The sequence below is a fragment of the Thunnus maccoyii genome, chromosome 8 (genome assembly GCF_910596095.1).
Source record: "Thunnus maccoyii chromosome 8, fThuMac1.1, whole genome shotgun sequence".
Lineage (NCBI taxonomy): Eukaryota > Metazoa > Chordata > Actinopteri > Scombriformes > Scombridae > Thunnus > Thunnus maccoyii.
Window position 1 is genome coordinate 2,079,161 of NC_056540.1, and position 72,089 is coordinate 2,151,249.

Here is a 72,089-nt window from a genome sequence, read left to right on the forward strand (position 1 = left end):
TGAAGAAAAAGTCAGAAAATTGATGATCATGAACCAACATCTCAAGTTATAAGGAGCATTTTTGCCTATGACTTCAAAGTGGATTCACTGATTTTTATCCTTAACAGATCAGAAAACACTCATCTTTGTAACTGTAGGTCCCGCTGATTTTTACAGTGTGTCTATGATATCTGTGTGTTCCGCTTTGACAGAGTTGTGATTTTTCATGCAAGTCGCATCTCTCAGATGCAAAGAATTGAAAAGAAAGTTTTGTCCATTTTTGGCATAAAAGGACAAGGCTGGGTTTATTTTATTGTATCTATATTTATATCCTTTATTCCTCCCAGCTTGTCAAATTATCTGAGCAGTGCCAGCAGGGAAATAGTGCCTGGCCATGACATTTGCCTAATGTGGAATTACTCTCCAAGTCCCAGACTTGATTCATAAAAACATTGCTTGTCCTGTGGAATAGAATGTCAGTAAAAGGACACTAAGAAAATACTGTTTAACTATGAGGGAACTATATACCTTCCCCTTGTCCCTGGTGAAATTATAACCCTTGCTTCTTTTCAAAAGTCACACATGAATAAAAACAAATGAGTTGACGGACAGAGAGAAACAAAGTGAGAGTGCCAAGTGTGACAAAGGAAACACGAGGCGCCTGTCTTTGAAGCACAAGAAGGTAATAATATAATCAACCGCGCTCACATCAAGCCGGTTATTATGACTAGCGGGTGACCTCTCCACGACCTCAGTTTAGGATTAGTGTGTGTTTGCGTGTGCACGTGTCAGTGTGTGTTTATGGAGACTCGGTTAGCTCATTAAGAATGGCAGCTAAATAAGGCTCAATAAAACTGCTTGGCAAGTGCACATTTACCTGCACCGCTCTGCTTTGATAAATGCCACAGCTAGCCACAGAAAATTGGCTGCAAAGGACAGGGTGACTAATTCCCTCGCAAAATGTTGTAAGGGCTTTTGTACGTCTGTGCATGTGTATTTATGTTTGTGTGTGTGTGTGTGTGTGTGTGTGCGTGAAGGACTTACAGGTTGTTTGAATGAAAATGAGAACTGTTCAATAATACATAAGGCTGTCTGCAGAACACTATTACCAAAGAATATGTTTTATGAAAGCCCCCGTAAATGGCGGCGCTGGATATTTCCACGCTGCCATATATTTTACAGATTTGACAAATTGCGGACAGGAGTCGATATTGCATTTGGGTTTCACGCTTGGCCGCTTAATGTATTCCCTCAATTCTGAAAACATTGAAAAGGGGCTAAGAGAAAATATTAAGCACATTTTTTTCATTATATTACATTATTCTGCTGGTTTGTAATCTATGACATCATTATGGGCTCCTCTTGGATATGAAACTGCTAGTTAGACTACTTGGCTGGGTTGTAAACCGGATACATTCCTTTTCTGTTAATGCATATAACACCTTTATCTGCTGAACTAAAAACACCTTGTTTGTCTTTTTGTCTTTGAACTCGCTCTACATTACAACTGCCACTGTGACTTCTGTTGCGCACGCTCACAATAATCACATCTAGTCATGCCACAGTTTTCTGTGTAGCGCAGTATGCGTAGTGTAAGTAGTGTGCAGTTTCCTTAGTTCATTTCAACATCACTCCAAGGCAGCATTTTTACCCAGGCAAAGCAGGCGACTGCCCCAGGACCTCAGACCCTCGAGTAGTCCTAAAGGTTCCAGATCCATCATAATTAGTCTGTGGTAACTTGATAAATTGCTAATTTGTTTAATAATACAATCTGAAAATGACAAGAACCTTAAAACTTTATTATAATCTGAATTTGAGGTCCTGTCTCAGTCTAAAATCCAGTTTTACGACTTTTTCTATTCGTATTAATAGTGTCTTTTGACAAAAACGTATATTAGTTTTAGTTACATTGCATTTATTTAATTATACCGCAAATTCTCAAATGGATCTTTATCTACCAGAGGGAACCAGGCCTTCATTTGGGACACGCTTACATTATAGACAGGTCTTTATTGTACTACACATGCTACTACGGGTAATTTCGTTTTTTTACCCAGCCTTTATCAGTGACCAGTCTTTATTGGTTCATGCTGGCCATGTACCCGTTTATTCTTTTAGACTCTGCCATCATTTGAATGCCAGCTTTTATATGAGACTTTATGGTTTTTGACGTTTTAGTCCGGATTTTGTTAATGAAATTTCATGTCTCCTGAGCATTCTGATGGAACAGCTGTTGCCATCTTTGATGTGTATAATCACCATGGTTACAGTATGTTGTTCTTGTTTATCACAAGGCTTGATGGAAAGAGTCTTTTCTCTGTTTTTGCTGTTTCATACAATGTATATGTTTCTCACAACATTCAGAAAAAGATTTGACTGATCAAATCTGTATGTTATTATTATATATCTGTCATTATTCACTTGATATCACTGCAGCTACCTGTGCTCGCCTCTTCAGCAACGCTGATCATTCAGAAGCTGGATTCACTCACATGCTGTTCACTGTTTAGTGAGTTTAGTTTGGGAGGAGAGGCTTAAGTGTTAAACTGTGTTAATGCAGTTCCTTTAGAAAACATCTAGAAAAATATTTAGATGGTGGCCAGCCGCCCTTAATCCTACACTCATTCCTGCCTCCAAACACCAAAAATAGCCAACAAAACCTGACATTAAATCAAAGGAAATCACTTTAGTTAAGGTCAAAATGTGCTTATCCTTTTGTAAATGTTGACTTTCTGGCCGTCTAGCTTTTATGTTTTGTACCAGTTTCTTATTTGATTTCACTGGGATTATAGATTACTTTAATTCATAAATTGTTAACACTCTAAGTCTCCCTATTTAACATTTGTAATCAGTACATAAACATTTAATAAATGGCTTATAACAACTATAATGTGGTTATAAGCAGATATAAGGATATTTGAAGTGTTTATTAATTTACAGTATTCATCAACAATTATAATTTCTCCTATGAAGACATATTTTATATTATTTCAACTGTGTTTTACCATATTGTCATTCATTAACTGTTTACAGCAGCCTCCACAGGTGGAGATTTTTTCTTTCTTTTTTTCCTTTTTTTCTTATTTTCGATGTGGAAAAATATTGTCAACGTTTGCAGGTGTTCACATGCTGCATATTCCTAAATGAATTAGTACTATTTGTACTTAATCAAGTTCCACAAACAAATTAATAATAACCAACCATTGCATACACAATACACAAAGAGTGGAAGAAAAGAGGGGTCAGTAGGGACCCTTGGCCCTGTATCATTCATATCTGGGGTATTTTGGTTGGACCTTCTTTTATTTTTCTCTGTCTTTCGTTCTTTCTCTCTTTTCTATAACGTACTGTGGATCAGTTGTGTAGTGTTCAGGTGCTACCTGTGTCTCTCCAACACTTTGGTTTGGCTGGACTTCCATGGAATCTACAGTGGATATCCATGGTGCTCAGAGGATGAATCCTTACGTTTTATTCACTTTCTTCATCTATACAATCATAAGCCAAATGTTCTCTTGTCTACAAGAAATATAAACATTAAGAACCCTTTTGGTTTTACTGACATATTTCCTACATCTACTCAGTAAAACAAGGACAGACTCATGCTCTAACATTAGCAACATGCTAATGTGAGAGGCAAATTGGCTCATTCGTTTTCTATGATCTATTAATGTGTCAGTGTGATGCATCACACTGGCACAGTCTTTTCCAAAGCCGCTACATTACACCCAGGTTACATTCAAGTGCAAATGTAACAGCTTTAGTTTTTGATCTTCTATTCAGAGTTCAATTAAAAGTCCAGCAACAGCAATTGTTCACAGAGACTCTAAACTGCTTTAAGGAAAGTAATGAAATTTAAGATGTACCTCTGCTTGTAGAGACTTAGCCTTGAGCGTTAAATAGCTTCGGTTGAAGGAAGTTGCAGGGACTCAAGGCTGGAGGTATCAGTGAGTTTATCCTTGAACAATAGTCTGCTCTGAGAGAGCATTTATCAATGTCTGCACCTGCTTCTGTTTCTCTTCTCTAGGCTAAAGGGAAGTATACTTTTGTCTGTGAGTTGATCTCCGTCCATTTGATTATTTGTTTGTTAATTTATCCACCACAAGTGATTTGTCAGGGATAAAGATTGGGATGAAATGTGTCAGTATGATGCAAATTTCCATTATGGTGCAGCAATTCCAAATTAAAGGGTTGATTCACACAAAAACATATAATTTCTTATTTACCTTAGTATCTAGTCATGTAGTTTTGGTTGTATTCGACCAGGTTTGAATATAGAGGTCCCTCAGATGTTTGCCTCCACCCCAGTGCAATGGATGTGAATTGAATTGTGTTTGTGGTGATCACAGCAATGAGAAATGATATTTAAAAAAATGACACAATAGCATCTTCTTTCAGAAACAATGTCTTTGTTGTTCTGGATAATCCACACTGTTAACATTGGAAGTACTTTCTACAAAGGAAATAGTCCCCATGAAATCTGTTAACAATGTTAACACATTTGTAATTTTAGTGAAGTGACCCTTAAAGATGACAGACACACATCACTAAATCACAGTGTTCAGGAGAGACTAATATGATGAGTGGAACTGAAAAAAATGGAATGATGAAATTAATTTAAGCAGAGCTGAACTGATAAATTTGCTCTTAAATTGTAACTTGTCTTGATAAAGATATGAAAGATTTGATTAAAACTGATTTAATTTGATAAAGGAAGAAGCAGCTTTTTAATAAAAACAGTCTGCATTTGATAAATCTCTATATAATTTATCACCACTCTGTTTGCAATTTATCTCTAATGTTAACTAATGCTGCCACTGAGTCACGTCAGTGATGTCAAAGCTTAGCAAAGTGAAGTCTGGCTCTAAAAGTAGCCTTACCAACATCTTCTAAAGCTGCTTTTAGCCAAGCTAGTGGCATGGCTATAGGGATGGCAATGTTAGCCCTAACTGAAATATTTCAACTATTGGATAGACTGTCATAAACTTTTGGACTTTCATGATCCAGAGAGAATGAATCCTAATGTTGTTGGTGATCTCCTGACTTTTCATCTAGCATCACCAGCTGGTCATGATTTCCTCTTATCCAGAGTGATATCTCAACAAACACTGGATGGATTGACACAAAATATAGTACAGACATTCATGGTTCCTTGAGGATGAATTGTAATAACTTTGGTGATCCCCTGACTTTTCATCAGATTTGAAATTAATTTGTCCAATACTTTGGTTTATGAGCAAATATCTACAAAACTACTTTGTGTTTAGGGCTAATTAGCAAATGTTAGCCTGCTAACACACTAAACTAAGATGGTGAACATGCTAAACATCAATATAGCATTGTCATCATGAGCTGTTAGCATGCTAACCGCTAGCCCCACAGGGCTGCTAGTGTCACTGTCGACTCTTCTTAACCAAAATCATTTGTCTTTTTCAAAATATTAGTAATATTTTACTGTACACTCATCATCTCAGTGATTACATGTTCTGTGTTACTGGAAAATAATCCTCCAAATACTACTGAGAAGTGAGGAGAAGTTTAAGGATAATTTCAGTTTATTACAACTATCCTCTCACATAACTCACCAAGACTCACTGTGTAACAATGTAGCTACTCACCGTGTTCATTTATGATCTCTGAATGTGGCATCACGCAGAACACATTTGGACTGGGATGGAGGATCGGAATTGGATCATCCATACCACATTTGGTAAAGGAAATTCAAACTGATGGATCAGATGTCATTATTCAGATAATGTATCCAGATACAGACCCCATATTCATACCAGGTTTAAACCTAACCTTCCTGTACATATTTGTTATGTGTGCACAGTTTTCTTGTTTGATGAAGATTCATAACTAGTACATTTTGGGTGAGCTCATTCAGTTTCACCAATAAAGTGGATTAGATAATCTGCATAAATTACTGGGTTGTTTACAACCTGTCTGATTGAAGCGATGCTGTCATGTTCCCAGATCACAGCAATTAACTTGTTGGGTAGAAATTTATGACCAAAACTACGAAAGTAAGACCAAAGTTGCATTAAAAAGGAATGTTCTTTTAAGCCTGGATTAAAAGCGGTCGTAATCAGCAGTGAGCAAGTGTTGTGTTGACAAGAAGGTGGCTTCACTAGTGTCAGATCTTTTGCCTCTCTCTAGCCTTTGGCTTCTCTTATAAGATGACAGAGTGTCTGGTTTGGTTCTCATGCACATGCAATCTGCAGTTCCCTGATGTCGCCTAGCCAGATTTCAGAGTATTGAAGCTCAAAATTTTCAAACAGTTATCTCTCGCTGTCGTTTGGAGCTGACGGCAAGTGAAGTCGCCAAGCCCAGCTTTCATCAGAGGACTTCAAATACTTTGTGTTCACTCCTCCTGTCGCATGGCTTACTCTCACTCTTTTTTTTCCTCCTCTTTTTCTCCTGGCTGGAGTTTCAGCCGCGACACCTCAGGAAGCCTTCAGCTGTTGGCGCTCCGCAGCAGCGTGTAGGGCAGCAGCCGAGCAGCCATGTTGGTCACACATGACTGTGTTCGCTTGATGGGGGTTTACTGCCTTGAAAATGCCAAGCAACGTGTCACAGCTAACCTTTTCGGTAAATGTGTGTGTGTGTGTGTGTGTGTGTGTGTGTGTGCTTCCTGCAAAACAACAAGCTTTCTTTACAGCTTCCCTCGGGGGACTGAAGTCACACAGAGAGTGACAAAGGCTGCTTGGGCGTCTGACAGTGAACTCTGGTTTTTCTCGAAAGAACACGTCTTTAGTGTTTCATTACAGATTTATATTCAAACTGTTGTTTATCTTCCGAAAATTTAGGCTTTTGAAGGCTTTTTTTTCAAGTTACACATCTTCATTTTCTTATGACATTTTCAATCTGCAGCCAAAGACACTCCTATTGAAAGATTTTTTTTTTAATCCATTTTGATATGACACAAATGAATCAGAGTGAATACTGAATGCAGACAGTAAGAAGGGTCAGCAGGAGCCACTGTGACAAACACACACACACACACACACACACACACACAGAAGCAATGAAAAACGGGAATTTTGTCATTTCTTCTTGTATACGCTCCCAAGGCTGTTTGAAGTGTTTACAGTGGCGATGGATGTGGAAATGTCAGGGAAGGTTTGTTTAAATAGCAAAAAAAAAAAAAGCTTTGAGTGGCTCTCCTCTGTGGATTCTCCTTGAAAAATGTGCTTTGCGCGTGTTTGTGTCTGTGTTGTCCTTGAGGAGTGTATTGTTTGGGGCATAGGAGGGTGAATGCATGCCAATGACATTAACCTCACAAAATGTGAAATAGTGTTGACACAAACAGGGTGTTTATGCAGAGTTTTAATGTGAGCATGCTCTCTGTGTTCACTTGCTACTGCGGGGGTTGCTTATTTTGTCCTCAGCGCTCTCATGGTATCCTGGTAAGCACAGCCGCCATTAAAGTTACATTCCTAAAGATTTCAGTCCTAGTTGATTTGGTGACACCCATCATTGCCATGGTAACAGCAAGTGCAGATTGGTGTGTTCAGACAGAACAGAAAGCTAATTTTTTGTGTGGCACAACTACATAAAAAGTCAATGAAAAGACGCGAGTAGATGCGAAACTGGAGGGAAATAATAGAAAGAAGCAGAGTTCATGGTGAGTTCTGTCAGAGGTTGAACTGAACACAAACACACAGACACCATCAGTGTGTCCATTGCTAGCTAGGTTGCAGCTGATGTACAGTTTGTAGTTTGACTGTTTGGGGCAAATAAATACAAATGATCCAGCCGTCAAACTTGCGCAAGTAACGCGAGGTGAATATTAACTTCTCGTTCTGTCTGAACATAGCTTAATTCCCCCAGAGTGCTGGGGGCAGCAAACGCTTCATGAGCAGCTCCTTTGTCATAAAAAAACATAAGTCTTGTCAAAAAAGTTTGAAACCGTGACTTGATTTCATGCTGCACATGGTGCGAGTACTTTTCCACACAACAGCAGGTCACAGTGAGAGGAGTTGGAGGTGTGCAGCCTGTCGCTTGCAGCTCTTCATCTAACAGCTCATTGTCTGCTCCTGACTCTTCCATTACTCGCTCTCATATTTAAACTGACAAAATCCACTGATCCACTGACAAACAATGACTAAAATGATCACTTTCTTTTTGATGAACAGTTTCAGTTCGGTTTATTTGTATAGCATATTTCATACATGAGGACAATTCAAAGTGCTTTATATAATGCATTAAAATGTTTAAAAAGAGACATAAGCACAGGATAAGTAATAGACTAGAGATACAGTTATAGAGCAGTAGTAATTTGTAAGTTGCCACAAATACAACAAAGGAAATAAACGTGCAGCAGAGAAACCGATCAGTGAAAGGCACAGAAGAACAGTAGTTTTTAACTTAGGGACATTTTCAAACCTATAATTCATTTGCTGTAGTCCAAATCAGTGGATGAGTTGGTAAACTTGGTTCGGTTTCTTTTCACACAGAGTAAAATCAAGCAAACCAAAATGCATCACTTAAAGCTACATGAGAGCATTGATTCCGCTGATTGGTCAGATGTGTCTGGGGCGGGAGTAAATACATAAACACAGGAAGAAGGTCCTGAAAATGGTCATCTGGCCATATACAGCATCCTTTGTTGCACTGGTCCAGGTCTGAACTTGATTCATTGTCCAGCTAGCTGCTAGCATGCAAAGCACATGCTGGGATGCTTGCTACAGGAGCCATTTTGCTCGAATTTGCAGAGTACTCCTAGTGGTTGGATAGGATAGAGGTCTGATCAACATTCCCACCACAAACTGCTCCAGGGTTCATTTGGGACCAGACCAAGACCACCTCCCTAAAGGGTCTTGGTATATATAAGATATAAGATCATCAGAATGTTGGTTCCATCTGTGTGCAGCATAGCAGCTAAAAGCAGTTTCACTCTGTTTGGTTCTGACTTGAGGTTAACACTTAGGCTGATAGTCATGAAGTAAAAATATAACTCTAATTAAATGCTGCATTGTTTCCTGTTAATACCTCATGTGTGAGTTGGCAGGAATGGCATACTCTAACAAAGCACTCCACTAGGAAGGTAATTGCAGAGTGCAAATATATTTGAATGGCTGTTGCAGAAGAAATGGCCACCATAAATTGTATCAAAACCAGGGTTTGACTTCATGAAAATCTTAAACTTTTACAAGCAAATGAACCATTCTCTACACTGACGTCAGTAACAATGAATGGACATCTAACAAGAAGCCTCAAATACAAATCTGGGAAATTAAAATACCACATTAGTATATTAGCTTTCAGCCCTCATGTGTAGATCTGTTTGACCAGATCTGATGAAGACCTTGAGATGAGATTGAGAATAAAGCTCTGGGAAAAAAACAATAACAAAACAAAACAAACAACAAAAAAAACTAGTAAGTGGACCGTTGGTAAAGATTGTGAAAAGGGCTAAAAATCGTAGTACTCTCAGCCCTACTAAAGTCATAGGACTTGCCCTGACAGTCTGTCTCAGAAATAAAGATCTCTGAACCACATCATCAATAACACAGAGAGCCACAGAGCTTATTTGGGTCTGTTAGATTCATTTTTGTAGCCTCCACTGGATTATCATTGACGTATTTTATTTGAGTCTTCTTGCTTTTGGCTTATCCAAGTGTCAATGCTGAGAACATGTTCTCAAGGATCCTTCACACAGCAGTTAACTTTGAGCAAAGAGATTATGCTTGTACATTTAGGTAGCCCTGTGGCACATATTCTCCTTCAAGAGGAGGAACATATTGGATAACTTCAGCTGGAAAGAATATAAAGAGAAAACGGTCAATTGAAAGAGATTTTTTTTTCACTGAATTCGTCAGGTTTCATTATATGTTTTTCTGTTTTTTCATTGTATGTTTTATTTTCGTTTGTTTCTGCCATATTTAGTTTTAGCATTTCCAGGCCTGGACCAGATCTGGATGACTGGATTTTTGTTTTTTGGTTTTTTTTTGTCAGGTATCTAAGTTTCCTTTTCTATTGTTATATTTCCTCTATAGCTCACAGCTTTAAGCCCCTCACTTGTCCAGAGACTGTCCATCACCTGTGTTACTGTAGCTGCCTGTGACCTCTGACCATGTCTTCAGAGGTGTGTGTGTGTGGTTAGAAAAAATAGACAGTTTTCCAATGAAGATCAATAAAGTATCACATTACTCCCATCTTTCATCTGACCTTGACTGAATTGCTAGAAAGATTGTCCCAGTTGGATGCACATTATGGAACATAAACCTGCACTAATAAAAAGAATAGGCTCTTTTTCTCACTGTATCAGCAGCTTTTTGGTAGCAACTCAAATAAAAATACACAATATGCTATTTGTAATTGTACTGTGATTTCGGATATTGGAAAGCTGTAATTTTAAAGGACTCCAGTATTTTATTTCAAAGATCTCTAGTCTGAGAAAACATTGGTACAAAGTCAAAAATATAATAGATACGAAAAAACTAGGATGGAAAATAATTTCTGAACAAAGTGCAGAGTCACGTATCATCAGTATGTCCTGGCTCTCCTTAACTTCCCCAGAATTTCCGATCATGCTTTGCTGTCAATGTCACGTCCTGCCTGGACTTTTTCTGTTATTTTTGGACTCTTTGTGTATTTTGTTCCCTTGAGTTTTCAGTGTTGCATTTATGTTGCCTGGTTTTGGTTTTTTCTCTGTTTCCCTTGTGTGTTTTCCTCCTGTGTATATGTGGACCTCCTCTCACCTGCCCTGCATCACCCTGGTTAGCCCAGCCCTGCCCGTGTGTTGTGTCACCTGTTGTACGTTTACTTTACTTCCTGTTTTATTTTGAAATATTTTCTCCTTGTGTCTTGTCACCTTTACTTCCTGTGTTTGATTACGTCATGTGTTTCACCTGTGTCTAGTTTGCAATCACACCCTGTGTAGTCCAGTTTTCAGTTTGGTCTTTGTCGAGTCGTCTGCTTTCGTGCTGTGTATGTTCCGAGTGTTTTCCTGAGTTTTTTTTCCTGTGTTTATGGTCTTTGTTCCTGGTCCCAGTGTCTCCTGCGACTTTTGAGTTCATTCATTAAATATTCAGCATCGTATCCAACCTGCCTGCCGTCTCTGCATTTGGGTCCACCTGCTCCACTCAGCCACCTCCATGACAGTCAAGGAATACAGCTTTCATTCCTCGACAGGTATACTGAATATGAGTCACTTATGCACCATTTTAAAACTTTTTTCTTAAATTACATATGTACGTTATATACATGCATTATCTTCCATCACATACAGCATATTCAGTCACCATATAAGTAGTAAAATGTGATTATATTACTGATTAATCCATTTCCTCCATTTTCTACTGCACATTATTCTTACCTCCTTTATGCAACCCGCCAAGGGTAATATGGCAGAAAAAAAAAAAAAGTATTGGTGATAATCTGTGCCATCAGATTGATAAACAAAGTTAAGCAATCAGCACAAATGAATAAACTGTATGTTTGGATCAATAACCTCAACATAAGCAGATGCTCTGAGGTTTTTTGGTCTAGACCACTTGTTCCAAAGCTTTTTCACACCACAGCCCCTTCAAAGTAAAGTTTTTGTCATGGCACTCCAATCCACCAAACCCCCAGTATATCATGACATGATATTCTCAAACATTCAGAATAAAAACCAACAGGTTCCAAGCAGATCTGTAGATAAGTAATTTAATTTAAAATGAACAATGAATACAATTAAATATGTCAGTATGTTATTTCTTTCCTGTGCTTCAATTAAAATGAGCTGATATTTAAGATGTACAACAGGTATTTAATAAAATACATGAGCTGTTGAGTTGGAGAGAACAGGTCTGACTCTTCTGACAGGATGGCTCTTATCTTGTTTTCATGTTTACCAGAGAAAGGCACATAACAGAAATATGAATTTGGGAAGGTATAACACCACAGTATATGTGCACCGTCAGTGATGGATATCCAACTTCCACAAGTAGTCAAAACCTGTCTGTGAAGCCGTTAGACGAGTAGTCGGCTCAGATTTAGTCGTCTCTGTGTTGAGATCTGAGATGTTTCGGCGTTTCTTTGAGCTCAGTTTACCGTCTCAAATCTTTTCATCGCTGCTCTGAAGCTCGCTTTTTTTTCTGACTGCTGAGCTGATGGTTATGCTGATATGTTCAGCGTACAGGAGAAGACGTGTTATAGTATTCCGTTTTGTTTTGTTTTTTATCTGTGCTTATAAAGTGCTTATAAATAACAATATTGGAGGTCTTCTTGTTCCCCTTTCTGTTTATTGATCTTTTCACACAAACTGGTTATCAGAGCACAGACTTTAATAATTATGGGTTATTTTAAAAATAGGTTTATTAATCATTTCAGTCAGTTTATTATTACTATAAATTTTGGGATCCAAAAAAAAGATGGTCAAACAATTTCTGCATGTTTTATTCATCATACAAAAACAGGAAAAAAAAAATAAACCAAATAAATAAATAAACACATTAACTAATTGATTAGATAGAACTATGATTTGATTGGCTGCCACCTGCACCGCCACAATGACCGCTGCTACATTAAATTCATGAACTTCTTCTAACAGGCTTTTATAGAATCTATTTAATGAAATATGTAATCCTCTCCACCACTGCAACATCCACTCCCATAAACACACACGCACACACAGAGATACACACACACACACATAAATTGTAGGAGTGCTTCTTTGAATTCTGATGTTGGCCCTGCTGCTGTGACTGTATGATGGAATGGGAGGAAGGCCAGTAAATTCTCCCTAAGCGCTCATAACCAAGCAACACTGTCACATCAGATGAGTGAGTGAAGCCCTCGTAACTCAGTCTGTCAGCCTCTTTAATGGGCTTAAGCCTGTGTGCGCGAGTGTGTGTGTGTGTGTGTCAGAGTTACGGTCACAGCTTGCTTGTGTGGGTGCATCTTAACATGTGTGGATGTATTGTCTTTGATGGTTCACCCCAAACTATTATCACTAAGGGAAGAGGAAATGGTGGGGCATTAAAATAGCCATTAGTGCTCATTAAACATCTGTGCTGCTACAGTACACTGTGTTAATGTATTGTACTACCTGAATCACTGCACACACACCACCACACCACCACACCACCACTCCGCTGTAGTAACAGCTGAGCACCTGTTCACAGCTACTACTGCTAGGAGACTGCACAGTGGTAATGATACAGATGATAGCAACACTTCATCCTAACCCCTCCACCCCTTATTAACATTTAAAGCTGTATATAAATTACATTCATTAAAATCAATTATAAAACATTTGCAAAACCATTTTTTTTTTGTGAATGTTGGATTGCTTACATCCACGTTTCTTGTTTCTTGGTGAAAACAAGACTGAGAGTTTACAGCCATGTGTGTAGCCAAGGTCGCAGGTATGTCTAAGTGTCTGGGTTCTAAGAGGATAATGGTGGTGAAGATCCAATGAGCAATGAGAAGATAGTGATGATGGAGATGGAAACCAGGAGGCAGTGGGATGATGATGACCTCGAGCAGCACAGTTCTGTCTGTAGTATAGTCTCAAGAAAAAAAAAAAAAAAACAGCTGGAATGTTCAATACACATGCTGTTTGGATGAGTCAGCATGTCCGTGGTTGTTGTATAACTTCTCTTTTAGCTTCCAAGAATCGCTCCTCATTGATCCTTGTTATGTTTCTACTTGAATCAGAGTGGTTAGACTATTCTCTCCAACTTTCTGCACTACCTGCAGAGCTACCTAAGAGCTACCTGCTAGGCGCTACTATCCTGTTTGTGTCTGTCTCTCTCAGCAAAAAGAGAGAGAAAAACTTGTCAACTGCGTTCTCGCGTCCCTCTCTTAATGACGCCACTAGGGAGCGCCAATGGACCGTTATAACTGAGGGAGTAGTTATTCTAATTTTGTCGTATCTGTCTGATAACTTTATTTTTATAATGACTGTTCAGACCTGGCTACACTAGCTTTGAGCTAAACATGCTCCACAAAGAAAGCGCTAATATTCTGATGCTAAGCAGGTATAATCTTTGTGTCTTTTCTTTTGTTGTCATTTAGCCTGTTAGCATGCTAACATTTTCCAATAAGCATAAAGCAGAGGCTAATGGGAATGTCATTAGTTTGGTCATAAATTAAAATATCTGGCAAACTGAAATTTTGACCTGATGGTGGTGCTAAAGGACAAGTCAGAGGATCATTAAAGTTATTAGGGCATATTATCAGGAAATCATGAATATCTGTACACAATTCTGTGACAATCCATTCAGTACATGTTCAGATCCATAAGGTTTGACGTGATGGTGGCGCTAGACGAGAAGTCCTTGCGATATATCCGCTGGAGACCTTGACCTGCTCCTGTTGCATTCTTTCTTTCTTTCTTTCTTTCTTTCTTTCTTTCTTTCTTTCTATTTATAGCTGTCTCATTCTTTGTCATAGACTTTTAAATTTATCTATCATATACTGTGTATATATTTTATCTTACATACACTTCAGATCAACTTTATTTTGCTCTGGGTATACAGAAACAGATATTACTGTGAAATAAAGAGATGCAGACAGTAGCTTTGTGTTATAGCCCTACTACATAAATGTGAAGTTTGTTTTTTTTTGTTTTTAAAGGATTAGTGTAGCTTGTGTTCTCATCAGAATACAGCAACACACGATACAATCAACAAGAGGAGCTGAAGTTCAGAAAGTGAAACAGTGGAATCAAATCATTCTTTGAGTCTATTTGAAGCTGGTACCTCCTCACTCTCCTCACCGTGCACACATGAAATAAAACCCTAATTCCTGTTTGGTCCTCACAAGTGAGTGAGGGTGCAGAGGTGTTCTTCTTCTTCTTTTATTTCCCGCTTTTTAAACGGTTTCACATTGAATCTTTTGTACTTCAGCTCAGCGACCTTAGACATGAAAACCTGCCGAGGGATTCTACAACGAGGATGAGAGGAGCGGGTGTGAGGGGGGGGCCTGACTTGAAACAGGCAGAAGTGAATTTTTAAATAAGTTAACAAAAGTAGAGTTTAAGACAGGAGGCAAAGGACTTACTCTGTGTGTCTGTATGTGTGTGTGTGTGTGTGTGTGTATGCCTATGTAGAGGAAGCAGAGGAGGCGACAACCTTGATCTAAAGAGAAGAACACATCCTCCACTTCCTGAAAGGCTGGGAGTTCCACGGCAGAACAAAACGCTCGACGGCAAACGTCTTCAAACTCGACTCAATAATTCATTTGTCTGCTTTGAAGTGGTGAGTGCACAGATGGCCCGACCAGTGCTACACACACACACACACACACACACACACACACACACACACACAAACAAATACATGCAGGTGTAATCACTATACAATACCACACATACACACAGAGATGTATGTGCGACATACCTGAATTTATACCATATGGCCATATACATGCATATCTCTTTGTTCTTTCACACACACACACACACACACACACACATATTCATACAGAATCACACAAATCACACAGATCCGCCAATAATGATAAAAACAACTATAGAGAGAGATAATTGGTGACTCTTTCAGTTCCTTTATTTAGAACATATAAGCAGTATACAGCTGCTCCGCCGCTAGCTGTGACAATTATAATATAAAGATAATTACTCAAGTGATAACAGTTGATTGCCATCAGATGTCAATCAAACTGTGACTAGTATGTCACTTTCAGCTTAGAAAAAGAGATAGCAAAATGTTTTGGTCTAAGGTAAGTATTTCACAGTCATCCACAACTCATTTTAGAATAAAACCTGCTTAGAATGAGTTTGTAGTATAGATTTGGGACACAGCTACGGTCTCTGGCGTTAGGTGGTGTAAATGTCCTCCTTGATGTTTCTTGCTTGATGACTGCTGACCCCTTCCAGTCGATGCTCGGAGCGGTTTGCTCTGGTGGGGTAATGGTGTGGAAAGCGAACTGCACAGAATTGACACTGCGTCAGCAAATTTGTAAATGGTTGCAAATCAGGACAGGAAGTCAAAAGTGTTGTGAGGAGGAATATGTTACCAGGTGAAATAGGCTTGGAGAACACAATTTATTTTACATATTTCATCTTAGATAAGTTCATAGTCATATTCAAATCTACAGTTTCTTTCCGTGTTTTTCCATTTTCTTTTTTTCCCCCACCATTGCAAATAAAGATGTTTTCTTATATATATATATATATATATATATATAGGAAAAGACAGAGTGAAGGAGAGCAATACTGTATGAGAATTAGGATGGTTAAAGAGGATTGTTAAGGTAATTAAGGGAAACAGTAATGTGTGAAGAGTGGCAGAGAGGGAGCGTGATGCGACTGGTGGCAGAAGAGGAAATGAGGAGGATGAGATGTGAAGAGGAGAGGTTGTAGAGGAGAAGGAGATAAGTAAGATGGTGACAAAGGAGAAGTGGAATTCTTGCAGGAGAGATGAGGAGTAGACACAAAGGAAAAAAAAAACAACTGGATAAGCTGGATGGTCTCAAATTTGAAACAATACTAAAAAAAAAACATGAATAATGCAAATTATACAAAAAATAGTTTATTTTTTATTTTTCTTCTGTCAGTATTATTTGTAATTGGAAACAAAAGAGATTAACATAGCTAATCAAGTGAAAATGATCTTTATACAGATATATTTAGTACATTTGCATATTTTTGCTTTTCAACTCACATACTGTTTATACAACCTAAGATTCATATATTTTACTTTAAATGTTCAACTTTAACCACGTTAACAGCTGTTGGCATGATTGAACTTAAAGAATTTAAGTTTTCTATGAAGAGCTGTGTGCAGGCTCTTTACAATAGAGGTTTAATAATATACAGACATTTATTTATACCACAGTAAGTAAATTAATTGTTTTCTAAATTAATAAATTGCAATTTGCATTCTGTGTTAACAATGTAAGTAATTTATCCAGTAAAAATCTCAAACATTTATAGTTTTAGCTGGTCCAGTGTGAGGATTTGCAACTTTTCTGTGTTATACCACTTTGAATGAAATATTTTGAGTTTCTGGTCTGTTGGGTATACTAAATGAGATGTCACTCTGGAAAATGTTGTCTTTTGAAATACTTTGTTATTTTGTCCTTTTTTGACATTTTGTATTTAAATGATTAATTATGATTAATCTACTTTTTTCCTACAAGTTTATCATGCACACAGACGGTGTCTGGTTTCTGCTGTGCACAAGATCATTTTTTGTGTACACCAGACTGCTTCTGGGTTCTGGTCTTCACCAGAATCTGCCTGGTGAGCACAAGCAACTAGCTCATGAGTCAACACAGGATGTTATCTGGTACACAGCAGAAACTTGTGGAAAAAACTCATGTTCCCTTTAGGGACTCTGTAGTGATCAAATAATGGTGATTGTTTTTTACTTAATTGATTTCCCATTTGCATTGCAGTGACGAACCAAATTACTGCCTGGATTATGTTCACAGGTAACATTTTTTCAAGTGAATGAAGTGCTACATTTACCGTACAGAAGCTGGACGATGGGTGTGCAAAATGCAGGACATTGACCTCAGAGACTGACGTTTCCATCCTGAGTCCCATGTGTGGGGTTACATTTAGGCAACAAAAGAACTTTGGTTAAGATCAGTGAAAGACGTGGTTTCAGGTAAATTTTAATAAACATGTCTTGTTCTGTATTGAACCAACACCATGATTGTTTCCTAACCTTAACCAAGTGTTGAAAGTTTAATACTGGAAGATCAGATATTTTGGTGGTGGACAGTATCTACATTTCTGTGACTTGCCAGATATATTAATTAACGAAACTGTCCTCCCAAGGAATACAACACAACAGGTTGTAATATGAGACTGTGTCAAAATGTGGGAATTTCCCTTGACTGTGGTACCATTGCAGCAACAACCAGTTCTAGGAAACCCCCCTAAAGGGGCCCCAGCTCATTGGATTCTCTGTGACCATCGCAAGTTATGACTATGCAAGAGAAGGAGGAATTATCACAGTGAAGAAAGAAAGAGAAAGAAAGAGGAGGAAGAGAAAAGAAAGCAGATAATGATGGATGATGATAAATGATGATTGATGATAATAAATGGTATAAGCCAAAAAGTTAGTCAGCAGACATACATGATGTCATGTAACATGTAGCCTTGCTAATGTTTCAGGAGTTGGCAAGAACTGAACTATTGCTATCTAGCAAGCTAACAGAATTTAGCTTGCTAGCTATTTCCTAACGATTACTGCTGATAGGAAAAACGCTCTTATGTGTCATTCTGGAGTCACATGGTCAGAACAACATATTTGGTCATTTAATTTGGGGGACTTATTGTTATTAACATTTTCTCAATGTATTGACAAAAAACATGATTTCTGTTGTAATTTAGAAGTATAAAAATGTCATTTCTAGGGGACAGGGTTGACTAGATAGTTTCTTGTGTGAACCAGACACCAGGAACTATCTGTCTTGTGTCTTGTGCATATCACAAACCATCTGCTATGCCTCAAAAACTTGAGGAAAAATGTTTTCTCGCTCTTTTTGGGGAAAATAATAATAATAATTTCTGACTGAAATTTGCATTACAATTCTTGGGTTTGCAATATTTTGAGGACTGTATATTGAACATATCTTTTCTTTGATGTGTTTTTGCAAGAGATACTTCATGATTGTGTGATAATGCAGTTTAAAGAACACTCATTTAATCAGTCTGGTGCTGCTAGTGAATGAGAGATAAGCTGTGAGAAAATCAAAGGCAGAAGAAAAAGCCAAACATAAATGTGGTGAAAATGTTAATGTGAACCGTCATACACTGTACTTCGTTATTAGACAATTAGTGTTATTTGTGAAGAGCCCTCAGAAGAGATGGTAGAGTTAGATGGAGTGCAGGCATGAGGAGCAGGTGAGGGTACAGTAGATGCTGTGAATCCCTGCTCCTTTTTGACTAAAACTTGGGTGTATTTGCTGTTCTCTCTCCTCAGCGTCTCTATCTGTCAAGCTATTCATGTAAATGAGCTCTCTATACTCTCTATATTGTCTCTATCATCTGCTCTCTGTCCCAGAACAAGGTGGGATTCCTCCACGGGGATTGAAGCTGCTTCACTTGTCAGCAAACAGGCGGGATCATTGCTTTGTACTGGAGCCCTGTTATCTCTGGCTGTGTGATAAAGAACTCCACAGAGTTTCCCTATCTGGAGGAAGAAGAAAGACAACCCCGAGGTAAGCTCAGATTATGACAAGAATTTATCATCGCCATCGCTCCTATTTACATTGACTTTGTTCCCGCTCGCACACACACTTGCAGCGAGACAAACACGTGCACTCTCTCATTTGGATGCACACGTGTACACACTGAGCTCAGACCGGCACATCAGGTGGAGATTTCAACTTTTATTCAACTTAGTGAAACCTTAGCAAAGGTCTCCAGTAACGCTGCTGAGAATCTTCAATTTCTTACTCATTAACAAAATATAAGAAGAAGGATAATGACAAACTATCATTTTTTACTTTAAACACCCAACTTCCTCTTTAATGTGGTACTTAATGTGATTTATGTATAGTTTTTTGTACTGCATTTAATCTACACGTAAAAAGCTTAAAATGAATACATATAGATTATACATATAATCAGTACATATAGAGCCCCAGAGCCAGAGCTGTTGTTCTGTCCAGTAAAAACATGAAGCTTCACTTTACATTCAGACAAACTAATGTGGCAGCTACAACTGTTAGATTTCATCTGTGAGACCAACATTTATCTACCAAAAGGAATTATATCATATATCAAAATGCTGCAGAGACATTGGAGCCAGCGGTAAATCATCACAGAGCTGCACAGATCAGTTCATCGGATCATGCTCTCCCTGGGATGACGACGCAGGACTCTGGCTGCTGCTGCGAGATGACCGGCTGCTCTCACATTGACATTGAAAAACACATCATAATGTGAAAAAAAATAAAAAAATAAAATAAGATAATAAGATTGTCATTTTTTTAAAATCCAAGTGTTTCAATTTCCTTTTTCAGTTCAGGTTTTGGTTTCAATGCCAAAATGTAACTGCTGCTGTTCTGGACCCATAGAAAATAATATTCTGATCAATGTTTGCTTTTGTCTGAGTGTCGCCACTTCCTGTATCCGTCATTTACAATTAAAAGCCCGATGGCGTAACTTCATCAGTGGGCCGAGTGACATTATTTCCTGTATCTGTCATTTCATATTAAAAGCCCTCTGGCATTTCATACACGGTCCAGCCATATAATATCTTTTTAGATATTATTCACAGTGTACACAATACACAATCACAATGTAGGGTCAAAATCTACATGCCTCAACACAATTTCACAGCTTCCTCATGGTTTTAAATCAGTGAATCTTAGAGCCATGCTGTAAGTGAAGTGTGGGTAAGTGAAAATCAAATGTTCCTTTTCTGATTCACCAACTATCATTTGGATTTTACATAGAATAAAACACATGACTTGTTTTCCCAATTTGGATACATGTTAAAGATGTTGGTGCTCTAGGGTTGCTCTGTGAGCAAAATTACATATCATGCAGTCAGTGTCATCCACCTGCTATTTGATGAATATGATACACTTTGAATAAATTATAGAATGATTAATATTACACTGTGTGTCTATGGGAAGCCTGTAAACATTTTTTTTTTGTGCGCAAATATCAATCTGCACCATCAGTCTGCAAACTTTTGGTATCAGCGATCATGAAAGCGTATTAGCAAAATCTGCTTTCATGTACACACAGTCACAGAAAACTACCACAAACCAAACAACCAGGGGAATCAATGTTATACACATATTAACACACTCTTACTCTCCATATAGCCAACAGAGACCATCTCCAAATGTCAGCGAGGACCCAACAGGGCAGCAGCTCTATTCACCCATTATTATCCTCCTTTTTCCCACAATCCTCAGGGGCCTCGGCCTGGCCACCTGGCAGGAGTTTCTATGTTAGAAGAATGTCAGACAGAAAACAGTGACCTTCTTCAGTCTCAGTGCAGCATAATGCCTACCAGACCAGGGAAGGAGGGATTTTTTTTACCTTCAAAGCCATCACTGTTATGTATATGAGGCCTATTGATACGGACCTGATGCAGAGAAACAACTCTCACACCTGTTTCTCTTTTAAGATAAATCTGCTTTTATTCTGGCATTGTCAACTCCTTCCTCCCCTCCTTTTTTTCCAAACCTTTAAAGCAGGTAATCTTGACAGCAGATCTGTTTTTATTTGACGTTATCGGTCGGGGTGAAAACAGGCAGTGTGACCCACAAGGTGAGGATCAAAGAAGGGTTCAGCTGAGAGAGAAAGATGGAGGAAAAGTGGGAGCTTGAGTAGAAAAAAAAAATCAGCATAAGCTAACTCACTTTCTCCAACTCTGCCTTTTATTCTGACATTTTTCCTGGAATATTAAGACATCTTAGTAATTTCGCTGAAATATTCTGCTCTCTCCGTGCAGTTATTGATGTATCGCAGTCTGTTTTCATTGTAGCCTGGAGTAAAAGCGCAGCACCCTCTCAGTCATGCTCTCAGTGGATTTATCACGGAGATACGCCGGGCTTTTGAAATGACTGTAAATCATGGCGGAGCTTTTCCAATATCCTGTGTCTCATGCAGAGCAGGAGAGAGCTGGGCATAATCATCTAGTTTGTGGAGGGTTTGAAGGATGATTAGGATGTTAAAGGCTTTCTTTTAGATCAGCGTGTACAGTTCGTTTAGTGCCGGCTTTGCCGCGGAGAGCTTAACTCAGACAAAAGAGGCCCATACGTGCACACACATGCACAAGTTGATTGGACAATCAAATAGACTGGGTGTTGGGCTGTTTGTTCTGCTTGGGTTGGTACAGTAGGCCAGCAATCACTTGGCTGTAAGAGCAGCATCAGTCCCTGCTACGCACTAATGGCTCCTCCAGCAAGCTGACATTACACAGTCTAATTACTGAGAGGGAAGGAGGGAAACTTCACAACTAGCCACCACAGCTGCTAATGTTACCATTAAGTCCAGCAGGTTGTCATCCATAGTAGTTCTTGCCACATAACCAACCCCAGTTTTTGCCTCATCATGTAGTCATTGTTTTTATGTTCTGCACTGATAAATATTTTCTTGTCACAGAATTATCTTTTGATATTCTGTTTCGTAACGTCAGCATTGATCCTACTAACAAGCACTGTGTGTCCAAATACTGTATATATATTTGTATATATATTTGTCACATGTACCCCTAAAACCCTGCCGTCAAGTTCCAAATGTGTTCATATTCATTTGAATGGTTTTAAACTGGAAGCTACTGAACTCTGTTAATTATATGGAAAAAAGTGGAGAGGCCTATTGTTAGCCTACAATAGCATTTTCATATACTTTAACTGTCAATTACTATAATATTTACCTATTTTAACTATTTATCGAATACCTTTAGCTATGTTACTATTTCAACAGTTTAGCCTTATAACTTTGCGATATATATTTCAACAATTTATCTGTTATCTGTTTCATCCATCTATCCATTACTTACAGCTAACTGTAACTATAACTGGTTTTCATGTGCTCTCAATTGCAGCACATGTGCATGGTGTTACAGCTGACTGAGTATATGGATATATTTTTGAAATTAATTGCAATTTCTATTTTTTTTCATATCAATTAGCTCTACAATCTTTCCATGTACCACCTGTCAACTGCAGAAGTAGCCTACCCCTTGGGAATCAATGCAGCACCAAATGTGCTCAACACATGTCCCCAACAAATAGCGCCTCCTGTTTGAGTTAAATTTATGTCTTTAGTAGGAACCAGTGGGCTTGGAGCTGATGGCCACAGACATAGTAATGAAGTTAGAAAGAGGACTTGGATTGGGTCTCATGAAATTTGTTTACAATAAGGAAATAGAATAATGCAACGTGGTTATGGTTACAAAAAAGCAAAACCAATGCATTTCTGTGATGGGATGCAACTCCAGTACATTCTTATTGCATTTTCATGTGGTCATGTACATTTTAAAGTATTGCTTTAAATGATTATATATATATATATATATGACCTCTTCTGGTCACCACCCGCGAACAAAACCTCCAAATCCTTCTTTTCTTCGCCATCACAACAAAAAAAAAGACACGTATATGCTACAAAAATACACTTACTCTCTCAATATCTGAATCTGAATCTCTCAACTTTCTCTCAATCTCTCTGACTTCGACCTGCTTCTCCGCTCTATTCCACCGCGCCACCCCGCGACGTCATTACATTTTACCCAGTTTTACACCTGTCACACGTAACAAAACATAATGGCGTCATCATCTTCCGACACAAGCGTACAACATGATTGCGTGAAAGATGAGAGCCTTAGCTTTCGGCTGCAAAAAGAATGAAAGCTCTAGCTGTTATGGTTTTTATTTTAGATCTATTTGAATTAGACTATGTAAACAACGACCCCCCGCGGCCAGTCTAGGGTCGCCCACAGGACGTCCGTTTTCAAAGGGTTAAAACCATTTAACGTACACCTACAAGTTGATTATCCCACTTACACCATGGTCATTTGCCAACAATATAAAATAAAAGCATTTGCATAATTAATAATAATAATTAATAATTATAAAAGTCAATAGGTTATGAAGCTTTCTGTTGTCATGACAGCTTGCCACACTGTTCTGTACTCATGTAAGGTGTTACTAAGCATAACTGCAGAGTATGTCTCCAAATCAGTGTTCTTCTGTTTTTGGCAGAGAAAGTCTCCCAGTATATTGCCAATTTTGTTGCCTTTTTTGTATTAATCTGATCCTTCTCTTACTTTATCATTTGAAGCACTTCAGGTGTCACTTCCTTGTGCTGTTTTTCACTTGGTTTCTTTCTTATCTTCTCCATTTCTTTGTCCTCTGCTGCATCCCATTCTCCAAAACCTCTTCAACAGAGCCACATCTTCTTTAAACTAGCAAGAGACACTTGTCTCTCATGTGCAATAACCAAAATGGTTATGCCACTAGCAGAAAACTGCTTTCATTTAGGACACCATTGCTCATAGTAAGAAGCTGGTTGAGAAAATATTTTCAGGGCCTCTAATGTAAAGCATACTGATTTTTAATGAAATGTGCCTTACCTAAAGTTTAATAGCTGCTCTGATAAGCCTCCAGCAGTGATAAAATTTTAGGATCGGTTTGATGTTAGAACCTGTATAATGATGAGTCATTTCCCAAAGGTCATGTCTTGTGTTTTATACGTCAGAGACGAGGCTACAACACTCCATGATTATGATGATGATGATGATGACGTGCTGTTAGTAGCTCCTCTCAGCTTTTACACTGTTGAACAGACATATTCTCCCTCCTAACAGCAAGATCAATGTTTCTAACGCTACTCTTCCCAGCAATATATACATCATCTGATGCCATTTACGTCAATTATACATCATCATACTGCAAATGAATTTATATTAGGTAACATTAGAATGCTTCATAATGGAGTGAACACAAATGACATATGCAGATGTATGGAAGTGGAGTGGTCATAATCAAATATCTAAATAGCTTGGACGTATCATTAGTAATGATCATGGGCCTTGCGAGACCTCATCAATAGATGATATCACTGATGTAATAAAATAAAATAAAAAAAAACACCTCAGACATTGCCGTGGGCATGGCCCTGGAAGCAGCTTTTATCAGTTAGCTCACAGAAGATGTGAAGTGTTGGATGTGTGATTTCTGACAGGTTTTGAAAGGTTTTGATTGAAGCAGGACTTTGATGTTTAAGCCAGGACGCTCGCTTATGTTTATTCTGGAAAACTGTTTTGTCAGTAATTAGACCGAATGCACTGTCTGTCCTCAGTGACGGGGAGATAGTGTAATTGAGCCGTAGAAAAGCCTCTAATATTTAACTCCCAGATACTCCACTGACGGCGCTGACAACGTAATTAGAAATTCATTTCGAAGTGCTGGAGATTGTACGCACCTTTTTTTGGGTGTGAGAGTTGGTGCAGGAGTTGGGAGTGTGTTTCACTGTCTTTCACACAGCTGAGAACAAGACACTGCTGCTTTTTTTTTTTTTAAATGTGAGCTTAAGGAGTCTGTAAAATCCATTGAGGCCCTCCACATGGCCAGGGTAACAGCCCCGATTGGAGAAGATTTTTATATTTGTATTGTGACTAGTGAGGCAGAGAGTGAGGGTGTGAAGGTCAGGGTGGTGGATGGGCGAGTAACACATTGGACTCTAGTGCAGCAATGCAGTAGAGAGAGTTAACATCCCTTTAAAGACCTGTACTTAACCTGCAGTTAGCCTTTTGTTAAAACTGTAACTATGTTCTTTTTCTCAAAGATCTGGTATTATGGCCTTTTTGACTCATTTTTATAAATTTTGAGTCTATTTTAAACATATCTGTGATATTTTATTCACCAGAAGTTGTTTAGATTTCTCTAAATCCATCTTTCCTTGCAGTCCAAATTCCCCTCTGTCCTCCAGCAGGCTGATTTTTTAAGCTATTTACATAAAGTTGCCATTATGAAGGAGCACCTAGTCTAATGAAAGTTCCCTTACACTGCATCTTTACCTGGAGTAATGGCTGTAGCTGGAGACATAAGACAGTTTATAGAAGTCTATGAAGTGGAGTCTGATCCTGAATGAAGGGAGGAACTGGCTGCTGCACATTTGAGACTTCAACAGCATGTTTCAGAAAGGCAAGATCATGTCTAAGTTTCCTAACAAAGTAGCCAGAAGTTGCTAGCTTAGCTTTAGTACATTTCCAGTGTCCTGCTTTGCTCATCATCCGGCTGAAATGCAAACTCTGGCTACAGAAGTTACGTATGGACTCGGCGTAGTGCTGGGCGGTGAAGGCCTTGTGCTAAAGCTTCCTGCATTTCATACGACTGTAGGGGGTGACATAGTAACGAGTCCAGCCTCAATGCCACTTGCTCTTGAGCCATGAATTTCAAAATTTCAAAAGACTTAAAAAGACAGGAGACAGAAATGAGTAATTTTACAGCACAGGAGGCCCCACCATCACCCTAATCCATCCCAAAGCTCAGTTTTCTTGTTTTACACCATACCAACCCTTTAACCAACATCTTAATCGCCTAAATCTAACCACACCTTATCTTCCCCAACCCTAAATATACAATAGTTTTTATTTTAGGTTTTTTTTTTAATCTTTTGGGAGATTTTTGGGTCTGGATCTTTTGTCCATCAGATGATGCACACTTACAGAAGAGTACATGCAGCATGAGGAGGATTTAGAAATAGAAGAAAGTGTGTGTGTACGTGTGCACTTTTCTGTGGACAAAGTCAACATGAGGCTTATAGTATGTCCGCAGAAGAAAATGAAATCCCTGTCCAGACAATAGCTCCCAGTGGGCGTCATGGCGGCTGGAGATACAACTGCCCTCCTACAACAAAGAGAGAAGACGAGGAGGAGAGGAAGGAGAGGTCCCCTGAGTTAAGGATGTTTTCAATTTTAGAGAGACGTGATTTCAACCCAACAGCCTGAAGCTTTCAGTCAAAATGACAAGAAGCTGTGTTTGTGTGTGTGTATCGGCACACATCTCACACACACACACACACACAGAGGCAAAAGAACCATTTAATCAATCTCTTTGCCAGGCGTCAAGCCTGCACACTCATATACATCAGGTGTGGCATGTGCATACTTCATATCGCCCACCGCGATAGATTTATCATCCGAGGTGAGCCCATGCTTCATATCCCTCCCCCAGCCATCGATCGGCCAGACGCCTGTTGCCCTGAACTTCCACTGAGAGCCACTTCATCTGAAGATGGAAGTCAGGAGCTTGTCACCCTGACCCACTGGTTCTGAGAGAGATCAGCCAGCACAATGAAAGCGATTTTCTACAGCTGCTCGCACACTTCCTCCTCTCACTCGCTGCTGTGATGTATTAGATGGATTTGATTGTTTCTCAGACATGTTTATTTTCTCCAGGTGTCTTGTTGTTTTTTGTTATTGTGTAGAATCTCTGTTCTTTGTATCTAAAAGACGCCATAAAACACATGCTTGCCTACTCTGCTTTTGCTGCTACAGCCTTAGGTCTGATATGACAGGAAGCTTATGGTGGCTAATGTTAACTAACGTTAGATAGATACTGCTGTGTACCTGACCTGAGTCAGTTTCCTGGCTTTTTCAGCCTTCTCTATGTGCTACTGTCCTTTGTCTAGTATGTCACAGAGTAAAAATTTCAGTAGTTTTAATATAAAAATAAAATAATGAGTGAACACAGCGTACCTCACCAGGAGACATTATTACCTTTCAGTTCCCAGGATTCTCTTGAGTCAGTTGCTTAAGGGTATGTAGTCTCCAACAGTTGTGCAGAGGCTTGGCAACACAGCATGTAAGATTGCATCAGCGCATCAGCCACTTTTAGCTAGCATGATAGCGACAACTTTCTCTACAGGGGGAGTCATACCGGTGGAGGACCCACCCGCATGATTCTGAGCTGGAAGATCACAGAGGTCCCGAGCCTCACCTGCTGTAGTTTGATCTGAGAGCACAGGAGATGTCAGAGAATGGTACAAGACATGTGTTGCCTCTCCTCAGCTGCGGTGGTGATAGTTTCATTAGTCATTAGCCATTTTTAATTATATTCACTTCCAAAACATTTTGGTATTAGCTACTCCAACTACTTGTATTCTCTGTGGAAAGGAGAGGGTAAGCTAATATTCTGCTTTTTATTCGTGCTGCATCAATAATTACCACAGCTGTGGAGATCAACGGACAGTACCTCAGAGAGATGACTACATCATGTTTGATAAGGGGCCACAGAATTCATCTTAACTGACTATTCAACTGTAAAGAGATACATAGAAGCTGTTTTGAAGTGTTTTTTGCACACAATATTTGAATTGTTGGAAAAATTACATTATTACTATACTATAATAAATGGTAAATGGACTGCATTTATATAGCACCACTCAAAGCACTTTACACTACATGTCAGCATTCACCCATTAACACACATACACTGATGGCAGAGGCTGCCATGCAAAGTGCCAACCTGCTCATCAGGAGGAGTTTCTATTGCTCATTCATCCACCAATAAGAATCCCTGCAGCAAAATAATAAAGTAAAAATTATCATATTAAAACCAGTGAAATGTTTATCAGTGACATGCTGAAACATAGTTATCAGATCAGCAAGCTGACTCCGTAATGTCAGTTAAGGAAATATATCAAGCTTATATCAGTATATCAGTATATATCAATCAATCAATCAATTTTTATTTATATAGCGCCATATCACAACAGAAGTCATCTCAAGGCACTTTTCACATAGAGCAGGTCAAGACCGTACTCTTTAATTTACAGAGACCCAACAATTCCCCCATGAGCAAGCACTTGGCGACAGCGGTAAGGAAAAACTCCCCTTTAACGGGTAGAAACCTCAAGCAGACCCCGGCTCTTGGTGGGCGGCCATCTGCTTTGACCGGTTGGGTTGAGAGAGAGAAAGAGTCTCCAGTCTGGTAGTGTTAATTCAAACTTGAGAATCTGTATTTTCTATGTGGCACAAATCTCTCATTGTCAGTGTTTAATCAGAAAATCTGATTATCATGTGGTTCCATCCTCAGAGCCTGAGGGACACTCATGCTTTTGTTGCTCTGCACACATGAACTGCACTTAAGGCACCGTCAGTTTGTTGAATTTAAGCATATATATATATATATATATATCAGTCTTATAATACATCAGTGGTCACTTTCCTGTTCATTAATTGCTACACTGGCTGTTGTTCAGAAAACGTAGTCACTTTAGAGCTCCTGAAAGCATATTTTCTCAATCAACTTCTTATTATGAGTGATTGGGTTTTACCTGAACACACAATTTTATAAAAGATTTCTGTATTTGTGTTTTTGCCTGAGTTCTTCTTACTGGTTGACAGTAGGTGGGTTTCAGTTGGAAGAAATGCATTTTATAAATCAGTCATGATTGAGCAACATTTGAATTGTGATTAACAGTTGTTGGAGTGCTTATGTTGCCAGCACTGTCAGTCAAATCTTGTCAAACCACACCCACACAGTCCTAATGAAGCAGTTTATGAGTTTTTAACTGTCAAATGCTTAAAAAATAATAATCAGGCATTGTTTGTTTTTTTTCTAAACTTTAACACCATAACCCCGAGGAAGTTTTTCAATTGTATGTTACTATGTTTTAATTAAATATTCATATCCCTGAGTCTTTGACTTTTCCTAGAACAGTGCTATGTAGCACCACCTATTGTTAAAAATAGTGAAGATGAATCCAGACAGGCATTTATACCTGTAAACACCACCAGGTAAACTTTACCCCCATATGAAATGCATTTATTTATGAGCAGTTTATGTTTAAACATTTTAAGTTGCTAGGCAATGGTATTTGTTGGAGTGTGTGATCTAACAACTACGTCAAGTCATAATTAAATGGTAAAAAGAGCAGAAGAGAATGACCTACAAAAACACCTTCACTAATCACCTGAAGTGCAGGAGAGCTGTGTGGAAAATACACAGTCAAGGTGCTGAATGTCTGCTCAAAGTGTGTTTGAGAGACATGTGTTCAAATGAAGATGGTTTATTCTGCTCACAAATGTTCATTTTGTGTAAAACTTATTTTTAATTCATTGATTATTCATCATTTTTGTTTTGCCATGTTACCATCTATTGTTTATAGACTTTTTAGCCTAATATGCCTGTTACCTTACTCTGTTTTCATGAACTGAACACCAAAACAGAAATATATATTTGCGTTATGATGTTATAAATTTAAAAAAGCTTTAATGGTTACCTCAAGTTTCTTGATGATGTTCTCTTATTCACACATTGTTAAAATGCCTAAATTAATCATTAATTAGGAGAAATGACTTTGTCATGTGGATTTTGTTGTGACATTAAATCACCCATAAGTGTGGTGGTTATTTATTATTATTATTATGGCTTGTTATTGTCTATTTTAGGTATTTAGGCTACTTTGGTCATTTAAATAACATGAGTTATCTCATTATGTGATGAATGTGGTTTTATAATAATATCACACCACCCAAACATGCAAATATTTCCTTTTAATATCCATTTTCAGTGTCATTTTAGACTGACAGACTGACGGCCATGCAAAGTGATTAGTGCTTACATTATAAAACAACAGGACCAAAACACAGATGATTAAACAAACTCATTTCATGACTTTAGACATTCCTTTGTGAAGACAAAGCTTTAATACAATGACAGAGTACATTTTTTAGTATTAGAAATGTGGTAGCCAGGTGCACAGGTAAATTTTACCTGTTGGTGGTTTTAGGTATATAGTGACCCCTGGTGGTCTTAGTGTTAAATTATATTCTTACTGTGTTGTATTGTGAATATTTAACATACAGAGAAATACTAAAGATTTGAAATCAAGTTTTTAGGGTTTTATGGGCATAATTAGAATATTGTCTTAAAGTTCAAGCTCAAGAAAACGATGTAATTAGGGAGTCAAGTGTCAGCAAAATCTGAAAAATCCATTATTAATGCAATGCATCTTAACTTCGTGACTTGAACTTCCCCCTGGTTCCATAGGTCAGAAGTTTGTACTCTAATGAGCAAGACCACTCACACAGTTAACAGTAAACAGATATTAGCTAAAAGAATTTAATTATGAATAGGAGTTTCAGTATTGTATGTATTTAAATCAATCATCAAACCAGAGAAGCATAATTTCAGCCCTCCGTCTACACAGGATGCATTCGAGCACGGTATCTAGTGTAGGTCACTTGCGTTGTAAGCAGTACTCAGAGCCTGATAGGTATGTACTCGGTACTAATGCGTGAAATGTACGATAATAGACCTGAAGCATAAAAATACACTTACACAATGTGTGTTGTTGGAGGTTCAGCCATTGTGGGGGAGTGTGTGGCACTGCTGTTTAGTAGACTCCTTTGGATTCCTCTCTTAAGTTTTAATTAGTCCCTTCCTTTGCAGAGAAGATTTCCCACAAGTGTCCATATGGGCACTAGAATTTAATTTGGACAAATAGCGAGCATGTACAGCATCTCAAGCGTTAGGGATGGGGCTCTGTTCAGTGCTGCAGTGAAAGGCCATTGCATGTTTTAAATTTGAAAGACTACAGGGTGTATTGTGACATTTCAGAGCATGATTCAAGCATTTCTAGATTAAATCAAATTACATATCAAACAGATGTCAAGTACATATTGTTTCATCACTGATAGAGACTAAATCACTGGGTGATGCCATCTTTTGAATAATGTAACATGTTCCTGAAGTGCAAATGGCTTCATGTTACAACATGTTACTGTAGCCAACACCCCCCCCCCCCATGTGAGTGAAGAGGTGACATACAGTCTGTCCTCTATATGCTGGCAACATGCAGAGTCAATCTATAGGCCTCGTCCTCCTTCTGCTCCCGCTGCTCTTAAAGGAAATGAGCAGATGCATCAAAGCCAATGTTACCCAGTGCTCACACAAAGACACACTAAACCACAGATTCCAAGTCAATATGTCAGGTTTATTTGAAAAGTCCCGGATCACGTTCAATGGACTCCATACCGCGTGTTTCCCAAATGTATCTTTGTGACCAAAGATGTGGTCGGTTCAGTAAATGGAAAAGTACATAACCAGCAGGTTTTTTTTAACCAGACTACTGGATGTTTTTCCCCCTAAAGTAAATTATCATTTGATATATTTTTCTTTCTTTTTGAACAACAGTAAAAATAAAAATGTTGTTATGTTATAGAAGAACATATAAGCTACATAATGCAAGTTAAAGAGTAACTACACACTCAAATTCTGCTAACTCCCTCCATCCCTGCATATTTAAAAAGTGCAACGGGGTGGGGGGAGGGGGGTGGTTGTCATACTGTAGATTGAGAGCTCTGAATATAGCACATTTATCAGCAGGCTCATGTGTTGTGTTTTCTGCCACAGAATCTCACGTTCATATACAACGTCCTCTCCGCCATCTCTTATCAGGCTTACTAACACTACCAACAGCTCTGTGAGAGGTACCAACTGAAACTACAATTAGTCAGTGTTCTGATATTTATACTTGGCGCGGCAGCTGATATAAGAAATACACCTCGGAGTCTTGCCTATCTTGTCATTTTCAAATCCAAGCAGACAAATAACATGCTGCTGCTGAACTCCATTCAGAAAACAAGCATTTTAAAAGTTGTTTGCTTGTCATCTTGTGGACAGACCTGACAAAGAAAGAATACAGACTTTTTACAAATCGGCATCATGATGTAGTTATTTCTGCATCCTTTATTTATTGCAATGAAATCACAGCAAAATCTAAGCGTATTTTGGGTTCATATCACTTTAAGGTCTGTAGTTGTCGTCTGGGAAGTGCAAAACTTGAGTTGATAATGTATCTCTCAGTGTCTACAGATAAGTGTTGGCTGTTGTTAGCAGGAGGACTGAGTCGTCATGATGACAGGCGGGCTGAGCTTCAGTAACATCACCGCGCTAGCTCCCATTGTCGGGGTGGGGACTAGTCAGTACCTGCCATTTGTCGCTGGCAGTTTGGGGAGAATAAATACAAATGATCCTGCGGCCAAACTTGCGAAGTGAAAATTTGCCTCATGTTTGGTGTGAACACAACATTAATGCTCTAAATGGGACATGGAAACACCTTTGCTGAGTAAGTTCTGACGTAGCGAACATTTAACTCACATGACTGATGAGCTGTTTCTGCTGTCGGCATCTTCCCAGATATTCCCATAATGTGCAAAAACATAGCCAATGTAGCCAGGTTAAAAATACCATACATTGTAATAAAGTTTATGTTAAGTTAAATAATTAAGGTTAAAAGATACATCATAAATACGGTTAAAAACAGCTATTTCCTAAAAGATTAAAAGGTTCAATGGAATAAATAAGTTAAAAATATGCAGATGTATCGTTATAAATATTCGTTTTATTTTGAAGAGTTCATGGTCGTAAAAGGAAGTAGTATTCCAGAGTAAGTTTAATACTGGTCATTCATTGGTTGAAGTGGGTTGGATCCATAGATGTATAATAAGAACCGGATAGGGCGCCGCCGCTCAGTGGCCACTATTGCAGCGAAAAATCCCCCTGCAGCCCAAAAATGATTTTCCCCATAGATCATCACTGTAGAAGAGACACCTGTAAAACTGTTGACAGGACCCCTCGAACTGCAAACAATTATGATTCTTTCTATATGAACTTTTGAGCCATGGAGGTTTTATGTTTGTAAAACTTTCCTCGAGCCGAGAAAAGCGATTTAAAAATCCGTGACGTCATCACAATGTAAAGTCTATTGGCCGAGCGGGAGCTCGTGGGCGGGGCACACAGGTGTGGAGAGAGAACGAGAAAGAGAGAAAAGTAGAGTGTGAGTAAAAGTCCTGTAACTTGACGGACTGAGTAGCGATGTATGCGCAGTGTTCACAAACAAATGTGTAGCTGGTGTCTGAGATTATCTACCCAACAGTCTATGCCAGGATACTCATGCTACATATTTTCTACGAGCAGCTGAAGATACTTCTACTCGAAGTATGTTGTGCAGTTGTTCAAGTTTGTTTGTTTGTTAGCTCATTAGCCGAACGTGTGTTGTTAGCATTCATTAGCAAAGTGAACACACGAGTGATTTATTAGCATTAATTAGCACAGTCAATGGACTTATAGCCACCGTGTAGCTAACCCAGTTTATGCTAAAGGCTTTAGTTCATCGTTTTCGACGTGGAAACCCTGAGGATTATCGGACAGTGCTATGAGCTACTAAGTCAATGCTCAGAGAGACTTTTCACTACATGGGCAGGACCCGCCATCTCTGGACTTCTACGAGCAGCTGAAGATACTTCTACTCGAAGTATGTTGTGCAGTTGTTCAAGTTTGTTTGTTAGCTCATTAGCCGAACGTGTGTTGTTAGCATTCATTAGCAAAGTGAATGGACTCATTGCCATTATAACTAACACACAAGTGATTTATTAGCATTAATTAGCACAGTCAATGGACTTATAGCCACCGTGTAGCTAACCCAGTTTATGCTAAAGGCTTTAGTTCATCGTTTTCGACGTGGAAACCCTGAGGATTATCGGACAGTGCTATGAGCTACTAAGTCAATTTTCAGAGAGACTTTTCACTACATGGGCAGGACCCGCCATCTCTGGACTTCAGCGTGTATCCTGTTCCTTCCCGGAGACCGAGGCTGGTATAAACTGTATCCTGTTCCCTCCCGGAGACCGAGGCTGGTATAAACTGCATCCTGTTCCCTCCCGGAGACCGAGGCTGGTGTAAACTGTATCCTGTTCCCTCCCGGAGACCGAGGCTGGTGTAAACTGTATCCTGTTCCCTCCCGGAGACCGAGGCTGGTAGAAACTGCTGATTGGAGTCAGACGTCATGACCAAGGTACCGCATTTTATTTTGTTGCTGTTTTGAGTTAAGCGGCCAAATAGTTTTGGGCCTCTCTGTTCACATGCATCGAATCAGGCCTGCAACGGGGGTTTATTTTCTTTTATTTAAATACCTGCCGGTGTGTGTGTGTGTGCGCGCGCGCTTAGTGAATGTGAGTCTTTGAGCATATTGTTTACATTTGAAGAGTTATTGCCATAACTCCAGTTATTGGAAGAGACTCTTATTTAGTTGCTTATATGGGAAATTGGCAAAAGTAAAAAAAGAGAAGTTCATTATTTCTAAAACTAATTCCAGTGTGATGTTTGGTTATTTCTTTCACTAGAGGTATTTATCAGTGGATATCAGTGACAGCTTTGTTTAAAGGAGTAATACACCTATTTCATTGTAGTAGTCTAATTCATCAAGTAGATTACCTTGCATAGATTTAATACAAGGGTTAAGTAAAACAGAGCCTAATAATAATTACAATCCATTAACAGTGTATAAAGGGACCCAAGACAAATACAAAAGTATATATAAACAAAAGAGAAACATTTAAGTATTTTCTATTTATTGCACATTAAGTTAGTTGATTTTAAGAACTCAGGGCTCCTCTCTGATTAGACGAGAGATAAGTGTGCTACATCAATACTAGCTAACATGAAAGAACAATTACAACTTGCACAATTGAAACAAATTCCTGAAGACCTCTCCATTTTCCTCTCGTAGAGAAAGCGACTGGTTTTGTTTCCGGTGCTTCACTTCTTCTACTCTGTTTATTGCAGCTATGCATAACAGCCTATACCACCAACTTCTGACGAAACTACACTTTGCATAGCCTAGTTTATTGCTCCAAACCAGCTGATGTTCACTTAAAATTCACTTCACAATTAGATGGAAACATGGCTAACTGGCACAAATGATATTTTATGCTATTTTCAAGGTATTTAATACACAATTTTCAGCATAAATGAACCGTCGTTGGCCTGTTATTTTCACCACACTGACTGGAAGCCAGCAAAGAGTGTTGCACACACTGAACAAACTATCTGAATAGTATCAGCCCAAATGTGCAGATGTCAGTGCGTGTAAGACCCATGTAACTTTATGCAATCTGATTCAATCCCTAAAAAGATGTGGATAGTGCAAGACAAATGTAATATTTGCTGTGTCACTGAGGCTCAGGCCTTAGTGTCAAAGAGCAATTTTGATGGATCATTTATTTATTTAGTTTCCAAACAGAATTCCACCCAAAGGCTGTCTGATATCAGAGCTGACAACACTGCCATGAATGTGCCTTTTCAGATAGAGGAGACCAGTAGAGGCTGTTTGAACTAGTTAAGCCCTGAGCACTGTAATGTGGCAAACTCACTATCAGTCAGATGTGAATTACTCATGAAACATTGATTTTTCTCTCTTGACTTTCTGCTGATCGACAGGGGATATTTGGGTTTTTAGCTTGAACGAGTCGCTGTCGGGGAGCTACACGTGGCTTTTGAAAGGAAAATGAAAATTCACATTTCCTAAAACCCTCCCTACGTGTCCCTTTAGTGCGTCTGTCCCTCCCGTCCACACTGAATAGCATCCTCCCCTGACAATAATCAAAGGTCTGTGTCGACAGATATCAGTTCCCTCCTCGGAGAGCCTGAGACAACTTGCTTGTTTTATGTGTGTTTTCAATCCTCTGCAGGAGGGGAAATAAAGCTTCACATCCTTAACCAGTGAAGACTGGATCGGGGAGCAGTTGTGTTCCCAGGTAGGCAGTCGAGCCCAGCTGATAAATCAGCATTTTTTCAGCAAATTTTACTTACTTATGAATTTATTACAGATACATTATCAATATGACCATATTGTCCTGTTTGGGCCTTCTTGCACTGGTCACCTGTGGCCTTCAGGATTGCCACTTTTATTACTTGTTTTGAAGGCACAGATAGGACTTGACCCACTCTACATTGCCAATCCTCTCACTCCTTACTCTCCGGCTCATAGCCTGAGGTCTGCTGACCAGTTGCTACTGACTGTCTGCAGCTCCAGGCTGGAGACAGACAGTCACAGGGTGTTTGTAGTCAGGGGTCCTCTGGAAAAGCCCTCCACTGGAAATTAGATGAGCTTTTAATTAGTTACACTGGCTTTTAATTCTATTATTTTTTTTATTAAACTATTTTCTCTTTTAATCTTATTATTTACCATGTATTGCATATTCTCCCATGAGTGTTGATTTTCTCATGTCTGTAAAGCTCTTTTTTCAACTTGTTTTTGAAAAGTGCGGTAATGGTTATTATTAGCATTATTATCATTTTTATTATTAGCGTATGTTGGCTGTAAGCAACAAGAAACACACACTACAGAAACATCAAAGATGTGTTTAAGGTCATTAAGAAAGGGTTAGTCCACCAGAGAGCACTGACAACACTGTTAAATGTCCCTCTCACTATAGACTTACTCTGTCCCTCTCACTATAGACTTACTCTGTCCCTCTCACTATAGACTTACTCTGTCCCTCTCACTATAGACTTACTCTGAACCTCTCACTATAGACTTACTCTGTCCCTCTCACTATAGACTTACTCTGTCCCTCTCACTATAGACTTACTCTGTCCCTCTCACTATAGACTTACTCTGTCCCTCTCACTATAGACTTATTCTGAACCTCTCACTATAGACTTACTCTGTCCCTCTCACTATAGACTTACTCTGAACCTCTCACTATAGACTTACTCTGTCCCTCTCACTATAGACTTACTCTCACTATAGACTTACTCTGTCCCTCTCACTATAGACTTACTCTCACTATAGACTTACTCTGAACCTCTCACTATAGACCTACTCTGTTCCTCTCACTATAGACCTACTCTCACTATAGACTTACTCTGAACCTCTCACTATAGACTTACTCTGAACCTCATTCATGCATCAGAAATCACATCTCTTCTGTTCACAATCATAAATAAATCAATATTAGAAAACACAAGGACGTAGAGATATGAATGTATACGTGTGTGGACGAAGCACATTTATCTGTAAATACTGACTGACACTGACTCTGTGAGTCAGAGCAGGAAAGTGTCAATAAGTTAACACAATAAAGTTTCATTCAGTGTTGTCCATGAATTCATCATTTAGCAGACTTACATTTCATTAATGGTGATAAAGTGGAATCTGACTGTGTATCAGGCTGCAGCTACGTTACATTTTAAATATATTTGTTCATCTTTAATCTTATGGGGGCAAAACACAGGAGGCAGCGACTGAAGATGAAAAATATAGTTAAAGATTTAAAACATATACAGATCAAAGACACAGAGACATGACTGTAAGCTCACAGTCTGATCAGTAATAATGTGTTTGGTGATTTGCACTTGAAAAGGCGTCAAGGTTAAAATACAGCAGATTTTAACATTTTAGACATCTATTTGTATCTGGGCTCAACAGCGTTCAGTGATGCTGCTGGATCCTGCTCACTCACAACCATGTTCCATCACTGCAACCAATCACATGATGAATGATACAAATGATTATTCATTGATCCCACGTGTCTAAAGCTTCATACTGATTTTTTTACACATTATGTGCAATAAAGTTTTCAGTGCAGGAGCTGCTCTGACAAACTGACAGAGTGTGAGTGTTAGAACAGAAGGACATGCAGAGGTTTTATTCTGAGCTGAGGATGAATTCACACTGTGTAATATTTAAATGTGAAGGCAAAAAAAAACACTGTTCAAAGAAATGACTGATGTGCAAAAAAAAAAGTGGTAACTTTAGAAAGTCCTTGAGTAAGTAAACTGATATCCAAGCAGGATTTAGATTGTGACATACAGTAAACCTCTGCTTATTAATGTGCTTCCATATGATACGGACTGAATGAATGAGGAGATGTAAGAGGGAGGAGACGGACACAAACTCAGGGTTCGTTGAAGAAAACCTGCCAGCCAGAAGTTTGGCTTCACAGAGTCGGTTACCATGGTAACCCCAAGTTTAAGTTCCCTCTCTTTCTGGAACTGAAAAGCCAGAGTTTCCCTCAACTCAGGGTTAACAAACTCAGAGTTTTCACTAAACCGGTTTTCTGGATTCTATATCTGCCAAAATAAAGACATAGAGAGAAAAAGGGACTTAAAAATGCTGCAATGTCCATGTCTGATGGTAACCAAGAGACGTACAAATTAAAAGCCCTCTAGCGTTTCATAGCCATATACTAGTCTGACCTAGCCTTGTGTTTTGATGGTTTGCCTGTATGTAAACATGTAGAGTATATATCTGTATATGAACGGATAGAGGAGACTGTCAGCGTTCCAGAGACAGAAGAACGATGTCAATGGGACATTCTGAGCCTTAAAGTCAAAATATGAACTGATAGCTAACAAATGAGCTAATATTCTTCTGCTTTCTGTTTTCTTTGAAGTTTATTTCTTTGTATAGCACTTTTCATTCAGTAGTTGTAACTCAAGGTGCTGTACACATAGAACAAAACATTAAAAATACTTCAAATTCAGGATATTTAAAAGATTTAGGCTATTTTTAAAATGTGTTTTCACTTACTCACAACTCCATAAGAGTTTTAAGGCTGTAACTATTCAGTTCATCATTAAAGCTGAGTGTAAATGAGCTAATACAGTGTTTCATGTTGTTCTGTCACTTTTATTTGATTCACTATGAACACAGAAATCACAGAAAAGACACATGTAAGGTGCAGAAATTGAATTTAAGACGGCACACAGATCCTTTCTTCTGATATAATGTCACCACACAAACTGACAACATACTGAACTGGAATCTAAATGGTTACTTTCTCATCTGATAAAAATATGAAAACTTAATCAAATGAAATATAAACAGTCCTACAGTGCTCACATGTGAAACGCGACCGTGTGTGCGTGTGAGATGCTTCGGTCGGTAAACGTGTGTTTTTGCGCTCGGTCTCATGGAGAGGCTGAGTCCCGGCAGACATGATTGTGGAAGCGCCGTAAACACCCACTAATGACAGAATAGAAAAGTGTTTGCACTGAATCATTTTGAAAGCGCAACGGCCAACGGGGAAAAAAAGTCAAATTGCATGAGACAAACATGAGGCTTCCAGGTGGCCCAGAGGTCTGAGTGACCTTGTAGCCACAACATGTGTGGTCAGACTGGGTACCTCTGTTGCATTCCATTAAAGACATCTCTGACTATCCCACCTTCTACTGGAAGACATGCAGTAACTACGCCATGAGTCTGAGTTTAAATAAAGAAAAAAGAAGCAAAAACAGCTAAGGTTGAAACAGGTTTAAACTCTAAAAAAAAAAAATCAATACCAGTATCAGCCTCAAAAATCCAGTATGGGTCAGGCTCTGGTGGGTAAAGCCAGCTCCTCAGGCGTGTTTTTATGTGGCCCAGTGGTTAAGTTCTGGATCGTATATCTACTCTGGCTACAGGCAGTCTGCCTTGGGAGTACAAAAACCAAAAACAAGGACGCAGGGATTGGGGAAGACAAGTCCCTGCAAAGGTTTTCCCTAACAATACCAGAGAGTTCAAAGCAAAGCAAGTGGCAGTGCAAATATCCCATATCCCAGAATCCCCAGCCCCGTCCTTTAGCTTAAGGCAACAGCAGTGCTGAGATCTGGGGAACCGGAGAGCTTTATCGATTTGGACGTTCCTTAAAGGTTATACTGTCTCACGTCTGCCTTCCCCTGCAGACAAACAGAAAGAGAGACGGGAGAGAGACTTCCAGGAGGCCCCCCCCCCCCCCGCCATAAAGCATCGCAGGCAGGAGTATTTTGGAGGTATCTTTTAATTTCATGCACGACAGCTCTCACATTTGTTTCCCCTCCCTTTCCCGTTCGCCTTTTTTTTTTTTTCCCTTCCTCTAATGTCCCCCCCCCCCCCCCCCCCCCCAGCCCCCTCCACCTTTTTCCCTTTCTTTCCATCTCCAGGGTTTGCATTCAAATGACGCTGCATCCTGAGCCATCCGGATGGGACCGAGGCACGGAAACAATGTTCATTTTGAACCTTTCCTTTTTAAGTGCGAGCGAGGCACTCCGGCCTTATGTAAGCAATTTATTCTGCAGTGCTGATACAGCTGAGTGATGTGATGCAGCTCCTACACAGAAATTACAAGGCTTTTAAAACTCAGGCCTCCTGATGTATTAACACTAGAACCACCAGCGTCCTAACATCCCCCCCCAGAACCACCACAACACCGTCAGCTAGTGTAAAGATGTGATTCCTTGAAGCAGTTAAGTTGATCATTTTCATGTATATACATATATATATATATATATATTTAATAATAAGTAAGACTTGACAAAATAACTATTTAAAATTCAGTTTATGGGGTTTATTAATTTTACAGCTGCTTTAGGCTATTTCATTACAGATCAAAAAGGTCAAATACATTTTAAAATTCATCAGTAACTGTAGGCTACAACAAACAAACAACCAAATAATTAACATCTTTAAATTATTTAATTATTGTAGAAGAAGAAGCTTTGAGTAAAAGTTAAAAATGAATTTTGGATAATAACGTGTTTTATAGGTTAGTGGAAAAAAGAAATGGAGCATGCTCTCTCTCTCTCACACACACACACACACACACACACACACACACACACGCACCGTCCACACATAAGCTGTACATCTGTTTTTTGCTCACTTGTGTTTAACACTGTAATTCTTCCTCTACCAAATCTAGCTAGCTCTAGTCTACTCTTGTGATATGGCCTCCTGCTTATTAAAAGACATCTAAACAATGGGTGTTGCTAAGCAACCGGATGTGGCAGGAATGTCGAGCACAGCAGTGTACAGCGGTTTCTGTGAGGGGTAAAAATGACCCCGCGGAGGATCAAGGTGTAAATAATCACCCACCATAATTCACTAGATGAAGCCGTTGTAGGAAAAATCATGAACTGAGAAAACACATCAGAAAACACCAGGAGGGTAAAAAATGACCTCTTGGCAGCTCTGGTGTAAAATGTCATTCACCACCTATAAATGGTACATCTTGTGTTAATTATGTGCACAATAATAACATAGTTATGGTCTTCTCAGAAGCCTACAGGCAAGAGAACAGTTGACAGATATGTGTGAGGGTTATGCGGTGTGTTAGCAGAGCTGGAGACGAGGGGGGGGGAGGAGGGAGGTGTGTGTCAAATGTGATTACAGGAAAAAAAAACCAAAAACAAAACAGGGTAATTAAGTGTAGCGATTTTGGCTGGAAATTTGAGTCAAACCTTTTGACCTGGAGAGCTGCCAAATCAGCTTCGATTCACTCTCCACAGGTGACGGCGAGGGATAAGGAGTCGGACTACGAGAGGCGCGCTTAACCTCTGACCCCGGTGTCAGAGAGGGAGGGGTTACTCAACAGCCTCGACTTGCTCCCAAGGTTCAAGTGTCAATCTCAAAAAAAAAAAAGAAAGAAGGAGAGGAAAGCGAAGGTGACGTCTAACTGAGAAAGCTTAGTTTCCTGTCGTTCTTGTGCGGTAGAAAAGCTCTGTCACTGGATCCTCGTTAGCAAAGCTTGTTAAGAGACTTAATTAGTCCAATATGGCTGTGCTGATTGCTCCTCACAGGACAGAGGGCTCCAGCTCCAGTTTCAATGTGCTTATCAAAGCCAACACAAGGTCTCTAGTAGGTAAGCTTTTCTTCCTTTAGGTGCCCTCTCTGTTTGCCTGTCAAGCTCGTGTTAAAGGACCCCCCCCCCCCCCCATCTCTGTCTGCCTATCAAATTTCGCTGAAGGACCCCCTTCAACTCTGCCTGTCAAATTTTATTTTGAACGCCACTCCAGCGCTCTGGGTTAAATGCTTCAACAGATCCGGGATCCTAACAATCTGCTTGTCACACGAAGCCACAACCAGTGAGCTCTTCCTCTTTATCTCTCCCTCTGTCTGCCATGAAAACAGATAGCACGGGGGTTTGTGCATAGATAAACCACACAGCGCACTAGCAGGCAGTAATCCCACCGTCCCCGTCTGCCGTACACCCCGCAGGTCAATCTCAGGCTGCTTCCCCACCGGCTTCCCCTTTCACTCCTCTACCACCCGCTTGAAGCTGCCCGCTTTTGTAATAAAGCTGCTAAACCGCAGTGCGAGCCCTCGCAAACCGCAGCATTGGCTTCGGGGGTAATTGCGCTGGAGTTCTCAGAACGCTCCAATTCCCTTAATTATTAACGAGTGTTATTGTAAATTATGGATTATTAGCTCCCCTCCACGACACCGAGCGGCCGGGGCACCGCCTCGTGATGCCAGCAAACGGCAGGAACAGGTGAGGGGAAGAAAAAGCGACAGCGTAATGAGCTGAGAGAGAGAGCTAAATGAGGACAAAAACTCCAAAACGAGAAGCAAGGGTAAGAGGAAAGAGGATTTTCGGAGAGGAGCTGGGAGCAGGAAGGTGAGGCAAGCTGCCAAGGCCCCAACTCCATTTAATCACTCAGCTGTTCCACCGCGCACTGCCTATCCCAACGACTCAGCTCACCAGAATGACTCAGAAATCACTTGTGTGAGTTTTCATTTAGATGCAGTTAAAATGAGAGAGACTTATCAGAATGCATGCATGTTTGTCTTTCTTTTTTTCTTTTTTTTCCATCACCTTCACCAGCCTATATTCATCTTTTGATGCGGAGCCATGGACTGAATGTGGGACTAATTGAGTGGGTCAATTGCAACGCGGCGTGCAAAGCCGTCGTCATTAAATCATTACAAAACACTGAATATGGATTTGTGTCATTTAATTCACAAGAGGAGGGAGGCTTGCAGAGATGCTAACTGAATACAGTTCACGCTGATTGTAAATATGGTTTTGTCCATAAAGAGAAGTGATGGCTGTGTGTGTGTGGGTGTGTTTGCACAGTTGTTAATTGACTTATCAGCAAGTTTTGTATTACTGTGTTTGTCTCATTGCCTTGAATGTTCAGATGACTAATCCTCCCGTGTTTAGTCAGATGTTTAGTTACAGTCTCAAGTTTGAATCATCTCCTGTTTGACTTACAGTATAAAAGTCTTGCTTTTAAGGAATATTGCTATTCTTTGATGAATTTTTATCAGATTTAAATGTTGCTTGTGCCAAGTTAGACTTCTGTGACATAATGTTAGTATATCTGAAGACGCAAACCCTCTGCTGTAACAGGTAAAAAAAAAATAACACAGCTGTTATCATTCACATCCATGATTCAGTTCATGCATTTCCCCCAAGACTCAACTTCAGAAAGTCACGCCTGATGAACTCAGACTTGCGGAATTAGTGACTTGTCTTTTAAATTATCTCTGAAAATCCACTGTTACTGAAAAGCCTGTTTTATCATTTAAATGTAGTTGGCTACTACGTGTGCATGAGTTCCTGCTTCATTCAGATAGAGATTACATTTGGGTGCAGTTGGTACAAAACGCAGCAGGAAGGATCACGTATGTCTTTAGCCTGTTAGCCACTGACTTCTCATGTATTCAGGTTTCTAGTCTCTTTAGCTTTTTAACTGTATTTATCTCATCTCGCACCTATAATTGTCTCTTGCACAGCCTCTCTGCGGAGCTCTTGATGAATATTACTAGATATGTATCTGTTTCTGGTACAGATTTTTCTTTCTCGTAGCTGTTTGTAATCATACTTGGTATTTATTAGTCCTTTATTCCTGCTACCTGATCTCAATTTTTATGTTCACTTAGTTTGTCTCAGTGTTTTATTGTTTTTATGTTTGCCTTCAGTAATGAGCTTTTTTAATTGCTGGTTTTGGTAAGTGCTATAAAAATCAACTTTATTATCATTATTATTTAGTTCTGGTGGCGTCTCCTGCTCCGCTCTGCCTCGAAGCTGCAGCCTAGCATAGATTCTATACTGGATTCATATCTTTGCAGCCTTTGTCATTTTCATATATATATATATATATATATATATATGTGTGTGTGTGTATATACATATATACATATATACTAGGAAGAGATGGAACCAGAAATGGAAATATGGGCAAAAACGTGGTGAGAGTTGAAGATAAGAATCAGCTTGACACACACAGGTACAGACTAATCATTTTCCAGATGAGATTAGGAATTTGAAATAATATTAGTCACGCAGGAACCCCGAGACATAGCGCTCATTTTTCCCCACATCCCCCGTCTATCCGGGAGCCTTTGTCTCACAGCCTCATTAGCAGCACGGTTTTATATCTTATTACATCAGCTGCGTATTGGTGAGAATCAAAGGCAAATCTGTACCACTGCTTTCTCTTTCATGTTTGTCCCTTCGTCCCACTTCTCCCTTTCCTCTCTCTCTCTCTCTCTCTCTCTCTCTCTCTCCTCCCCTCCACCCCTTCTATCTCTCCAAAGGATGGTAAGATTTTAATGACAGCTGAGAGGATTCCAGAGATTTAATAGGAAATTGTGACTGCCACTCAAAGGATCCGGGATTATTCCACAGGAAAAAAAAAAAAAAAAAAAAAGCGACAGGGAGAGAGGCAAGGGACAGAAGGGAGGAGGAATGGAATCCTGGTTTTGTTCAAACAAAGAAATGAACTGGTTTTTGCATTTAATAGCTGTGCGAGCTCAACTCCAGGAGGCAGCCACACACACACACACACACACACACACTCTGTAGCCAGTAGATATAGTACCTAAACACACGTTTGATGGAGTAAAGCTGTTGTCTTGAACATTCACAGTCCATTTGGGAGATGTGTGTGTGTATATTATATGTATAATGTACATTATTTTAAGCCTCCCAGTGGACGGCTAAACTTGCTCTGCATATGACTGTTAGTGGATGAGGACTGGATTGAGCCTGACAGCCGGTACGTCCTGTTCATTAGGCTGAAACAGTCAGTCTCCCACGGAGCGTCATGTTTACCGTCGACAGCAACAAGCACACACACTGTGATTATTACCATGGAGACCTATGCTATGGACCAACGAGCACAAAAGACACACAGTGGAAATTTTTTTTTGGTGAAAATGATGATAATAATAAACAAGAAATATGGAAGAGATATCCACCCAAAAAATGTAGAATGTTAACAGTTGTGGTTAGTGGAATGTAGGGTTTATGAGGGGATGAGGTGCTGAGAGTCTGTGTCTGTTCTCATCTCAGCTGCCGGACTGCTGGAGGGTCATTCAGCCTGAATACTGAGCTTGTGTGTGTTTGCATGAGCAAAGCTGAACCAAGCTCACACACACAGAGTGCTACTCCCACCTACTGGACAAACGCAGAACAGAAACACACCCACTCATTTCTCTCTCTCTCTCTCTCTCTCTGTGTGTGTGTGTGTGTGTGTCAAGCTTAGAAAGAAAGAGAAAGTGAACAATGTGTAAAACATCTGGTATACCGTTCCTGGCTTTTATTTTATTTTATTTGAACAACTACCTGATCAAATGTATATTTTCCACTGCTATGTAAAACACACTGTCATACCACGTACCGTACACAAGACTAATAACTAAATAAACATCACAATCAAAAATACACATTATTTTATAGCACAACACCTTGCAGAACATCATGCATGTAATGATAAACCTTTGAGAATGGAAGCAATATCATGTGTTACAGAAACTGTTTATAATTAGTATAATTGTGTCTAAATTAAGAAATTAATTCTAATCTTCTAATAATAAAATAAAATAAATAGCATCCTTAAGTGTACCGTTTGATTAAACTGCATCACACTGTGATTTGAAGTATGTAGCTATTAATTTCTTTGCTTATATTCATTATATATATATATTCATTATACACGCATATATATATATATGCACATACATATAAAATGCAAAATGGAAATAGAAATGCTATGTAAATGTCTTCTTCATCACTACCCCTGCTTAAAATAATGTTTAGTTTCCTTGATAGAGACCTGATAATTTAATGGTAATGATGGTAGTAATGAGGTATTTGCATCTATACCACAAAGGCTGGTACAGATGCAAATACAGTGTGTGTGTGTGTGTGTGTGTGTGTGTGTGTGGAAAAGACATATAAATAGAAAAATATATTCAAACTGTAACTATGAAAGTAAAAATAGGATTTAGAAAAGAGAGGGGGGGGGGGGGGGTGTTGCTCCCATCCTCAGTGGAAATAACGCCCTCTGACTTTATATCATGGAAAGTCAAAGGCTGAATGTAAACTTCCATCCTCCGGACCTGCCCACCACACCACACCACACTCACACACACTGTCGTCTTTCCTACCGCGATGTGTTCACCGTCATCACGACAAGTGTGCAAGGACGCTGGGGCTGCGAGGGAATGTAATGCGCTATGAAATGGGACTCAAGACCTTAAGTGTTTCCATGGAGATGAATTGAAATTCCTGACCGTGTACAGTAACTCATTTCAAAGTAATTCACTGAACACTTCTTGATGGCATTGATATTGGCAACTCATGCAGGATTTGTGCAGAATTTGTTGCTTCGTACAGTAGAACAGATCCAGTTCTGTTCCCTTTACATGAACTACCTATGATTTAAAAATGAAAACAAATGTATAATAATTATGGTAGGCCTATTATTATAATTATTATCCCTTTTCTTTATATTGTCATATCTGTATTGCTATGAACTTCGGATAATCTTCCAAGTGAAGACTGGTGAAGTCTGCAGCCCAAACACACACTCTCTAGAAGTCTGCAAATAATCCTGTGGAGGCGGCTGGTGGACTTGATGAGCGGTGGGTTTGGACAGCCCTGCAAGTGAAGTCTGGACATTTGGTTTCAGCCAAATAGTTTCTACCTGTTGAGAACGTCCACACTGGAAGGTATGTGAATAGCCTGCTGTCATAGCGTCCTCCTGGCTGCATTCCTCCGCCTCCTGATCACTCTCTCTCTCTCTCCAACAACTTTGTGTCTTTATACTCTCAATGCAATTAATCATACTAAAGGAGATAACAGACTTCCTAACAGTCTCTCCTCAAGACCAGTCATGTTGTTGACTATGTGAAGTGGGTGTGGCTGTCATGTGATCCTCAGTTATGGAATATTACAAATATTGGCAGACACAGCTCCCTGTTTCCATCATCAGAAACGCTGTTGAAGCATACTGAAGCCTTTAATGCACAGTGATATTTATGACTGCATCATTCCATCACATTTTAAATATTCGACATGCCCTCTGCATCATTTTAGATACATTTTCCCACAGTTGCAGCCTGATATTACATACTGTTTGAAAATGTTGGGATTTCCATTAACGTTTGGTTGCACAGCATGAGTCTGACTCATTACAACAGACTGATGCTTGTAGTATTTGTTGGTTATTTTATGATGTGATGGAATAATGTGTGTCTGTTGTAATGCAGTGTATTGTCTATGTGGAGGACCAGGTGAAATCAAGTCCCTGTGAGGTCATAACTGTATTAATAAAACTATTAATACACCAGGATAAATAAGGGTTTTTAAAATACCTCTGAGTGCCTGATTTAATGCACGTGACTGTATTATTGTGATCCGATATCATGTTTTAAACACACTGACAATTTACACGAGCAGCAACAGACATGATGCCCGAAGAGGAAAGTTACCTCCACAAACTCAGAGTTCATTAAAAGGACATCAGCAGAAGAGAGTCATCACAGTGCTGCTCATGACATTTGATTGACAGGTGATCTCAGAGAAGTACAGAGCACAAAGAAGGCAGTGACTGCTGAGCATCAGAGATGGAAGGAATTAATGAACCTCTAACAAAGAGGAAACAAAACCACACTCGCAGACTATTATCTGCTGACCCACCTATAGCAGTGTAATTAGTTCAGCTTTCAATGGTTTTTTTGTCATTTCCACTCTGGTGGAAGCATTTGATTTGTTAATGGTCCAGCTGGTAATTTTTCAGTCACATAAATGTATATAAGGAGTATAATAATTGTAATCATTGATAGATATAGGCATAGTAGGCATAACTAGGTAAAAAACAAGTGAAAAGCTGCCAGTGCAGTGAGAATATTTTTACTCGTTTCTAATAAAAAATGAACTTCTTTCATCTATTTTCTAAAACGGAGTCAATTTTTTCAATTAAAGTTAGTGAAGCAAGCTGAATTATTCTAGAGACACTCAATTACAGAAAATTATTCTAAAAAGATGATTTCTACTGGAAACGATGCAATATGTTTTCACTTTTTAAAAAGATTCAGTTTAGACAGAAATGAGATGACATGGAATCAGAATATATTTTGGTCAGATTATGCAGCCCAGTCGCCCAAATAAAATGTCTGCATTATACATTTCTGCAAACCGCGGATACGTGGAACCTCTATGTTTCAGTATGTTGAATATGTAGCATATCAACATTTCTATAATATGTATCATAGGGAAAGTAGTTCAGGTGACATCTATGTGAGCTCACTTCCATGGTAGGAGGAGGCGGGATGGGTGGTTGGCAGAAACCACTGTTCCAGACCACTGCTTGCTTCCGCTTTCAACTAGTGAGACGTAAGTACAGTTGCAGCCATTTTTGCTGGTGACAAAACCAGGTACTTCAACCAAAACCATGATTTTTCCCTAACTCTAAGTGGGTTTTCTGCCCATATGCCATCCACCACCTAAATAATAATAGATAGATGACTATTTGTGAAACTCCTGCAATAGAATTAAACATAAGGTTATTACATTTTTGGACTGCCAGACTGCTTTACAGTTAGGGAGACACCATCATTTAAAGGTTCTGCTGTGCATTGTACCTGGATTCTTTTGCAACAGGGCATTCTTTTGAGCACAGTGACCAAAAAGACGAGTGTACCTATGTGATGCATATATTACATGTTTGTAGCATACTAATTTATAGTACTGGTAGCCTGTGAATATTATACTTCATGCTAGCATCACACAGGTTGGTGCTAATAGAGTCTGGCACTATTTTCTGTTTCACTGTCAAAAAAATTCCATGAAAAGAGCAGAACCAACGATGTCATAGTTCATCTCAATATTTTATGACTTCCCCACCATGTCTGTGCCTCTCTGCTCCGAGCCCATTGGTCGCTACTGAAGACATACATTTTAAAAAAAAGGACTCACAAAGCAGGGGGAAATAGTGCATTTTGTTGGGGACTATTTTCAGCGGCAGATGAATCCACATTTGGTGCTCTAGTGAGTATTTATGGCAGCAGGACGATGTGTGTGAGATTGAGTCAAAATAAACTACAGTGTGTGTGTGTGTGTGTGTGTTCATGGTGATAAAGGAATATGTCAGCCAGTGCAACAGTGTGGCTCACTGATGTGTTTTTAATAGTTTTTTGGACAACAATAGAGCTGTATAGCACAGAGGAGTAAAATATATCACTTTGATACACACACAATGCTTGCTAGTAGAATAGATTCATTTCTGGTTTGGGTCTGAAACATGAGATTTGTGGACAAGAATACAGAAAATTGACACATGTGGCCAAAAAGAAATAGCTGTTTTGGGGTTAAGTTTCATGGTAAGCAGACAGGGAGAAAGAGGCATAAGATGACTAAATGTCAGTTTTGCTATCATCTATCATACACCCTCAGTAGTCAATCATATTGGAAGACTTGTGCTATAATTTGCCATATAGAATAAGAAAACCTTCAGAGTTACTGCTGTTACAGCTGCTGTTTTAACTTCAGTGAAATCCCTCACAGTGTTTCAACACACTCCAGAATTTGTTGTCATCATCACATCGCTTCAAGAGAAAAAAAAGAAAAGGCATTGCTATAGTTACCTCCCAGCATGGTACGGGGGACACATCAGCACATTGCAGAGCTGCTACTAATGTTAGCATGCCACACGGACGAATAAAGGGAGAGCTGAAGGGAGAGGGTCAAAAAGGTAAGGAGGTACAGAGAAAAGCAAGTGAGCAGGGGTTTTATGTGTGGATGTAAAGGAACAGGCATCCTTCAAGGCTTTTTCCATTGCATAACCTGACAGTCCACAACTCCTCTGTCTGTCTCCTCCTTTCTCCACACATAATGCAAACTCTTTTATACACTACCCGATCCCCCTGCAGTAACACTAGCTTGCATGTGCTTTTGAACATTCTCGCACACACACACACACATAGGCTCACGCATGCACTTTACTTCCAATTCTAGCCATTTAGCTTGAGTACCACTTCAACAGAGTAGGCCTATTTTGCCATGGTAACCGCATCCCGGCAGGAGGAAGGATGAGAGGATGAGAGGGAGGGAGAGGGATGGAGTGAGGTGGAAAAGTGAGTTGAAGAATGAGAGCATGCGTTACAGAATGAAAGAGTGAGACAGATAGAACATGGAGAGTGAATTCAGAGAGACTGAGAGAGAACAGAATGAGAGGGAGGAGGACAGGAAGAAAACAAAGGGAAAGTAGATGTCAGAGAGAGAATGAGTGGCAGAAACTGAACATAAAGGTAGACTGAGCATTATAGACACAAAACAGCGGTTCCAGTACAGACTTCTTTCTTCTGGTTTACCTTGTTGAGAGCTTGTAAGTCAATACTGTGACATCAGTAAACCAGAGCTATATCCCAGTTCAGGCTTCTGAGAAGATCTCCAGGGGCCGTATTCATTAAGCTTCCTAGTGCAAAGAGTTGCTCCTAGTGATGAAATTCTAAGAATTATGATGTTTTCTACGAATTTCCCCTTACAGTTAAGACTAGATCCTGGTAAAGATAGATGTTATTCATAAAGCCTCTTAGCCCTTAAGAGAGCTCCTACAGTGAAAAACTGTTAGGGGTATGGAGGAGGACTTCTAAGAGGCTTGAGAGTTTCTTAAGCAGAGGAGAAAATGGCAGAAAGACAAAGAGGCATAAAATTACATGAAATAGTATTTATAATTACACCATGTCTTAATAGAGACTAAATTCTATGATTAGGCCTATCGATTCCACTCTCCATTATATGCTCATTATCATCAAGAATGGTGTTCATCCCTCCAGAAGAGTTCCAGAGACTTGTAGAATCAATGTCAAGGCTGATGAACACCATCCTTCAAAAAGATATTCCTTCATTTGGTGTTTTGATGATGGTGGTGGAGAGCGCTGTCTAACACGTCAGTCCAAAATCTCCCATAGGTGTTCGACTGGGTTGAGATCTGGTGACTGTGAAGGTCATAACATATGATTCACATCATTTTCATACTCATCAAACCATTCAGTGACCCCTCATGTCCTGTGAATTGGGGCATTGTCATCCTGGAAGAGACCACTCCCATCAGGATAGAAATGTTTCATCATAGGATAAAGGTGATGACTCAGAACAACTTTGTATTGATTAGCAGTGAATCGTCCCTCTAAGGGGACAAGTGGACCCGAACCATGCCAGCAAAATGCCCCCCAAAGCATAACAGAGCCACCAGATCCCCTCACTGTAGGGGTCAAGCATTCAGACCAGTTTTTCCATTAATTTGTCACCTGTCTGTATGTGCACACACAACACATACAATACAGATAAACTACTCCACTGATTTTAATGTAGACACACTGTCGTTTAATTATGAACTGTACAACTCTATTATGTAGGGAATAAAGCAAATATGTAATAAACACACATTTTCGATCAGACTGTATTAGCAGATTCTAATCAGGGGGAAAAACACGAGGAGAACATCACAACTTTTGACAGAGCTCTTTGAATGTTAATAATCTATCCACTCCCTCCCTTTGTGTATTGTACACAGCACCCAGTGCATTGATTTACAAAATTAGCACCTTAAGGCTTTGGAATTTTCTTATTTCCAAATTTATTTAAAGTTGGCAAATTGGATTTTGTTTTTTTCCCCATCAAAAACAACTAAATGACCCTAATTATAAAGTTTACTAATTAGAAGTGAGGGTTCATTCGAGGATGTTTGTAGCCCAAAATCTTTACATTCATAAGCTGCAAAACCCCAGAAATCTAATGAATTAAGGATAAAATAGATTCAACTGATCTTTAAGAAATTACTTTTTTGCACCCAAAACTAAAAACTTTATGATTTGAATACTTCCTAGAGGAACACGAGGTATATAAGGTATACAATGTAATATTTACAATTAATGGGCCAAAAACTGGTGTTGCGTTTCTGGCGGATTGTTGACTGTTGGTTAACTTTGTGTGAGAATGACTCCATCTGAACATGAACCTCATCAATCTCTTGGCCTTAGCATACACTATACTGGCTGTAAGGCCACTAATAATATCTCAGAAGTCAAAAGGAAAACTGGTTGGTGCTGCAAAGCTAAAATGTAGCTTAAAAAATGTAGCTTTGTAAAAAGTATCATAAATTATATGACTTGGTCTGGTAGGGTTTTCCTGGAAAAATTAAACAAAAATGAATCAGACCATATAATAAAATCTCGTTTGTATTAGTGAACAGTCTGTTTTCCATCTTCGTGCTGTATATTCTGTAGTGCCAGTGGCCTACAATTACTCAACATAATGCATGTAATTTGCTGCAAAATATTCTATACACGGAGAGTCACGGCCAACAGTCAGCCAGTACATGAAGGATTTTAACAAATCAGAGGGTTCTTTGAAGCGTCTGTCACACTGGAAGTCTATGAGGCATTCACTGTGCTCCACAATGGTTGTGTTGTGTGGGCCATACAGATTAATGTGGCACACAGCCAATGCTAAAATATAGAAATACTTCTCTTAGCCTAAGTCACTGGCCTTAAATCAAGGGTTGGTAGAGATAGCTGTATGCTCCCTTTAATAAAGAAACAGTCACCTCCAGAACTAACCGTTTGTTTAAGTAAGACAAAAGATCCTACACATAGTGGCTATGGAAAGATGGTGAACATGCCATATGGAAGGCAGGGCTGAATGCAAACATATAACATGACAGCTAAATGATTGACTTTAAGCTCCACTAACCAATAGTTTCTATATAAACAATGCCTCAAATAACAACGAGTATGAGCTTTTTAGCCTCTTTAAGCCAATAAGTTTTCATTTTACAGCACATTTATGGTTTGGTTCAGTCTCACTGCTCTCATCAATCTCATTTTCAGCAGCAGTAGTCAGCTAAAAAGCTCTGATAAACACTACCTGCTCAGCACCAAACAGCAGACAGACACAGTTAGAGACTAGCTGGTGAACATAGTGGAGCATTTAGTAGCCAAAGAGACAGATTTGTTTCTCAGAAGTTGGTTGAGACCAAGCTAAAATGAGAGAGAATACTGGACTAACATTTGCCAGACTCCAAATATATGCTAATATTGCTTCGTCTCGGCCGGATGTCTCAACCTTTATCAACACTGCCATGCGCTGTACATGGATTATTTGAAAATGACCACAAAGACAGTCAATGAGTCTAATCCCATAATACACACATTCCATACTCAGTTAACTTTTCATAGTTCTAGCAGTCTGTTACAGTTCTACATAGTGCTAGCAGTGGGAGCTAGTTGTTGGCTAACATGGGGGCAAAAGAACTCTAACATTGTCCTTTATACATTTGTTGTAACTACCAAATGGCAAAAAATTATTAATGCTAGCTTCAACAACCCTGTCTCCTTTAAATTACGGTCACTAAATTGTTTTCCCAAACCTACTGGCTGCCTGGATTATGTTGACAGTGGTTTTAGCTTAATGTTAAAAGCACATTTTGTCTCGTGCTTCAAGTCATGCACACTTTTTTGTGTATTGAGTCTGAACATGACCATACATTTAATTGTACTGCAAGATCAGATATTTTGTCTGAAAAAAAACAAAAGAAAATAAAGAAACATACACATGAACATTACACTCATATGTTCATTATCAACATTTATGCAACTTGATGCATTCATTTACTTTTTTTATGATGTCAACAGAAAACATAATTCCTGCCAAACATATTTGCTGTTGCAGTTTAGTAGTATAGAAATGTAAGGGGCTGCTAGTAGAAACTAAAGGAATACTCCATGTTATCTTGCACAAAATATATCCAATAGTGCTGCCAAAAACCTAAAAACCTGACATCAACAATAAGCTGAGAGGAAATTTTACGATTAGACATCACTATCAAAGCACTGTGACCAAATTATGGAACTGACCTTTAAATAAATGTTGCATTTAGTTAATGACATTTCTGACTTTTCTCCACTTTTTGCACTAATTTCATTCAATTTAACAAACAATACAATTAAATCGTTACAATATTCATGCCTACATGATCTGGTTTCTGATCTCTACACTACTGCTGCATATTACAACCATAACTTAGAGGTGTCTGTGGGTTCCTTTAGAGATACTGCATGATTCGCTGAGCAGGGAACCTTTTGAATAACCCTCTCATTTCTGGGTGTAGTCTTTACTCTGCGTGAATAATAGTCTCAACAGGCAGACAGCTTTAGTAATGGAAAACGGCTGCAGGAGCTGCACTGCCATCCTATGCCAAACCTCCACTCATGTGTAGTACATAATGGGATGCCTCCAACTGTATTCTGCCTATAATTCGTTAACCCGTGGTGAGTTAATACAATTTGCACCACTATACTGATTTGTCCAATATTGTTGGTCAGTGAAGAATGAGGCAACCAGTAATGGATTTTATATGAATATAACTGTGCTCTCATTGATATTGGACCCTGCTTTGGAAGATTACACTATTAGTCTATGGTGATGAGATCACTGCTGTGGCAGGCGGTTTAATAGCAAGGGGAGAAGGTTATAGAGAGAGTGGATTAAATAAAGGGGAGGGAATCAGATACTTGTCATTGATTCCCACCAATAACCACTGTGGTGCAATAAGGCTGTTCTGTTGGAGCTCTAATGGGGTTGTGTGCATTTGGCCTTGATAAAGTCTTGTGTTCTGTCTTCCAGCCTGTCAGCTGGAGCCGTGACTGGCTGGACTGCAGTGAAGTGGCAGTGCTGTGGAAATGAACCTCTCTGTACGCCTCAGGAAATTTGATTTCTAACCCTGAGACAGCATATTATTTTTTTTGATTATATTCATATTCACCTTGATATCATCTGTCTTTATAGAGGGAAGAGAGAGATCTCTGTAGATTTGTGTGTGGATCAAATATCCTCTGAAAAAGAGAGAAAGATGAGGAGATTTTTTCCAGTGTGTGGGTATTTTTTACTGCTGCTGTCTTCAGGTGTTGTGTGGGTATTCAACCATTGCAAAGATACACATAAATGTCTGCGAATAAATGCAGAAAAGGTTGTAACGTTATGTGTAAGCCACTCTCAGCTCTTGGGGGCATTCTTTTTAAAGGCTTAAAAACATTCATTCATTCATTAAAAGCAATATTTACTCTTTATTTCAATGACATTGCTGTTAAGGGATGCTGCACTTGTTGCATTATGATCCTTATGATTGCAAATATTTTTCCAGTGTGACTTTCTTGCTAAACCAATTTCTGCTATCTATATTCAGATAACAACCATTGCTAATATGACCATTAAATTAACCAGTCATACCATTCAGCAAAGTATCATGCTGCATTAAAAACAAAAGTATGGATTAAAAACCATACCTCCCGGCTCTCAATACCTGCAGTTTAATGAAATCCCTGTCATTTTACAGAGAAAAAACATGGACATAAGATTCACTCTGATGCTTTTTATGTGTTCTGTAGTGCTGGGTCTGCATGTTCAACAAGCTTGAACTCCAAGTTCAAAATAAAACACTGAAACAGAAGTGAACTCATTAACCTTATACCTAGAATCTGTGCAACTATAGAAGAAAACAGCCTCTGAAAGCCAACATTTCTAGTTTAGTTGAGGATTTACAGCTAAAGCTACATTCAGTAAGGTTCTAGTGCAGGTGCAGATTAGCATTAGCGCATATAAGCCTCCTGCAGGTGCTCTCACCAATACCTTAACTGATCATGTAGTTAACATGACATTATCATGCAGAGCTAAGCTTCTGTTTTTTTATGGAAAATAAAAACAACAAAACAAAAAACAGGAACACTTCTGTTTTGAAGGTATTTCCTGAGTCCTTAAAGATTCTTCTAATCATCTGGATGAGAAAATATAAAAAATTAAAAATAAAAATGAACAAAGATAGAAATGACATAAAATATGTTCTTGCTCAATGTGTACGGTGTGAATCAGTTATATTTGTATGTTGATTTTAGCTTCTATTATTGTATATTTTCATAAAATTACATTTTCATACAAAACAAAATGCCTTTATACTTTTTTGACATACAAAAAGGGCAAGACGATATGTCATGTCCAGCTTCCAGATATAAGTTTACGCACACACACACACACACACTAACACTCCGTAATGGTACACAATGGTAATACATGACATATGCATACTGGTGCTCGTCCCACTAACGCCTTCCTTTGAGACAGGGAGCACATGTTCCTTTTGAATGCTGCAGAGATCAGAGATTATGAAAACAAAATGCAGGTGTGAGAGTAAGAGAGTGATCAGTGACTGAACCAACAAAGAATGTCAGGCAATATACAGCTATCAAATACACATAGCGCTTTTCAAGCATTACTGTTGAAAGACCATAATTATAACCATACGCTAAGTATATAATGTGTATATATTAGCATGTATTTTTAGATTGAATTCCTGCCTTCCAGGCGGCCATTTATTTCAGGTTATTTCACTACATCATGCCTGGAAACATGCATGACATAGCTTGATTTATTTATCTATTTATGCGTTTATTTATTGATATATAACCTGTAGAATAACAACATGACTTTTACCACTGCATTCATTCCTGTCATCTGATGGAAATAATTGCAGTAACAGTATATTATTTGAAAATCAACATCAGAATAGAAACAATAAGGGAACATGGTGTGAATTTGTTTCTTACATTAAAAAAGAAAGTTTTCTGTTCAGCAGCAAACTTTCAAATAAGTTGTCAAGAGTGTCACTGAAAGCACCAACTCTAAGAATTCTTCAGACATGCTATGCTGCCCGCATCTGCAAGACCATGCAATGATGTAACTTCCATGACATATAGACAATCAATTCTTCACTCTGATGGATTTCCTGTTTTTTTTTTTTTTTTTTAAGCAAGTTTTAAGTCCTTAGAAGTTGACTGTCACTGTGATCTGAAAGTAAAGCAACCATGAATGGCCGTCTGGATGGTATAAAGCCAAAAAAACAACTAATATTGAATGATTAAATGTCCTTTTTTCAACTTTTGATTGGAAACAGTTAAATATTCCTACAGTATCAATGCATATCAACTACAGGGTGGTTCAGGAGATTGTGTTGGGCAGGGCTAACCTGATGCGCCAGATGGTTTGTTACACAGAACCATCTGAGAAGTTGTCCTTGGAATGTGTTTGGAAAAGGGCAGGATTCTTCAAAAAATCCTTGGCAGATGATTGGATGAACCATCTGCCTATCACCGTCTGTCACTGTCTTACCTTGGGAGGCAGCTGGATTTGTGAGATCACGCAAGAATCCTCATAGGACACTGATTGGACACTGATTGGTCTCACATAATACTTTTTTTTTGTTTTGTTTTGTATGTTTTGATTGTGGGGGAACTACGGATGCAAATTAGCTTCAAGCTAACTCCGGTGCAGTGCATCTTTAATGTTTCAAACTGCACACTGTCCCAATCAATAAATCAAATCAATCAATAATCTTGTGATGTTGTGATCTTGCAAATCCAGCTGCCTCACAAAGTAAGGGCAGAGCTGCTCTCAGTGTGTTCTCACTCTCTCATTCACTAGCTCAGCTGGATGACCGTCATTTGCCTTTGAAAGCTTTCTTTAGCGAGAAAGCAAAGTTTATTTATATAGCACATTTCACAAACACCAGTTACAAAGTGCTTCACAGTCAAAGAAATAAAATAAAATAAAATCATGTACAGAATAATAGCTTATTGTGTCATTTCTGGCCTTTTCCAACTCATTCGACCTCAAAAATGGCTGTTTTGCAGCATCGTTGCATTAAAAGCCTTTCCACTGTCATGGCACAGAAATGAATGGTTTTTCATCAGATCTGAGACAGAATCATCCAAAATCAATGCTTTTATGAAGAGTTTCATCATACACACAATTGTGTCTTTTTCTCTCGTTTCTGGTGGTTTCACAGTTATTCTGTTTCAAATAACAGTGTTTTACAGCATTCTAGCAAAATTAGATTAAAAGCTTTCTTTACACAGCTCACTGGATGCAGGTACTTTACCAAAGGCCATAATATAGTCAGCAGTGTGATTTTTTTGGATGCATAATGATAAATGTGTCACTGTGTGTGATGTGTTTGGAGGGGGGATACTCCCATATATTGGTGAGTGTTATGAGTGATGCTTTGACCTTTTCACCTATTGATGTTTAAAAATCCCCTCCAGACATGTTTTAAGACATATAGAAATATTCTGCTTGGAACAATAATTTGTGTCTGATATGTTTTTTTTCCACAAAAAAGGTCAATTATCTTGTCAAAATCCTTAAAATGACATCTCCTCCTTCTCCCTCATTAAAAATTCCAAAATCAAAATCGTTCGTTTCAAAAGTTGAACTGCTGGACACAAGATGTTTCCTACTTGTACTACTGTAAAGTCCGTTCTCAGTGTTTGTGCACTGGAGGATTCAAGTTTCTCCCATCACACTTGTCTAAGTTGAATACTGGACCATGATTGGCTTCAGACTAATTGTGATGTCACAAATCATGCTCATAGATACTCCTTAAACTGACATTTTCTGTGAGCTCAGAGAAACTTTCCACTGTCAGCAGATGAATGTGAAAACAAACTCTGCACATACATCATTCTGCACAGTGAAGCTCAAAACATCCAACTGTAGGAACAAGAAGAAAACTAGATTGCAGTGAAGGGAGACTTCAACCACATATTTCATGGGTAAATAACATAGCTATGAGTGTAAATGCAACCGAGAAGTATTAGAGATGCTCACACTCTTACCAGATGTTGAAGAGGTATAAATGCAAAACTTGTATTTTGCCTGTACTCCATTAATAACGTCTTAATGTCAGTTTATCTTGCGAGTTACCCGCCGGACTGGATTTGGGCTGACCCAGATCTACATTTGGACAATTTGTCTCAGGTGAAAAGAAAAAAAAAAAAGGAAGAAGCAGTCGCTTATTTTCACCCAAAACATTTATAGGCTGCTTGTTTATTAGACCTATAACCATGGATGTATTATAAGAACTGGATAACGGACTCAAAGATGGCGTCCATTCACGTAAATGGAAATAGCTGGCTGAGCACATACTGCCTAAGCATTATCGCCAGTGGCCAGGGGGACAAATTGGCAGAAAGCTGAGTGCTGGCACCGTATCCAGCTCTCTTAGTACATTAGACAATAGAAATGTTAGAGTCACCCAGACCATCAGAACAGGTAGTCCACTATATTAGGTGCACTGGATCCATTTTTGTTGTCACCAGGGCCGTATATGTTGGGAGAGATTAAGCAGGCCCTCCACCGAAATCCATGGTGTTTATGTGGAAAAAACAGAGAATGTTTCATTATTTCTCATGAAGCCAACGGGGGACTTTTCTTTCCATATACTGAATATAGAAATAGAGCATATATCAGTTTACTTCAAAGTATACCCATAACATCATTTTAGCCCACAGAGGTCTTACACTAGCAAATACAGAGACGGAGGTGTTGCTTAAGTGGATTAACATCACAATACACCGCCGAGAACAAAGGTATGCATTTTAAGTTGTGCACATGTGTGCACATTTAACTGCATGAGACAATCAATACCAAGAAGTTTAAAGAATTTTTTTTTCTCGACACATGAGAAAACATATGTGAAACATACACACTCACTGCTCCACTGTGTGTGTGTGTGTGTATATGTGTGTGTGTGTACAATGTTGAGCCAGAGGGTTCTGTCAAGACACTGCATAATAAAGATACAAATGCTGCTGCTTCAATCATACAGCCAGGATGAGAGGATAAAGCAGAGGAGGGGAGAGCAAGAGCCCAACTGAATGAATAACAGAGAGAGAGAGAGAGTGAGAGGAAAGGAGGGGGAGTGAGTGACGGCTGGATGGGTTTTCCTCATCGACAGTGTGTTTAGTACTTATTGCCTGTGGCTTCATTACGAGACACCCAGGGAGAGACAGCGAGGCCAGAGAGCAGGACCACTGTGGAATAAAGCAGCAGTTAAGCCTTCACTGCTGCCTGGCAGACATGCAGGACGTCTGCTGACAGCTACCAACGACGACAATTAAAAGTATGAAGGAGTAGGTAACCTTTTCAGTTACAAGACTATGGAATGAGTGGAAATGATGAAATAATAGCCAAGTTCTGGCATTGTAATGACTGGTGATATGTGAGTAATATAGTGTGTTTTAGTTCTCATGATATTCAGTGTGTTTGATCCATTCAGGCTGGTGTGAAATCTGCCATGCAGACTTCTGCACCAGGTCCATCCCTGTGTCTGACTCAAACTGATACTAATTTTATAGATATGATAATAATATTGACAATAATACAGAATTCAAAAATTGAACTGCTAATAAATGTATGCAATATGTTCAGTTACTGCAAAAACAGTCCAGAAAGTGATCTCTTAAGAGATGTACATATATAATTGGTCATTTGGTTACCATGGTAACATGCAGGGGTTTTCCTCGCTACATCAAAAAAGTAAGAAAGGAAGTAGTAATTAATCAGTCAGTGGAAAAGGAACATTAGTTGGTATTAGTTGGTAGCTGGCATAACTGACACAGGGCCGTTATCAAAACCTCCCAAAAGCAAGACGCTGTGATGTCAGCTGTTGTCTCCATTATGTCCATCATGCTCTCCATCACCAGGATCACTTCAGCTTCGACTGTCGCTCTATTAATTATGTCATTGCGTTGCACCATCTTCTTCATTTTGTGTTTTACTGCACTCAATAATCAGTACCACTAACTGTTAATATTGATGCACTCAACTATTCACCAAACACTAGTGGATGGAAACACACAATTTGCATTTTCACTCATCATGAAATTTTGTTTAAAATTTGTGCTACATTTACCTGACATACAAACCTGACTAGAAAGGGTCTTATTAGAAGATGATATCAAGGTGCATTGTTGGAAGTGTAGGCCCCAGTGTTTTTGGAGCTTGACCCATACGAGGGACTATAAGTCTGGATATCTCAGCCTCTTTTTGACTATTATTTTTTTTATCTGTCTCTCGTAGGCTCCCCTAACTTTATAGAGTTGTAACACTAAAATGCTGCAGAGCCCCTTTTAATTGTCTCATTACTCAACATACCAAAGACCTTGACTGTATAAACAAAGTGGATGCAAGGAAAATATGTTTTGTGTCCTGCATTCAGACAGAATGGGTGGAGGGGAGAAAGAGTGAGAGATGGGTTGTGTCAGGAATGCAAAGTCATTGTATCTTAGCCATCAACAGAGGCAGGCAGAAACACTCATACTTGTGCTCTCTCTCACTCACAAACACAAACGCACACACACACACACATCTACAGAGCCGAGTTTATCACCGCTGCCCAGTTTCTTGGTAAATGTCAATGCCCACACACACACTCCAACAACTTTATTGAACACACACTGTACAACTAATTATTTACTACAGCTACAAAGGAGAAATAACCAGAAAAAGTATCGCAACATGAAACAAAGTGACTCACATTTTCCAATAAACATGGTCACCCATTGGATTCCAGGCTGTGTTTTCATAAGAACTTCTAATTGAACTTAACACATTATTAGCTCAAAGGTCTCGGTAATTAATGCAGAAACACTGACAAGAATCTGAAACCCAATTAATGCCACTTTCTATACATGTAAGTAACTTCTGCTGCGTTCTGGTGCTCCTGGTGAACTCATTAACACTGCTGGCCTTTGTCACTCAAAGGAAATATTATAGTATTTATTACAACCAGGTTGCAGCAACTCATTGTGTCGTTTTGCATCCTCATTACATTACTGACACTTGGGGTACCACTTTATTTGTTCATAAATCATTACAATTGCATTAGAAGAATGCTGTAAGTTCTCGGTGGGCATACACCATTCAGTAGGTGGTGAATTATCCAGAAAGGTAAGGCATTTTCTACTTTGTCACAATCTCAAAATGATTCCAGTACAATTGTTACTTCCCTTTAACTTGACAGAATGCACTGCAAAAGCACAAACAAACATTGAGCATTTTGACTAACCTACTGGAAGTGATTTTTCAATACTTTACCCTTGTATTTCATTATAAAATGTGGTTCTGGATTTTCTTCTTCTGAGTAGAAAACAAATGGATAGAAAATAAAATGGATCTTGAAAACTTTAGGATCAGTTATGTTTATCTAATGCCAGATACAAACCAATATGACATCAAATACACATGGCTCAACAGTAAACAAATATTACTTTGACAGAATATATACATTTAAAAGGTTCTTTTTATCCATCCATAAAAATCACAGTGGCCCCATCCTCAAACAACGCTGATTACCAAAACACATCATAGATAATAACAACATAAAATTACGGTGTATTTTATGGGTATTTGTTTTCTGTGTTTGCTCCGAAGATATGTGATTGCTATCTATCTCAACTGTGTCAAAGCAGCATAGACACAGCTGCAGCTAATAAATGTTAATTAATGGCTGGGTTAACTGATTTATAGGCTACTTGGGGGCAAAAGAACTCCACAACAACTTAAAAAACAGAAACTCTAATGTATTTTCACCTTATAAACTTATAGTATAATGGCTAACGTGCTAGCAAATTATTGCCAGTTAACACAGCAAACACATCACCATGAGTATTCATTTGGAGTTGTGTCACCCTGATGAGTGTAAGTCCATATTATTACCTTATGAAACTGTAAGATTTTTGATAGTTTGTTAGCAAACATTAGACTGCCAATGAACACAGCTGAACATCACAGAGAAGAAACATTCACTCTCCTTTTAGCTCTGATTTACACTGAAAGTGTCTCAGCTGTGTTTTTCAATTGCCCGTATCATGCACATCTGACACAACAGTACACTTCCATGTTAATCAGTACAGCTGTCTACACAGCCTGCATATCGGCTTGTGCTACACGCGCGTAACCACAACCTGAAGTGTAGTTAAAGGCTTCAACTCTATTTTTCTCCATTTTATATGCATAACTACAGTCATTGTGTATTTTGCTCTGAGTGCTTTCAAAATCTGGGTGACCCATGATCAACACTGTACCTGAACGCTTCTAGTGTAGACATACTGAGCCCTTGCTGCTGTTGCTCTGCTAAATGTGCCGCTCATGCTATGCTTGCTGTGTAGACATGGTGTTACTCTCTGGCAAAATAAAATAGTGTGTCTATTTAGCTAAATACTCCACTATGTTCACCAGCTTTTCACTAACTGTGTCAGCTGTTTGGTGTTGGGCAGATAGTGTACAGTGGGTTTATCAGAGATTTTTCAGTGAAAACAGCTGCCTGCTGCTGCTGGAAACAAGGTTGAGAGCAGTGAGACTGAACCAAAACAGGAAAGATGTGGGCTGTAAAACGAAATCAATGAGCTGAAAGAAGCTAAAATGCTCCATTGAGCTGAGGGCAACTGCAGAGCTGGTGATAATTCTCTGTGGGTTCATCACTACAAGTGACACCTTTTCACATTACGTATAGTCATTTGAGCCATTGTTAATACACATATGATAAGTGGAGCTTTTAGTTTGATTCAAGTAAGCTAATGAGCTGAAAAATCCAACCGACTATGATTCACTACCTACTCAACTGCTGTCTCTTTCTGTGGGTGTAGCGTTCCTTGGTCATCATGAAACATCAGTGTAACATAAACCTTTGAACTCTGACCCATGCTTGTGTTTGACCCAGTCAATCAGATCAGCAAAATCATTACCCTCGACACATTTAGCATAGCGCTTCAAATAAATGAGTTCTTGAATTAAAATCTTAAACACCAGCCTCATTCTCACTCACCTATCTGCTACTTCACTGTAACTTTGCCAGCTCTTTGAAAACTTTAGTTAGGCTCAGCTTACATACAGTGCACAATCAAAGGAATGATTATTTTAACAGAGGTTTCCTCAGCTTGGGACTGAAATAGTGGTTGAAGAAACTGTGTAGTACATTATACCCACAGAGAAGGATGTGATAAGAGGGAAATGTAGGTTTTGTGAAATGAAGGCTGAATTTGATCCAGGCACTGATATTGAAGTACTGCTGACTAGGGTTTTAAGATGTAAAAAAAAAAAAAGAAAGAAAAGGTTCAAAAAATGACTACAGCACAAATTGCCAGTCACATTGTTTGAGTCATTAAAATATTGAAATGTGGAATAAAATGGACTGAGATCATTCTTGAGTTTCACCAATTTCTTTGACCTCCTTCCAGCATTGTTGAATAAATTAGGAAGAGTTGCCCTTGAAAAGACTGGAAAGATGCTATCATCCAATCATTTTTTTAAAACCAGAATCACATCATGAGGCTCAAAAAAACCCCACACTGAGTGAGATTGTAAGTCTCTTATTAGCCCAAAAGCCGGTTTCACTTCAACACAAGTGTCTACTAAACAGTACCCTGTCCAGAGAAAGACCCTCGACATAAAACCCAAAAAAAACCCCAAAAAACCTGTAAATTACAAAGGATTTCAGGAAAATGAAATTCTTTAAACCAGTGGTATTTTTTAAAAGTGCAATGTTGTCTTTGTTATCTAACTGTGTCACATTTTTGAAACATCACATTTTACTTGTGTTGTATAGAACTCCATGAGGGGTTTTGGGGAAATATAGGCAAACTTGATACAACCTAATGTCACTGTTTCAATTACGTCAACAAATGGATGTAGGAATAATTCGAATAATAACTTTCAGCCAGGAAGTTCCTGGAACAAGCCCTTGTCAGAAAAGTAATGCCCATCCATGTGGGGCTCATTGCTATTTAATACAGTCGGTTGAACCTTTTAAGTTCAGGGACCTACGTCTGCCTATAGTGACTGACCAAAATGCAGCTGCAAGATTTCTCAGTGTTGTCACCATCATGGTTAAACTGTTGTTGCGGTTTAGAAAAGCAACATTTTCACTTTTTTTTTTCTTTTTTTCTACCCCTGTGCCCATTGGTATGTTTGTGACTGGCTGTGATGTTGACTGCGCTGAACTGGGAGCAGAGGTGAGCCAGTTGTCAGCTGGCTCAGTGCTACTTTATTGTCAAGCACCACTTGGATTTCCACTTGCATCTCTCGCCTGCTCAGGCCAGGTCAATGATGCGTGGCAATAAATCACTGATGTGCAGTCATATCCTCTGATATTCTCATGGCTTTACCACATGATGAAAACATGCCCTGCAAAAGTGTTAGCACCTTTTTGTTGATGATTGACTTGAATGCAAAACCCTCAAGCAGGTGAAAAAGTGGTGGTAAATAGGCATAAAAATCCAGTTTTTGTTTTTATTATGCTTTTAATTTTAGGATATTAGAGTGTTAAAAGTGTGTATAAATAAACTATTTTACGTAGGAGGTCCCCACACCAGGTCTTGAACCCGAGTCTTCCAGATCATAGACGACTGGGCTAAAACCCAGTGCATCACCAATGCACAGACAGACTTCTATTTATTTATACACCCATAACACAGAGACAGCACAGCATGTAACGTGTAGGGAAGAAATTGAAAGGCGATTCTTGCTTTGCACTTTTCATTTATTGCCTATTTTGTACAACCTAACTTTGTGGAAAGGAGAAGGGGAACAACAGGTTATGGAGAGTCTCTTAGGAGCACTTTGCGTGTGTCAGTAGCTCAGCTTTATCTCTGGGGAACATCCCCAACTCCAGGAGTGATGTCCAAATAAGGAAATGTGCATCATGTAGCAGGTGGATGTGACTCCCCTCATTGAGACCTGCTGATAGATGTAACAGCGGAGCAGAGGAGAGAGACTGAGATAACGATGTAACAGAGCTGCGCGCTGGTATCTGATATGTTTTTTTTCTTCTTCCAAAACAAATAATTTTTAAAATATTTATATGAAACAAATGTTCGTAAAAAAAAAACTACTATTTGCACTTTGCCGAATAACATATTTGTATTCAGGCACACCCCTACCATGTAGTAACAACACGTACGTGGCTGCTAATTCAGCAGCAACAAGCTGTACTATTGAAAGACACTTTCCACCTGTCGGTCAGATAAAAACCGGCATCAGGGCATCAGTGATGACATACAGACTGAACTCTTTGTCCCTGCTCTCCTTTGAAAGAGAACTGACTGAATCATTGGTCTATAAAGAAAAAATTTCAGTGTTGAACACCAAGCCCCCCCTGTATCTGTAATCATCAAAAGTCTGCTAATTTACAATTTTTTGCCCAAGTTGCCTATTTCAATATTATTGTTTATTGGGTATTGTTGTGTATGTGTCTGTGTATGTATGTGTGTGTGTATGTATGTGTGTGTGTGTATGTGTATGGTTGCTTGATGATGCTGTTGTATCTGTCAGCCGTGTGTTTGAATATGTGGCCGTCATGCCAGCCTATGTTGGTGTCATTTTTAACTTTACTGAGCATGTTGGTGCCTGCGTACCTCTATCCATATGCTGCGCTGTTGAGTCTGTCAGAAGTGTGTGTGTGTGTGTGTGTGTGTGTGAATGCGAGGCCTCCGTGCCACCGGCGTGGTCATGGGTGTGCCAGGATGTGCCTGTGCCATCTAAATCTCAAGCTGGCACACCCAGCATAATCACAGCAGCCTGTCAGACAGTCTGTCAGACAGGCTGTGATCTCAAGTGATCACTGTGATGTGACTCAGCCGACTCACTTGCGATGTAATGTTAACGCTACAACAATGGCTACACAAGGTTTTAAATGTGTTATTTGATAACGTTGAGGAAGAAGAAACTCCTCCGCCTTCGACTGAGTCCACCAAACTCATCAGCCCACAAAGTCAGCCCGGCTGCTCGCTTCCTAGTGGTACACTGCTTTCTCCTGGTCAGCCTGATGCAGGTTCATCCGTAGCTGCGGGAAGCAGGGGTGGTGAGGGTGCTGCAGCCTATAGGCCTATTTGTGTTGTTACAATTATTAATTTTTTTCTGCTGTGTGCAAGCCAGCGTCGGCGAAAATAGTGATCAACTTGACAGGACAGAGGAAACTCTCCAGGGGAAACAGAATTAAACTTTTAACTTTCAAAATATTTTTTCGACAGCTCTGATGGAGCTCAGGATTTATCAGGAGGACGGCAGCTTAACTCCAAACAGTTTCACTATATGAAGCTGGAGTGTGTGTGTGTGACCTTTAGGATGTGTAGAAGAACACAGAACATTAATTAACATCAGATCCTGACCGATCTTATCAGCGTGTTGGGAGAGTTAAAAAAAATCAATGAAGTTACACTGCTGTGCCTCATGCATAAATACGCAGAGTGTCTCTCTCAGTGGGGAGACACACTTTTCCTTTCTGCTGCGGTAGGATCACTGCAAGTATTTAATAAATTCAAACATTTTTGGGGGAGCGGGTGTTTAACAGTAAGCACCCCTGCTGCACCCCCAACTGATATCATGTTCCCACGGCTATGGGTTCACCTGCCGATTTATGTGCCATTTATGAACCACATTCACAACTAAATTTGTATGAATTTACCTGCACAGTCAAGAATGGAATATCAAGGTGCTTCTCATCACAGTGGTGTGGATAGTTTTCTTGATAGAATAGAGTGTAAAGAGGCAGTTTTCTGTAAAATGTGCAGATTTGTTTTTTCATCAGCTGACCAGTACTGAAGCAACAGTGGCTGAAGGCTATAACGAATGCATCAGCCATATTTCTGTCTAAGTTAACACCTTCTCTGCTGTCTGGGGTTATGTTAAGTTGCCACTTTGTGCAATAAAATAGCTAATTAACAATGCCGTGTACTGTAGGGCTAATGAGGAGCTGGTCATGCCAGTGTAACTATACTGCATCTTAGACTGGGCAGGCTATAAAAGACCACCTTTTGTCTGTACTGTTGTCTTGTTTTTTTTTTTTTACAGCTTATGAACTCTTTTTAGCCAAAGCATCTCCGCGGAGCAACACAGCAAGCAAATGTGTGTTCTCCTCCCTGGATAATTTAATTGAAGGGGTTGTGTATTTTCTGCTGGTGATTCTACATCTCCCACATTAGGACATCACTTTCCTCCAAATATGCACCACATTGTTGTCTCCATTATGAATTTTTTTAGAGCACTGTGACGCACTTGGAACACTGCCTTAAGAGGAAGAAATTAAAAACAAGTGATTTACTTGGTCACAACTGAGGCCAGCATTACCACACAGTCTGACTGTATTCCATATATTCCTTCTTAATTCAGTCAGTTGATGCTTTAATATCACTGGTCACCCTCTGTGCCCATATTAGGCTCTGTTGACTGTGGTTTGCACCACGTGCCACTGACTCCCACGTTTGTAGCCCAACATACTTTTTAGTGATGTCCCCGTGTTCCCACATATTTTCGAGTCATAATTAGGAATCCAAAACTGAAGATTTAAGACCCAAGTAGTGATTTTTTCTTGTTTTTTTTTTTTTTTTGTGTGTGATACCTTTCCAAAAAAAAGTGTACTTGCTCTTTAAGTCTGTACTGTTTATGTTATTGCTAACAGTTAGCATGACTTTCTGTAAAGCTACTCAACAGTGTATAAAACAGGGTGCAAAAGAGAGAGCAAAGCACAGAAAAGTAAAAGGGACGGTGTGTTTCTGTGTTTATGTGTACAGGTGTGTGCATGAATTTGGCTGCAGGATAGTGTGGGAGTGTGAGTACCCAGTGAGGAGGTACGTGCTGTGTGTGTTTGTGTGCTCAGTCAATTTTGTAGTGTCCCTGAAAAGCTGCCTGAAAAAAGCCCCAGATCCAGGTAATGAGAGGGAGGAGGAGTGTGTGTGTGTGTGTGTGTGTGTGTGTGTGTCCTAAAGTAGGTGTTGTGCTGGCTCTGTTTAATTGGAGCAATATGCATACAGATGCAAATGTCCATACATGGTTTTGGATACACTTTCATACTGGCACAACAGAACACACACACACAAACATGGCACAGCTGTTCAATGCTGCACTGATTTATTTCTTCTCTCTCCTCCACACACTCATCCTGCTTTTCCTCTCTAATTACAGAATGAGCAGCGTGGGCAGCTCATCCCAATCTGGAACTCTCAGTCACTGACATTTACCAAGAAATGGGACAGTGCAGATAAAAAAACAGCCACCAAAATGTGTTTGTGTCTGTCTGTTCTGGTTAGACTGACCAAGCCTGACGAACCCACCCCTCCACCCATGTATCCACCTATCATACTCTCCTCTGTTCTTTCATCCATCCATCCTTTGTACATCAATAAATTGTTATGTGGAGTCACACCAGTGAAATATCACATGCAGCAAAGTATAAATCAAAATAATCATAAAATAAAGAACTAAAACAGCTTCCCTACAGAGAATGGTAGGTATCATAAGGGGAACATTTTTTATCATTTTTAAATGCTAATTAGCAATTTGCACCCTCAGGCTTATCATTTGCACCTTGAAATATCTTTATTTGTTTCCCTGTTTTAGAATTTGTGTGAAGAATTATTACTTAAATTCAATAGAACTGACACAACTTGTTGTCCTGTTTAAGGGTTGTCAGATATAACACAGTGTTGTGTTTGAAAGATAAAAAAAAGTATTCATGTGTCTGAGTCCAAAACGAAAATAAAGCTAAATCAAACCACATGGCTCATTTAAATTGTCTATGACCCCCATAGACTTGCATTCATATTCTAAACTGCTTATCCTGTCCAGTGTAGCAGAGGGGCTAGAGCCTATCCCAGCATGCATTGGCTGAGAAGAAGGGTACATATTGGACAGATTGCCCATCCATCATAGTGATAATACTCATAGACAATTCATATTCACACCTACAAGAATTTCCAGTTTGGCTGACTGACATATTGTTGGACTGTGAAAAAAATTAAAAAATGTGAATTTCCTGTATGATTAGACAGAATGTAATGTATTTCTTTCTTTTTCCTTCACACCTATTACATATCAAGATGGAATCATTGTTCTCTGAACATGCACATAAACATCTATGTGGAATTAAGCAGAGAGGGCTGTTGTGTGTAATGGCATGCCACCTAAATCTCTGAAATACGATCCAGGACATCTAGTTTGAGTAACAGATCTTGAGTTTGAAGGCTTATCAGACTCCAAAACTGGCCAATGCAGTGCCTTGCCAGATGATATTGTGTTGTGGTTGGGTAAAAATTTGGTCAGGTTCAACTTTATTATGTGCCCCCACTGCGTTGCCAGACTGACCTCACTCAAATGTTTTTTTCACACATGGTCAAAGTCGGTCTGAGCAGCTAGGCTAGCAGATTATTGAGGCTGTAATGCTCATTGTAAAGAAAACCAAACTATTATACAGATAACCCAAATCATTGAGCACACTGTGAACCTGCTGATCCTCTGACTTTTAATCAGGAGCAAACTGACTAGTAACCCAACAGTCATCAAGACATTTTCCCCTGAACCACAAGTGTCAACCTGCTGGAAGTGCAGGAGAAGTCAGGGTATCACTTAAGCCATTAGGTACCATGCAGGCACCATGGATATTTGTGCCAAATGTATGCATGTGTTGGTATCAGGATCCCTGCTATTATACCTTAATCACTTCCTCTATCTGTATGTCATCTATGAGTAAGTCCTGCGTGTGTTACATGAGTGAAATGTCCAGAGTGCACTGCTGGTGTGTGTTGCCCTATAGTTCTGCTTTCTGATTATGTTTGCTTGTTTTATTTTATATCAATGTTTCTGTAGTTTTGTGGCCTAAGCATGATCTGACAGGTATATACATCCAACATTGTTGTAAAGAGCAACTACTGGAAAATTAGGTTTGGTTAAGCTAGCCAACTAAAACATTTGATTAGGTTTAGGGAAAAATTGTGGTCATGCTTTGAAAAGGACATGAACTCTGGTCTCTGCACACCCTTAATTTTTCCTTAGGGTTAGGGTTAGAGTTAGAGTTAGGGTGCTGCAGACTGGGTTACTGTACAAAACATAAAGCCATCACCTTTAATACATGTTGATTCTTTGCATATATTTGGCAATACTGATTGTGCTATACAGTAATGATAATTCATTTATTTAACTGTACTGAGCTGCAGCAGACAGACAACACATCCTCTCTAAAAATAATTGTCTGTGTGTGTGATGGGTGTGATTGTGGTTTACAAATAGGTACACGGAGCAAATTTTCACACTAGTGTGTGTGCATGCACTTTGATAAAAGGTGTGGATGTTTATTTACCCCCCATTGTCTCGTCAGGCGGGCTGACACTCTCATCAATCGTTGCATGTGGTCAATGGGAGCCTCCCTGCTCTGAATTATCTCTGTGTGAGGAGGGAGGCAGGTGCTGCAGATGGAGAAGGCTCCCATTCATTACCAGCACCTCCATTACCATCATTACTAGCCTGCCACAGCACACAGGCAGAGGGAGGGACGCAGAGAAGCCAGGCCTGTCGCACTCATCAACAACAAGCCACATTAAGACACTGACCCACTTTCCACTCGGCACTGCAATGAGTCCTGAAGGATGGGACTGGACGGAGGTAGACGGGAACCTGAGCATCACATCCAGGTGATGTCAGCCAAACAACACCCGCAGGTCGGAGATGCAATAAGAAAACTAATGCTGGGATCAGACCACATGATAGTAGCGTAATCCAGCAGACATGGGGTGTCAGGAACAAAAATGAGAACCAGGCACAATAATTTGGTGTTTAATCTCATGTAATGAGTCATAGAGGAAGACAACCATCGCTGCATCCAGGAGGCCTCACAGACCTATCTTGCCATATTATACAGTTTCCACACAAAGTCTGTGATGCTTTGGACACCATGGTTGTCTGCATTCCAGATACTGGAAAATCTGTCTTGTGCTTCTTCTGTCCAATCACCGTCTCATGTCATTCAGGTCATGAAAAGTTGCAAGCTAATGTTGATGGGAAAGAACAAACTGAGTTTGCAGCCATGAGCTCCTCAGGCAAGTCATGTCAAAGTCTAGGAGCCCTAACTGCCAAGGCTCTATCACCAAAGTTAGACCTCAGGCCAACAAGAAGAGAGACACCTGAGGATCTCTGGGGGTTGGAGGGGACATGAGGCAAGAAAAGGTCTGAAAAATAACTTAGGGAAAG

The 72,089-nt window shown here is 39.3% G+C and overlaps 4 long non-coding RNA genes across 4 annotated transcripts; 3 read left to right on the top strand and 1 right to left on the bottom strand.

Moving 5' to 3' along the window:
- Positions 1-10,842: 10,842 nt before the first annotated feature.
- On the top strand, positions 10,843-19,868 carry LOC121902051. Its single transcript, XR_006097448.1, has 5 exons — positions 10,843-11,115; positions 15,023-15,170; positions 17,368-17,546; positions 18,951-19,107; positions 19,686-19,868. It is a non-coding gene; the product is annotated as an uncharacterized LOC121902051 (long non-coding RNA).
- A 13,153-nt stretch (positions 19,869-33,021) lies between these two features.
- LOC121902598 lies at positions 33,022-39,918 on the top strand. Its single transcript, XR_006097593.1, has 3 exons — positions 33,022-34,225; positions 35,901-35,966; positions 39,880-39,918. It is a non-coding gene; the product is annotated as an uncharacterized LOC121902598 (long non-coding RNA).
- Positions 33,891-37,463, bottom strand: LOC121902599. The gene is made up of 2 exons (XR_006097594.1): positions 37,112-37,463; positions 33,891-37,019 (listed from the first exon to the last, which is right to left on the bottom strand). It is a non-coding gene; the product is annotated as an uncharacterized LOC121902599 (long non-coding RNA).
- A 169-nt stretch (positions 39,919-40,087) lies between the features above and the next one.
- Positions 40,088-43,192, top strand: LOC121902600. The gene is made up of 2 exons (XR_006097595.1): positions 40,088-40,231; positions 41,461-43,192. It is a non-coding gene; the product is annotated as an uncharacterized LOC121902600 (long non-coding RNA).
- Positions 43,193-72,089: the final 28,897 nt, after the last annotated feature.